This window comes from Lathamus discolor, chromosome Z, assembly GCF_037157495.1.
Source record: "Lathamus discolor isolate bLatDis1 chromosome Z, bLatDis1.hap1, whole genome shotgun sequence".
NCBI classification, from domain to species: Eukaryota; Metazoa; Chordata; class Aves; order Psittaciformes; family Psittacidae; genus Lathamus; species Lathamus discolor.
This window is the reverse complement of record NC_088909.1, coordinates 14,697,739-14,764,621: the sequence shown is the minus strand read 5'-3', so window position 1 is coordinate 14,764,621 and position 66,883 is coordinate 14,697,739. Positions and strand designations below refer to the sequence as shown.

The window sequence follows — 66,883 nt, the reverse complement described above, 5'->3', positions numbered from 1 at the left end:
ATGGGTGTAGCCCTAGAGAACACTCCAGAAGAGATACAGCATTGATGGGGCCACTTCCCAGTATCTAGAGCACTAGGAACATCCGCCTCCTACAGATCCCAGTAGTGGCACTGAAGTGCTTACCCTAAATGACCTATAATACAGTATTCATCAAGTAGCCCTAACAGGATTATCTCGTGTTGACCAAACAGGTACTGTCCATCCTGTGATGTTTCTGACACCAGATTGTTCCAAGATGTGTTAATAAAAGGTAGGCAAACCTGGCTTCAGTATTTTCATGGTAATTTGCATATCATAGGTTTAAAACCTCTAGCTGGAAACATTGGTGGTGTTTTTTTCATAGAAAGAGACCAAAAAATGGCATAGGGTGAGAAAGAATACAGAGCTAAAAACACTGTGTGGAGTTCAGACTGAGTAACAAAGGGAAGAAGAGTCAGTTTGTAGTGGAAACAAATCCTGCAGGGAAAAGCTGCAGGTATTCACTGGTGTGACACTGGTAATTCTATGCATCATCTGCAGGCTTCCACTTTCCTAGGGAAAAAAATGCCCCGATTTTGATGCAGACTGCACGTGTCACACTAACCAACTGAGGCTATTGGTCCTTCTCCAGCACTTTGTCTTTTCTCCTGGTATTTATAAAGCTTTTATAAAAGCTTTGGAGATAATCTTTAACATTCTACAAATAAATATGAAGTGGTCCCTGAGAAGTGAGCAAAAGCCACAGCATATAATCTAGAAATTATCAGAATTTTTTACTCTCCCAGGCAAATGGGCGACTGGGAAACACTGAATTTGTGACAGCTCTTACAACAGTCCGGGTCTACACTGTCACATTTCTGTTGGTGTGCATGTCCAAAGAACCAGCACACACCACAGAGCTACTGACAGGTTTGCTATCAAATAACATCTTTGCTTATAATTCTCTTCATAAATAGCATCCTTTGCCTCATATAACAATAGTTCACTTATCCTTCTACTCCTTTTAAAATACACTTAAAACACAGCTGTGTTTAAGGCAAGACCCACTGTACTGCCTTAAGACCTGAGACACCATCTTGCTCCTCTGCATCAGCAGCATGTTTTCAAGAAAGAGGAGCAGTGCCTTCTCAAAGTCAGGGCAGCACGGCTTTTATTTAAACAAGGTAATTCCTCAGGCCATTACCAGAGCAGTTACACATGCCCATTAACCAGTTACAAGTCCCAGAACCATACACAGACATGGTTTTTAACTAACGTAAGTTCTGGTCACCTTATCATTCCTGCTGCAGTCACTAACACCTTCACCCTGAAGGCCATGCTACCACACACACTACAATTTCCTTAATTAATCTGCCTTTGTTTCGCTGTGACCTTAAGTGATGCAAGTACAAGATTCAGCAATCCACAAGGTCTCTTTTCGGGCTCCAACAGCTCTATCTTCTTCAGCCTATGCACCATGTGAAGCTGAAACAGCATCAGCAGGATAGAAGATCCTCTGTCATCAGTAGCAACTATATCAGGGCAGTCTCCTGCATCACCACAGCCTCATTGGCAACACCTAAATTCTAAACAAGCTCTGTCGATATGGAAAGCACCTGAGCACTTTGAAAGACTAACCCTTACCAGCTGTGTCTCCTAGCCCAGCTGTACAGCCTTCTTGCACTCAAGGTGAGCTTGTTAGCATGCAGGGCTTGCTGAGTAAAACACATTAGCTGACCTATATAACAAATGCTCACCTTCATTCATCCTCTTAGACAAACAAAAACTGGATTTACAGAGCTTACAACATTCACCAGACCATGATTCTACATACCAGGTAAAATTATTTGTTGTCAATGGACAATTCCATGGAATTTCACAGTGGTTTGACCTATCTTTGTCTCAGGCTCAACTTCCTTAATTCTGTCATTCCTATGGTAACTAACTCCAACCCCAACTCACCTTCCTTACAGCCTGTGATGAAAATGTACTCTTTTGGTAAGGCAGAAATCTCCCTCAGTGTCCTGGTTTAATTAAATTAGTGAGCAAATGTGAAAGAGAGAGGATCACGCATCCACTGCTGCTGAGAAGAGCCTTTACACCTGGCAAATACAAACCTCCTGGGCTGCAGAACAAACAGTACCTGGTGTTTTACCTGCAGACGGGTTTTGACATCTAGCTCTGCACACTGCCTGTTGGACTGGAATTATAGAGAACTACGGAGAAGCCAGCAACACTTAATACTGAATTAAGATCTCTCCACTGTTTTCTGTTAGTGTATTAGTCAGATAAGGTACAGTACCTTACAACCATTAAGAGGAGAGGGAAAAAAAAAAAAGAGTATAGAGTTGTCTAACATAACTGACAGCTTTGAACCAGGATGCTGAGGGAAAAGGCACAACCTAAACTTTACTGCCTATCCTGCCCCACTACCCAGCCTATTTTTAGGCTGTTACCTTTTTTCATTCTATTAGGAACTATTCCCATAGGACGTAACTATTGCCAAACAACACTGATTTAAAACATTTTCAAAAGCTTTCAAGTGCTGACCAGTCTTCTAATAGTCACCATATTCTGTAGGCAACTGAAAAGCATGTTAAAGATGTGGTACAAGCCTGATAACAGAAATTTCATCCTTGTGTATTAGTTAAGAAATTCAGCCTTATTTCTTTCAGCTTTCAGAGTGAGCTCCTAGCCTCATGACAACCATGCATACTTTTGACTGAGACTCTAATCTTAACATATAAAAAAATAAAATAGAACATTAATTATAATATTCATGTAATAGTTTCTGGGAAGTACAATGTTACCACAAATGCCAGAGGACTTTGGCTTGACCTCACGAATTTTAAGTCAGTAACTAAAATTGAATATAAATGCTGAAGTCCTCATATGCTTGTTAAAGGCAAAAGTTAAGACTTGAAAGCCAAAACTTCAACCTTGACTGGTCCATGAGTCAGGGTTTCTCAGCTGAGCCACATGGCTCTGGAGCCCCACGCTTGCAACAAAACATTTAGGGATACACTTGTGGTGTATCTGAGTACAACTGCCAAGGCAGACCTCCGAATACCAGCTCCTTGGCCATCCTCTAGTGTACACACAGTATCAGCCTTAAAATGGACTCCGCTTACTAGGACTGTTATCCTGGGAGGGAAGGGAAAACAGGATTATGCACTTCTCATAAATGTTAAAATAATCCCATAAATTTGAATAAAATTATTTTGTGTGTGTGTGTGTGAAATTGTCTGCAACACTCTGCCATGCATATTCTTCCTCTAAAGGATTATTTCAAAATTATGGACTCAGAAATGTTCAGCTGGATAATTCTTGGGTGGCTGAGGTGCTCACTGAAGAATTTAAATGATGTAATAGCTATTGAACACCCCATTATATGGCTGCCTAATTAATGTGAATGATAGTTATGTCTCACTCACAGAGGATTATTTTACACGGAGGAAAATCTACTCAGTGCCACAGTAGCCATTTCGATAGTTTTTATAGGAGCGGTTGCATTATGGCTTCATTGAGTAGAAGGTAAGTAGCCGTCCTAAATAATGAAGATTGAAGGTTTAATAGTCCCAGTAAAGAATCCTGCAGGTTTTTTATTTCAAAAATTAGAGTTTGATTGCAAGCGTATGATAATGAGAGGGAAAAGAGCTTTGGCGCATGGAATCCTCCTGCAGCCCAGGCTCCTTGGGAACTTCCATTTCTTCTGTAATATATATTTCTTTCTGAAATATGGAAGAATAAGGATAGGAAAAAGAAAGAACAAATAAGCTTTTCTTTACTTTCCATGACAGCGTGTCCAAGCCCAAGCCTCTCCCTGTGGCAACATTTCAGTGGATAAGGATATACGACATTGTGCCTGTTATATTTAGAAGGCTGACACTACTGGAACAACCGCATACAGTTGATCACATACAAACAAATACCCTCAAATAATGTGAAGAGCCCAGCTTAGACCCACTGATGATATACAGACATAAGGCAGCCTTACAAACTTGTCATAGAGTTGTAGCTTATTGCAGCAAGTCTCTCTCTTTTGTGAGGAAATAGTCAAAGGACTCAGCACTTCTGTTACAAGACCCTGTTCGCAAGGTTATATATCAGAGATTATAACAGCTATAAAAATTCAAATGAGATTTAAAACTTTGCATGAACACTCTCACTTGGGATCTAGTATTTTTTAAGCTAATCTTTGTAGGAAAATCCAGAAGTTTACTTGTTCCACATGTTATTTTAGGTCTCTATTGCTACATAATTCTCAATCTAGATTCTTACGTGCTCCCCATCACAGTACCCAAGTAATCTCTTCCCACAGCTGCATTTTCAGAATGGCAGTTTAGAGCTAGGACAATTGACTTGACATTTGTTTCTCCAAACAGCAAACTTCCAAGACGGGTTTTAAAAGAACTTCTGTTCCAAAGCAGACATTTTTTTTTTTTTTAGCAATAAAGCACCACATGTGTTTTAGCAAGTAAAAAGTGGCAACAACATTAACCTGAATAATGGTAACAATGACTACAAAACAGGCTGGCTGGAAGCACATTTGATTTGCAAACACAATCTCCAGATGTCTGCAAAAGATCCGATTTATCAAGCACAATCCAGGCAGGATTTGTTGTGGGTTTGTACTTCCTTAAAGAGGTCTGTAGTGTTTATTTACTGTTAGAGTTGGTGAGAGGTGCTACCTTGTGACATCTTTCAGAAAGGCGAGTATATCCCTTTAGAATAATCCACAGGATACAGAGAAAGCCACAGACCCTAGAAATTAAAGCTTAAAATCACCAATTAAATGGAACAGGATGAAACTGAATGTTAAATACAGGGAGAGGGGAAAAAAAGATCATAGGAACATGGGACAGCCTCAAGAGGAAGAAACCTCAGGTAGCACCAAGGGGAAGCCCAATGCACTCCAGCTGCAGGGACAATTTGGAAAGGATAAATGCAAGCCATAGAGGATATAATCATATTAGATCAGCACAGCCTGTGGCCATTTAAAATGCTTTCCTCTGAGGGGGGTTTGAAAGTACCCCACTGAGGAATATAGGCTAGTTCAACCTCTAGTTTCCACAGCCTTGCTGCTATTAGGGATGATTTCTGTGTTATGACTCCCTGCCATACAGGAGCTGGGCTGATATGAACCCACTCTTTCCAAGCAGGTCTCCACACAACCCTCACCATGGATAACTGCTGCGTGCAAATAACTCACCACTCATGTTAGTGGAAGAGTGGCACAAGTACAGGCAGAAGCAGTGGGACCATTAAATTTATGTTCCCACACCCTCATTCTCACAGGTCTGCCATGCAGGAGTTTGGACTAAGAACTAATAATTCGTACAGACAGTCCCTTATAACCTAAGCTTAATATCTAGGGTGACAAAAAAAAACCAACAAAACAAACCCCAAACATACTTACATCTGTCCACTGAAGTAAGTTAAATAAGTTACATACATGATCCGTATTTTAAATTTTGCATTTACAGTGCAATACCTCCTTTTTGCAATGACTTGCAACCAACAGTTTCAGGACAGCACAACATCAAGATAACTACCTTTGTTTCTGGTTTATTGTGCTATTTGAGAGTTTTTTTCTTAAGCAACAAAGTTGGGGCAATTATTTAGGATTACGTAGAAAACCGAAGGCTTACCCAGAGAACAATAACATCTTCTAGTTTTGAACAATGACTTACTTCTGTTTAAAACAAAATGAGTTACTAATGTGAACAGATTGAGTAATCAAGCTCACTTAAGCACATGCAGTATGCACTGTAACAACATTCACTGTTTGGTGAAGTAATTAACCAGCTTTATTTTCTTTTAACTTCTGGCAGTCTACCTCATCGAACCATTCATTCTTGCTTCTACCCAGCTAGCATTCCCATGATGTATCATGAATTTTAGCTACTTTGCCAAATACATTGTTGGGGAGGGGAAAATAAAGAAAAACATCCTACAGCTATAAGCAGGAGGCAAAGCTTTGCTGGTACAGTTCATGCTCTGATCAAACACTGGTTTTGTAAAGGAAGACAAGGCACTTTTTGGGCTACACACTTAAGAAAATGTTTCAAATTACAGTTTTCTTCCCATGCAGCAGAACGGTTTGTAGCTTCAGGAAAACTACATTAATAACTTGTGGCTTGGATCTGTGGCAATTATTTTTATAATAATAATTTATTATTATTGTTGTTGCTACTGGTTTTGTAAGAATGCTATAGAAATCTCACCTCCTTCTATGCCCAGGTCAACGCGTTTTGCTCTAGTACCAGAAGATGGAGCCACATGCTCACAGTTTTAAAGTGATTTTTCTTTTTCCTGTTTCTTCCTTTTTTTTTTTTTTTTTTTTTTTTTGCCTGTTGTCAGTGAAAAACCACCCATAGAGTAAACGGTGCCTAGAAACTGCTCCTTTACCTTACATGAACTTGCCTTTTTACTGTGTCTATCTGTACTACTAATCTGGTGCATGTCTTACCCTACGTCAGCTGCCTGTCTCAGATGTTTCCATAACAACTGCGTTTTCCTCACTGCAAATATATTTTCTAAATTGCCTACCGTGTCAAAATGAAATAAAAAAAACCCAAAACAACAAACAAACAGAACCAAACTAAGCCAGACACTTCCATTACTAAAATATCACACTTCTCATTTTCATGACTTTTAAAGGAAGTCATCCATGTCCCAGAACCATCAACTTAAGACTCTCTACTCTCATCTTGTTAAAAGACCAGATAAATGCAGATATATGACATCTACTGTGTCCTGATGGCAAAAAATAAGTACTGAGATGAGAAAATAGGCTAGATTTGTACTCTGTAAACCCTTCAGTGTTGCTGCAGTCACTCAGCAAACTGCAGGTTTGATGTAACTAAGGCATGCCTTCGCCTACTCCAGCAGTCCATGGCTGCCCAGTGTGTCTGGGTGCCACAAGGTAGGACAAGATTGTTTCTTCTTGCTCTGTTCAAGGTTAATAAACCCCCTGTTCTGCTTCAAAACCCACTTGCAAAAAACCTCTAAACACAAGGAACCCCAGACAAAATCAAACCAAACACTACCAGAGCTGCTCCTCACAGGCCCTGCTCTGGGGAAGCGCCCATGCACTGCCCTGCAAATGCATCCAGGCTGTATCAGTGCCAGTGGCAGCTGCTTTACAGGCAGGGCAGGCAAGGAGCATTGCTGACCCTCCTGCAGCTCCATGCTGAGGGCCAGTCAAGTCTGACAGCGAGCCTGCTAAACCCTGCCCGCTAGCCAGCAGCGCGTGCTTGTCCCACCGCATACAGCCATCTGTGTGATGCATCAAGATGAAAAGAGCCTTTGTAAAATATCATACATCTAAGGGGAAGAGAAACTCTTCATTAAAGGTACTAAAGCCTATTAGGTCTTTCCTTTGTTGGCTACTTGCTCTGTCAGCCGTACAAGCAGCCAGTCCCAGAGTGTCAGATCAAAGCAAGATAATGGCATTCCTAATAAAAGCAGCAGAGATCTTTCAGGTAAAAATGTTTATTGTTTGAGAACTCTGTCAGGTCCTTTCATGTCCTTTCTGACCTGCCAATGTCCTGCCAATGTACAGAACTGGTTTAAATACACAGACTTAATTATTCTTTTCACAGTGCTTTCAGCCTGACCTCAGGCAGGTGACTAGATTTACTCTCATTTATTTCCTTAGTACAGTGTTGTAACGTCTTTGTACCAAACCACAACACTAAACGTCTCTCTAAAGGGACATTTAAAACAAAGCCAGCAAAACAGTCTAGCAAAGTGGTTCACCAAACAAACCATTTATTTTTTACAAAATCTAAATACAGGAGAAAGCATGCTGCTGCCTCTATGTCCCTGAATGCTGCAATGTGCTACCAACAGTAGATATTCATACATGGCCTCAGCTCCCACCAGTCCTTGGACAGCCACCATTTAACAGGGAAAACCAGAAGGCCGTGTGTAACAGAGTGGAGGCCACAGTGGGTGAGAGTGAAACAAGTGTCATCTTCTATGCAGAGCCTGTAGGCATCACTGGAAGGCTTCAGCACGTGAAACAACTAGAGCAATAGTTACTACTAATTCTCAGTTTTTATTTAAAAAACATTTACGTGCAAGCTTATCTCCACCAATTACTGAGAGGCACTCTGAGCGACAAATCCGAAGAAAATGTCATGCCAACTGTTTCCCTTCCCCTCCTCATTTGCTTCATTGCTGTGGCCAAAAGCCCAGTTACAGCTTTGGCTGCCAGCAATTTGAAGCATTGTCTTCCTGTATGATTTTTGGACAATCACTTAAAACCTTGGATTTTCTTTCTTTCTTTGTAATATATCAACAGTGCTCAGAGTCCTCAGGGGAGCAATACATCTGGGGCTATGAAAGCACTCTGTAAAGGTCTAAAAGAGCTGTGGGTTGGGATGCTGACGCATGCTTCAATATTAAAAAGGACTTTCATACTCTCCTCATTCACAGTCTGTGTCCTCTGCAGAGCAGCCACAGCTGTAGCAGTGGTCCCACTCAAACTGCAGGAGGTGAAGACCTCTGAGCCATGCAACCACTGCAGGCAGAAGTCAGCTGTACAACAACCATGCTTATTTTGAACCAGAGTACAAAATCCACAAAGGATACCTGTGCACCATTTGTAAGCTAGATGTCTCCCAAATATATCACCTGCACTGCTCATGCTCTCTCTGCTCAGAGGAATTAAATTCCCAGGCAGAAATACAGGATTCCTATTGTAGATCTGCACTGAAACAACAGCATGCTGAGGAAACCTCCAGGAGGAAGCAGAAAAGGCCACAGTATTGATTGACTATTACGTCTGCAAGATGGAAGAGAATTTGAACTCCTTTGTAAGGAGACCAAACATATCACTTAATAAAAACAAGGCATCCTACAATGAACCTCTCTTTCCCATATTTATTCGTCTCTAAACACAGCAGTGCACAGATTATAGGAAATGGTTTTACATTTAACTTCAACCCCAAGTGGTAAAGAAACGGATTGTATCTCACAATGTAAATTTGCATGTACCATCATTTAATGGATGTTTTATACATGCTATGTACTACTGTGTTTTTATGGAAAGGCAAAAAAATTACTTGGGAATTTGTTTTTAATTAAGCAATAAGGCTCAATGGGGTACTGCTATCATGCAATAAAACCACTCCTGGGGTGTTGTGAGGCATTTGGTCCAGATGAGTGCTCCAAATCACCCCCAGATTGTGATTAGATGATTACTCCCTGGAGTTAATATTAGATGGTTCTCTCTAGAGTTGTCTTATTGCTATTATAAAAAGTCTTCAACATGGGGAAACTAAGTAGCTTTTGTGCTTGAAGAAGATGAAGTTTGCAGTTTCGGCAGTTGAGTGGCTGTCTGAGCTGTGTGGGTCCCATAGATCACTTATTTAGCATGCGTGAAATATCATCTCAGTGCATTTCTTTGACCCAAACAGTTTTACAATTAAGCAGCTTTCTTTTTTCTAGGAGATGGAAGGATATAAAGAGCAAACAGCTCCAAAATAAAGCAATCCCAAGACAAGGCACTGAGGAATTTGGTACTGAGATATGTATTACTGGCTTTATCTTTTTGTAGGGAATAATGAATCCTAATCATTATTATGCTAATTGTATTAATGAAGGCTAATGCATGCAGTAATGGTAAGAGATTCTCCCAAGTTGGGTGTATGAGGAGGTACACAGCCTGAGGCATTCATGAGGGCTCCCAAGCTAATGAATTCAAACAGCCCAGATGATACAGAACCAAACTGCAGTGCTTTCCCCTGCCTCTCCCCAACTGCTCTTCAGGGTTGAGGTTGGAGAAGAAATACTTCATTCTGAGAAAAAACAAAAAAGGAAAAATACAAAACAACCAGAAGACAAACCCCAAGGCTTCCTGCCTATTTCAGTACACCTGCAAGAGAAACCTGAGGAAAACATTAATTCTTGCAGGTCCATTCCACTCCCCCCAAAAAAACAGGATGATAGGACATGCATGTGGATGATTTTTGCTCAGCTTAAGCTGAAGTACAGAGCAAAACCATAGAATCATAGAATAGTTTGGGCTGGAAAGGACCTTAAGATCATCAAGTTCCAACCCCCCTGCCATGGGCAGGGACACCTCACACTAAACCATCTCACCTAAGGCTTTGTCCAACCTGGTCGTGAACACCGCCAGGGATGGAGCACTCACAACGTCCTTCCTCAACTCCTTCAGATGTCCCTCAACAGTCCCACACACACCTCCTATTACATAAAACCTCTCCAGTTTCTCAAGCAGACAACAATTTTCACACTTCACAACTGAAGGTGTGATCCTTCACACATCCTATGTCACATCTCACACCCTGCACAACCCAGGCAGCAAGACACTCTTTAAAAGCCAATCAACCTTTTCCACCTGGTAAGAAATTCCCATGGCTCCTCCTTCAGCTCAGCACCCCTCCATTTAAAGATCCAGCATGGCAATGGATGAAGATCCCAGCCAAGCTGAGATCTGCTCTCTTGTTTTCAGGACATCAGCAGAACACCTTGAAAAAACCACACCACCTTTCTATTTCTCTTGTACTTGAAGAACACAAAAGGAAACAAGGATTTCCTTTTTTATTTTATTTTTTTTTCCTCCCTTCCCCTTTCCCAGAACTCTCTGCGCTATGCACTTGATGCATAAAATTTCCCCAGGCAATCACAGCAGATGCCTTCCTGCACAAAAGGCATTGATGTGGGGTGAGGCACGGGCCCCTTACAAAGAGATGATTTTTGCTTTCTGAGCAGCACATACACATACTCAGCTTGGGTTCCAAAAGAAAAGAGACCAAAGCATGTTCTTCACATAAATAGAAGCTATATCCATGGGCAAAGCAGGGCTTATGAATGAAACCCTTTCATGTGTCTTTGACTAATCAGTCAATCATAGGTGAACACATTTACATCTTTTCAAATTAACTAATGATTATCACACTCTTGTTCCTTGTGCTTTTTGCCCACTTTAATATTTGAAATGCCTAATCTACCTTAGTTTAGTGTTTGAAATAGCTAATTGCTCACCATGATTTATCTTGTGTAATAAAAGCACATTCTGAATATGAGATCACTGTTTAAACAGAATGGCAATAGTAGGAAAAGACTTCAGATGAAGAACATGCACAGAATGATGATACTCTGAAAGGAAGGCTAAGCCCACAAGATGCAGTACTCTCTTCACATCATGCTGCAAAATGCTTTCAGCAGCTTTTCTTAGGCACATCTCTCTTTTCCACATTAATTTCATGTGGTTTTCCTTTAATACTATACTCCTCTCCGCACATAATACCTGCACCTTCTCACAGTTCTGGCATTTCATCTTCTCACTCCACATCTTTTTCACTTTTCCCTTTCATATTTCAACTAGAACCTGCTCCCATTACTGGGAAACACTGCTGAGAAATAATGGATTGGCAGCATGCAAATCCTACTGTATGTTTATCAGTACCTACTCACCTCTCCTGCTCCTTTGAAGAGAACAAACTTCTGAACTTTCTCTGCAGTATGTCCCTGTACTGGGCAGTTCTTGGATGCTACCTGGAGACTAATGGAGATGGACTCACTTGATCAATCCACTCAGAAAAAACAAAGATGAAACTCAAACTGTTAAGGGTGAAAGAAAGCATGGGTTAGTGACACAAACTGAAAAAACTCAGACTAAGTAACTTGGCACATGGTGTGGTGATCCAGAAGGCAGGGAAAAGGCTGCCAGTGTAGGAAGCAGGGGATGTGGGGGATGTTCTGCACCACAAGGCAGTAGCATCTTCCCAGGCCCAGCACCAGAGGTCCGTCATGCCCTCCTGACATCCAGCACACTCCTGAACACTCTGTGCTTGACCCCACAGATTAATCAGTGTAGCTGGTTTGCTCATGGTTAAGTTCCATGTTTTCACACATACTCCTGCTCACAGTATACTGTCACACAGAACAGTATGCACTGATGACATCATATGTAAAGAACATTTCAGTGATGAAATACCCTGAGTATTTTATAGTTAAGAAGGGGAATATAAATGGAACTACATGCTGATCCAAAATATAAATTAGAATTCATACCAAGCTTTGGATCAGCTCTTCTAACCAGTTCTATGATTACAGTTACAGACCACTGTGAATAGAACAAGCTATGAAGACCATAATAGGCTTAGCAGGGAAACCCCTAACATTACTCTTTCACCACTGCTATTTTTTTGAAATTTGAAACTTAAGGAGGAACAAGCAACCTTACACCTTCACAGCACTGAGATCCACAGACAGCTGCTTAACACAAACACCAGCATACAGCCTATAGATAACATTGGTTTCAAACCCTTCTCATGGTGCAGATAACCACGTCTTTTTTACTGGGGACAGTATCTCCCCTTCTTTCTTTTTCATAGAAGCCAACCTACAGCAAATATTTATTATGTATGCATACACATGTCCTGGGTACAGCAGTAGCAGTCATTTTTCTCCTTCTTAGTAGCTGGTGCAGTGCTGTGTTTTGACTTTCAGCCTGGGAACAGCGCTGATAGCACCGATGGTTTTAGGTACTGCTCAGTAATGTTTAGTCTGACCAAGGACTTTCTGAGCCTCATTCTCTGCCAGGAAGAAGCCGGGAGGAAGCAGAGACAGGACACCTGACCCAAACTGACCAAAGAGGTATTCCATATCACAGCACGTCATGCCCAGGATGTAACTGAGGGTTACCCGGCAGGGCTAGTGCACAGCTGGGGGCTGGACATTACTGGTCAGCAGGTGGTGAGGTGTTGTATTCTCTCCCCTTGTTATTTCCTTTATCATTATTATTATTGATGGTAGCAGTAGTGATTTGTGTGATACCTTAGTTACTGGACTGCTCTGATCTCAACCCATGGGAGTTACATTGTTTCAATTCTTCTTCCCATGCCTTCGGGAGTAGGGAGAAGAAAGGGAGGGGGAGTAGACTGAGTGGTTCTGATTTACATCCTGGGCTTAAATGATGACACCACAGCATTTAATTTTAGCCTCTGTTGTTTACCTGCTTGGTTACTATTGGCGGTTCAAGACTTCAGTTCCAACTGTACCTAAGTCCATGCACAGCACTGCACATATGTGACCTGCAGATCAGGGCTGAAGGTCTGCGCAGGGAATGCAAGGCACAGCAGAGCAAAGGCTGTTATGAAGCAAACTTGCAGCTTTAGAGTCTGCAAGTATGAGTGGTTTTGTGCTCCTTGCACATGACAGCTTTTCTAACGAACACTGAGGATTCCAAGCTGGGACATGACCCTGTGGTGAGGCACATGGGGACATGAGTCAGGAGCTCTGGGGGATGTTCCTCAGCCTTCCAAGTGATTCACTCTGCACAAGAGCCCATAGCTGCTGAAAACAATAGCAAATAACCCACTATTCCAATTTCAGTGATCAAGCTGCATGTGACCATATGTAACTCCCCAGGTTTCAGTTTTACTCTCTGTGAGAAGGGCAGAAACCCTCCACTGTTATTAGAATTCCTGCTGCACTTCGGGATCCTCAGAATAAAGTGCTGCACACATGCAAAGCACAACAACGCTGTTGTATGTACAAAAGCACATCAATTGCATACTGCTTCCTTACACAAAAGGCAGAAAAGTGGGTCTCAAGTTTGCTTCCACAAATAGTTTCATCACTCTGACAACCACTTTGCAGCCAGACTCCCAGGAATAGCTCAAGAAATGGGTAACTGCCTGTACATGGGCTGAGAAAAACTCTGAAGACACAACCACCCTCTGGAAGGGGTTTGCCTGGCAGCCATTCTAAGGCATGGGAATCAGTGGTATTTTGGAAACTGACAGTCTGAAGTTGCAGTCTGTACTGAAAGAGCCAAGCAGGGCTCCGATTTCTGCACCATCAGATTTGGAAGCACCTCATTCACAAAGCACGCAAATGATGCTGGTAGGGCTTCAGAGACACAAATCAATGGTGGCAATTCTTGTATTTCTAAAATAGGCTGATGAGCTGAAACCCCCAGGAGCCAGATCTGACAGACACTCATCCCACCATGCACACTGTGCTCTCACAGCACACAGAACAGAGGTTACTCCTGCTTACAAGTAACCCACATAATGAACACATGTTGACTTATTAGCTCATTAAGTAATAAGAGTATTCCAAGCTCAGCTCAATAAAATCTCTAAAGCTAAAAGCTGTCTTGTCCACTGATGAAATGCCCCATGTAGTCAATTAGTTAAAATGGTTGTCTATCCTAAGATCACAGTAGGCACCTGACATCACAAACTGAATCTCAATATTGAGTTTTATTCAAAATAATTTTATCAAATGCCTGAGGTTTTTTTTTTGTTTGCCTTTTTTTTTTAACATGCACTGAGCTCAGAATTTAACAGATGTTTTTGTTATTATTATAAACTAGTCTTTTTCTGCAGGCTATTGTAATAATTTTGCCACTAGAAGATAATAAAAAGCTATTTTCTCCCCTGCAGAGCTCACCTTTGGCTGACTCAGCTGAGCAGCTGCAGTTTCTTTTACTTGCTTTGAAATTATTGCATCCCAGTTGGGCAAGATGTTTCTGCTAGTGAGAAACAAGTGGGTTTGGAGAAAATGCCAGAGGCAATAGATCAGATAAAGCCTCTTTACCTTGCCCTAGTTGGATTAAAAGCTGGTAATTCGGGCTGCAGCTTTTTCAAGTGATCCCACAAACATTTCACTTTTACAGCCAGGAGGAAAGAGCTGCTGACCCTGCCTATCGAATAGCTTTTAAGACTATTGGTTAAACTCTAAGATCGTATCTCAATAAGGCATTCAAACAAGGATGTAATGGTTTCCAAAACAAGCAAATAAAATATTGACAGAAAGTCAGGTCTCCAGTGCAACTGCTTAACACTGACTACATGCACAGCATGTACTTCCCTCACCTCATGCAACTGCTGCCTGAACACACCCCTGCTTTTGCCTGAAGAGGGAGAAAGTAGAAACAACCTTCAAATCCCAGGCTGTTTGGCTAGCCCAATGCTACGTTTGGCTAACATGTAGTAATTAGTGACCAGGTGAGCATACTGAGAAACAACAAGAATAAATCAACTACACCTCAGTGGTAAAGACTATGATTAGGATCACATGAGAGCAAATGCAGAATAATTTTAGCACATAGAGAGAAAAAACAATTTAAAAGTAATAATCTGTGGCTGGTTGTATATGAGTTATTCTGGCAGCTAAGACAAACTCTGTTATATTAGTTCAGTGTTTTGTATATTTACAGTTAGCTTTATGTATGTTGAGGATTCATTCCTAAGCTGGGCAGATATCCCCAGAGCCAGAAGACTGCTTGAGAGGAAGCCAGGACGGAGACGGCTGGTGTCCAGCCTCAGCACAAAACAGATCCCAGTTGTGAGAGCTGGTCTGCAAGGGCTGTGCCCCCACTTTCCACACTAAAGCACTAGCAATAACCTGGAACTCCCTGCTCCACCAGCAGCCTGCAGTTTACCAGCTCCGTGGTTTACTGAGCTATGCTGACGGCCCTCTCTGTAACCCTCACCATAAGCTGCCAGGGAGCTACACACTGCAATTAGCTCAGTCCATGTCCTCGTTTACCTGCTCATCCGACACGAACATGAAGTATTAAGAAACAAGGTCTTGTGGAAGCCCTCATAACTGCCCGAGCACTTCGGCACTGAAGCGCACCACGAGCTTCCCAGCCCACATTATTATTACCAAAGAAAATGAAAACCTTGGGAAAAACCCCACGCATTTTTAACACCTTGACAGGTCCATCAGTTCCCATTAAAAACAGAAAACCCATTACAGAGTGTGCAAACACTTGAATTATACATCAACACGGGCCCTGGGAGCTGCAGCGTACTTAACAGAGCCAGGGGGCAGCCGCGGCGAGCGCTGAGGGACTCACACGGCCTCCGCTCACCTGCCCGGCTTCTCTCCCGACACGGGCGCACCGGCGGGGCCGTGGGCGGCCCGTGGCACACGCAGCCACGGCAGGAGCTGCCCCTGGAGCTGCCCCGGGTGGGCACCAGCCCCGGTGTCGGGTGACGAGAGGCGGCCGGAAAGGGCTCACGGTAGCTGCGGACGCAGCAGTCACAGGCACGGAGCAACCGCTCCCGACGCGAGAAGCGGACGACACGCGCACCAACCCTACCCCCAGCCGCCCCTGTGGCACAGAGACCGCTCTTGAGCGCCCCCTAGCGGCGCCCCAGCCGCCCTCCACCGCCCAGTCCCGCTCCGCCATTGGCAGACGCCGCGCGAGGGGGCGCGGCTCCCCGCGGCACGCCGAGCCCTGCCGACGCCAATTGGCTGTGGGGCGCAGAGGTGGGTGGGGTCGTGTGGCTGGGCGGTGGGAGTGCGGTTCGGCCCTCGCGGAGCGGAGCCGCCTGGGGCGGTACGGCCGAGGAGCGGTTGCCGGAGGCCCCCAGAGCACTTCCAGGGAGGTAGGGGGACCACGGCGGGGTTGGGACTCGGCGCGGCGGCAGGGAGGGTAGCTGGTGCACAGGAGGAGAGTTGTGGAGGGACCCAGGCTTTACGGCCCCGGGCTGGGGCGCCGGGAGCTGCCGGCCGGAGGGCAGCGAGCTGGCTCCGCTGCTCCGCCCGCTGTGGGGGACAGCGGTGGGGGAGGCCGTGTTCGCCGCCGGAGGGCCCGGCCCTGCGGGGCCCGCGGCGTACCCGGCCCGCCTACGTGTCTTTGTCCCGAGTGCGGTGCTCTGCTCGCGGGGCAGCCGCTCTGCGGCACCCCGATGTCTGTGCGTGGCCTGAGCGCCAGGGAGAGCGCGGATTTACTGGGTTTTTAGAAGGACCTCTTTAAGTTACCGAGTTTGACCACGTAGCAAAGCCGCAGGGATGATCCCGCTGCGGAGCTGTGAGAGGAATCCCCACCTTTGGCCACACATCCCTTCTGAAAGGCTCGTGGGCTCTCAGGTGCTGGGAGAGGCAGAATTCATCTCTCCCCTCGGTGGCACTCACCAGCGAGCCTATGTATGTCATTTGTTAAGAGTCCGTGCCCAGCCTGAGGGTGTAACGGGTGGCCTCACTGCATGCTGCTACGTGAGTCCCATCAGCTCCAGAGCTCCAAAAGGATGTCTCTTCTTGTGGTCACTCACCACGCTGATGCTGAGGAGCGGCAGTGGGGAGGAGGAAGTGCAGGTGGAGCAGTGCGGTGCTGCATTGTCTGAGGACGGGCGAATGGACAGAGAGCAGGGCAGAAGGAAGGGGTGAGGCTTTTCCCTGAGTTTCAGGTTTTCCTTCCTTTTGTATGAGGCTGTTTGGACACCTCTGAGCCTGCACAAGAGCCACAACAGAGCTCAGGCTGCTGGTTTGGGTAGCATCAGTCTGAGCTCCTCAAATGCCACTGCTCAGCTGTCCCCTCGCTGTGGCCCTATGTGACATAAGTCCTGGGTGTGCTGAGCAACAGTGGCAGTAAGCCCAGTAGTTCTGTTTGTCCATATCCTACTGGGACTGGTGGTATTTCTTAATCAAAGGCCTAATGTGACAGTCAGTCACAAAACATACATGCACTGAACTGCATTCCTCATGGGCACAGCTGGAAGAGGGTTGCCAGAGCCTGCACCCAGCAGCCCTGCAATTACAGCATGCCAGGAAGGAGAGAGAGGCAAGCTGAAATCGCTTCTGTCAGCAAAAGGACAAGAACCATGTTTTTGTTGCTCTAAATGCCTGCTGTGGCTATAAGGTGGCTTCATCCTGCTTACTCTACTTGGTGAGGAAGAACTTATGCCGACCCTAACTCCAGGGGAGACTTCTCAGCTGGGCAAAGCAAAAAGAGGGAGTAAGGAAGAGCTGCAGAGAGCTGAGGTGCAGGGCATTTTCTGCTGGCAGACCTTGGCAGTCAGATCTCAGTGCATGCCATTACGCCTGGACTGTCCCTTGCATGTGTATGCATTAGGTATGCAGTTGATACCGAGACTGTCAGTTCTGTGTGACAGCAAGAACAGAAGAATCAGGTAGAACAGCTCGCTCACTACGTTGCTGTGCCCAAGCTTAGATACATACCGACTTGAAAAACATACCCCAGGCTCCCTGACCCAGGAGTTTCAGTTGAAATGCTTTGCCTGGCATGCATCAACATGGTTGCTTAGAATTGCAAGTGAACAAGACCTCATTGTTTTAAGACATGGCTTGCTTACTTCTGGAGTGGGCTGACAAATAGTATTCTTTTTCCTTTGAATATTAGTCGTATTCACCAAGTTATATATTCACTGCATAATACTTGATCACATGCAGAACCAACAGATCTTGACGAGAAAAACAAACCCCAAACTTTGCTATGCCAAAAACTCCTGTGAAAAGTAGCACATTTGTAAACTACATCTTCACACCCTCATGTTAGCTCTGTAAGCTTCTGCTGCATATGGCACACGTGCATATGTATCCCTTGGTAATAAGCACGGTGACCCTGCTGACCTGACAGGGCAAACTTGAAAAACAGGAAAAGAAGAAATATTAAAGTTTGTATGCTTATTTTTACATCTTACCACTGCTGTTCCACTGCTAGCACTGCTCTTTGAAAATAAGCTCATGTTTCCTGGCTCTTTGCAGGCACAATATTTATATCTGACAAAAACTTTTCATTACTACTGGCTTCAGGTACAGGAGGATCCCTAGAAACAGAGTCATGTCAAGCACTGTATGTGCTTGAGAGGTTGGACCATGCTTCTAAAATATATAAAGTAAAAGAAGCAGGCTGAGCTGGGGCTCCATAACACAGAAATATGAGGAAGTAAGACTGGTGGGAACAGGATTAACTGCTTTGGTTTATACCACTTGGTGTTGCTGCTGCCAAAAATTCTTGACAGTATTTTGTTGCATTCACAGTCTTTCCGCACCAAACTTCCCAAGCTGTAATTTCAGTTTTTCTTTTTTCTTTATTATTTTGTGCGCTCATCTTGGTCTTTCACGCAGAAGCTCTTCATCCATGGATTTGTTTATCAGAAACCTCCCAAAAACACATTCCAGGATAGATGTGACTCTGAGTATTCACAGTCAGAGAGTTTGGTGTTCAGTTGTAGAGCAGTTTGCCCTGCCTGTTTGTTCTTCAGCCTTATTTGTTTATTTAAGAGGGAGAGGGGAAAAAAAAAAAGCAAACAACATATCGTGCATTGTTGTAATTCAGAATAGATTTGAATGTGTGTCCTGCAGCAGAGCACTCCCTTCCATGCTCGGGTCCACTTGGGCTGAGACATCAAGGAGAACAGAGCCTTTCTCCTCTCCTGACAGCAGTGATAAATCCCTTTGCACAACTTCTGCATGTCCATACTGAGATCACAGGTTGGTTGAGGCATTTCTTCAGTTGCTGCTGCTGAGGGTGTCAGGCACCCAGATTCCCTCCGTCTGAGCATTGCAGTTCATTGTAAATTGCCCTTCACACTGAAGCATCCCCATATGAGTGGATATGCCTAACGCTGTCCAACTCCATCAAATCCATTCTGGTGCTTCAAGACCCTGAGAATGCACATCCTTCCAGAAGGAAGCTGCAGGCCTTGGGATCCTCTAAAGAAGCCAGCTTTTCAGGAGCACTGGCCACTAAATACTTCTCTAGTGTTTTCTGTTTCTGCAGGGTAGGTCACTTCATTTAGGTCTCCCCAGGCTAAACCTGCATCTTAACTTTGTGTCTTTGTACCCTGGCCTGCTCTAGAGAAGGAAATTCTGGGAACTCAGAGGAATTAACGGGTCTGTCTGCCAGCTAGCTAAGGTGAGCGGTAAATGGCATGTGGCAGCCTTGAGCAACAGCTCTGTGGTTTCCCTTCTAGCATACCAAAGGGGTGATTTGGGGTGAAGGGCAAGGCAAGAATGCAAATCATCATTGTTCCAAACATACAGGATCAGTCGTGTCGTCCTCCTCTCCTTCCCTTTCCCCTCCAACCTCCATGGCTCCAGGGACTCTGGACAAGGAGGACAGGGAAAATGGTGGGGAGCAGCTCTGCATCAGTGATTCAATGAACTGCTAACAGGAGCCAGGGCGACACACATCCCTGTGACCTCGGAGCTGCCTCGTGATGGCTGAGCTACCTCGCTGGAGGAGGAAATGACTCAGGTTCCCGTGGCCAGCCGGCCTCAGGGCAGCACCCTTCAGCACAGGAGGGACTAAGTGCAACAAAACCAGCAAGGAGCGTTTTCCTCACTGCAAACTACTGATAGCAAGCATGTGGTTTCATTACAGAGGTACGCTTACCTAGGCTTTTCTGTTAAAAAAGCCCCAGCAGACTATTGACACCTGAGACTGTGTGAGAAGGAGAGTGCAGAGGTGTGGGACAGATGAACATGCTTCAGCAGAGATCAGGCTATTTTAAGAATAACATGTCTTTCAAGTGGAAGCACCGGCAGCCCTGATGTAACTATGGTAAGGGAGGAAGGGCTTGGCTTGTGTGGGTTTATTCCCAGAGTGGGTGCTTCTTCCTTTTATTTTTATTTTTTTCCCTTTTTGTCATGCAGGGAGGACCAGAGGGAACAAGTGATCCTGAACTGGTTTGTTCCTGCCTCAGCTGTGGCCCCAAACAGCATTGTGGGGTGTGTGTGCTTTAACTAATCCTTGAGAAAGTGGGTGTGCAGTCAGAAATGGGAGGCTTGTTCCTAAGAACATGGATCTCCTCCCGAGCCTGCATCCAGCAGAGCATCAGTTAGCTCCCAGCACCAACAGGGATAAAAGCGGGGGGTCCTGGTACCCTTCAGCTTACAAAGTACACTAAGTACTTATGCCTGCATAAGAGCAGGTTCAGACCAAACAACTTTCTTTATGGGCACACAGTTATGCTAGTAAAAAGCATGGCTGTGATGAAAGAGCTTGCTCTGCCTTTCAGGGCCTTCCACTACTGCAAACTGAACTATCTCAGTAGAGATCAGGCTGTTTCAGAGTGGTGTCATAAAGTTTGAAAATTTAACTTGTAAAGGTAACAAACTAGTGAGGGGTGATAAGGAGATTATCCTAACCTCAGGTGGCTTTAGAAGTGTCTCATCTGTGCATGCATTCACCTTAGCCTCACCGTGGTGCAAATATTTGCAGGTTCACCACTTCCCTCTTTACTTTTCTCTCCTCAGAGCAAGCTGGAGATGGTGGACCATCTTGCAAACACCGAGATCAACAGCCAGCGCATTGCTGCTGTGGAAAACTGCTTTGGGGCTTCTGGACAGCCTTTAGCTGTGCCAGGAAGGGTCCTTCTAGGAGAAGGGATTTTAACCAAAGAATGCCGCAAGAAACCAAAGCCTCGGATATTCTTCCTCTTCAATGACATCCTTGTCTATGGCAGCATAGTCATCAACAAAAGGAAGTATAATTCCCAGCACATCATTCCCCTTGAAGATGTCACTTTGGAGACGCTGCCAGACACTCTACAGATGAAGAACCGCTGGATGATTAAAACCTCCAAGAAGTCCTTTGTGGTTTCCGCAGCCTCCCTGACGGAGAGGAAGGAGTGGATCAGCCATCTGGAGGAGTGCATCAGGCACCTGCTGACAAAGACGGGCCGGCAGCCCTCCACGGAGCACGCAGCTCCCTGGATTCCGGACAAGGCGACGGATATCTGCATGCGCTGCACGCAGACCAAATTCTCCACGCTCACACGAAGGCACCACTGCCGCAAGTGTGGCTTTGTCGTCTGTGCAGACTGCTCCAGGCAGAGGTTCCTGATGCCCCGGCTGTCCCCCAAACCCCTGAGGGTTTGCAACCTGTGCTACAGGCAGCTGCTGGCAGAAAAGAAGAAGGAGGCAGAGGCAGACTGCAGGCAGCAGGAGCCAATCTGCTCTGCCATCCCAGGCTATGAACCCTCCAGTGGTGATGACAGCGACAAGTCTGATGATGACAAAGCTGACCAGTGGCCAGCAGACACTGAGTTCTATACCTCGGAAGTATCCTGGTCATCTTTCCATAGCTGACCAAATAGGGAGTCAGTGGCATTTAGGCATTGTGAAGCCAACTTTTGGCCTCCAGTGCACATCCTTCTTGATGTTTTCCCTGGAAGCTGTGCCTAGGATGGTGTATCTTAGCCCCTGCGTGTGGTGTGTGTGTGGGAAGCAGAGATGGGAATTACCCCTCTGAGAATGTGTCTCATACGACACGAGTGAAGAGAGCAACAGCTCAGTGAAGAGCACAGACTGGGCAGAGACCTGCAGATCAGGCTTGGCCAAGTGAGCTCAACCTTTGGTGCCTTAGTCTTCCTGTCTGTAAATACAGAACAATACTGACTTCTTTTCTTCAATGCTTTGAGATTGGCTCTTGGGAGAGAAAGGAGCAAGACATAGAGTTAGACACTTGCCTGCTAGCAGCGTGTTGCTCTGTCATGGCAAGGGGTGTTCCAACTGCTGTTCCCCATGAGCATTGCATGTACATCAGAGATGCTCAGTGCAAGCCTGCCAGCCTGTGGGGATAGCTGCTCATCACAGTAAGGTCGCACAGGCTTCCACTTCTACAAGCGGGTCTCTCGACTTGGAAACACTAGGGAATAGTGCTCCAAATGCAGGGAGCTCATGCAAGGCTCAGTGTGAGCAGCCTTAGTAAAGCACTGGAAGTCTCACATGGAAGGAGGCCATTTTGATGGTACCAGGCTAGGAGGGAGAAAGGAAAGGGGAAGGGGATGGGTAAAATTATGCAGAGGAGCAAGATGAAGAGGGGAGAGACTTACTGCAGTTGACTCAGCTAAGTGCAGAGCCTTAGATCTCAAAAATGGGCAGTTAATCTACGATTGCCAGCAACCTAATGAACTCAAGCCCATCAGGTAAAAGGGTAGCCCAGGGAAGACTTGTTAAGTCTTGAAAAATCCTGGGAAATGCCCCAAATTAAGATCCTGTGAAGTACTGCACTTCCACTTCCCTCCTGAGCAGGAGCCCAAGGCATTGCATGAGACTCACCTGTGGGCTCACCTGATGTCTATCAGTCTCACATATCCAAAGTTAAGATCCTTTATGTAGTTCCAGGGTTGGAGCCCAAGACCTTACCGTTCACTTGAATTCAACTTTAAAGTTCAAATTAAGTTAGAAATAAACCATGTTTATTCAAGTATTTTATCATACTATAGCGTGGGAGTAAAACAAATCAGACAACAGCAATTGTTTTGCAGCAGATTTTCTACAAACTCATTATTACTTTGATTATATTTTTGTATTGTGTATTTTATGCTCTGGAAAAGGAACATGGCTGGGAGTACGCTGCCAGTGTTATAAATGGTTTCCTTACCATGACGTGTTTCAAACAGTGTGTTGCCTGCCAGATGGCCAGACTTAGGGTTTTTTAAATTTTGATTCAAAGTAATCACTTTTACTGTCTTTCTTAAACTGCCACTGTTCCAATGAACTTGTATTGGTCAACTGTGTGCGAATAAAGATACTGCCAACAGGAAGAAACCAGAAGAATATGACAATAAATGTGTTGTTATTTAATAAGAGCCTTAAAGAGGAGCTGGGATTCAGGCCTGGCTGGCCACCCCTTAGCTGTGGGGTGAATCCAATTTACTGCTCCTGAGGTAAGCATGAGTGAAAAAAAGAAAGCCAAATCTGATGCTTCCTTTCTATTTATACCATGTTATCATCTAACCTACTTTTCCGAAGTCTTTTGCAATCTCCTACAGTAGTCTGTATTAACTGAAACAGTATTTTTCCAATGGGGCCGCAGCTCAGAGTGGGTCAACAAACCTTATGACCTAAGCAGATGTTTTTAGGTTTTAAAGCAGTAAGTACAGCAAGTTCTGTTTTTACCATCCCTCTCCAAGCTTAGTGCATAGCTCTGTGCAGCAGTGATTGTTTTTATAATGCCTCCCACCCACCAGAAGGGTGTACATGCTATGCAAACAGAACATGACCTTAAAATAAACAGCCATTAGAATGGTTCACAAGTCAAAAATAGCCCAGCTGCTGAATCCACATCCACAGCCAGTATTCCAGTTCCCTGCTCCTGAGGTAAAACTCCCAATTTCTTCCTAGTTACTGGCTCCAGAAATATATTTCTGTTTTGAGCTACTTAGTTTTCTTACAGATCAGCTTTTCTTTATCTTATGTGTCCAAAGATCTTACTATTATCAGCCCTAAAAGAGCTATAAACTGGTTTTATCTACTAATGAAGGCCAGGCATGCCTCTAGCAAATGCTTTCTTGTTGAGCAAGAGCTTTTCTTTATCACAGCAGGGAAGAAAACCCAAAAAAACCAAACCAACCAACCAAACTCCACCAAAACCAATCAGTTCTGGGTTTTTACTCTGCATGCTGTATGTGGTTGATGGCCTTACAAGAAACACACACACACCTTCCAGCAAATGGTGCGTCCTGATTCCGTGCAGGCAGTGATGAGGTATTGCACTGCAGCTGAGCAAGGAGACCCGGGGAGGCTACCATGGATCAGAGAAGACATCTTACTTGGAAACCTCAAGTAACATAGTGCCTTTTAAACTGTTAATGTGTATGGTAAAAGGAGCCTGCCCAGGAAAGCATGGGGAAATTTAAACAAAACCTCCCCTGCCAGCTTTCCTGTAGTTTATTAGCCAAGCTGGAGAGCTCAGCCCTGGGATCAGAGCCTGGGGCTCCTGGCTTCTGGCCTGCTGAACACATGGGTTTTGCATCACGGGCTCTGCTGTTAAAGCCCAGCCTGGAGTTTCCCAGCTTGATTCTGTCTCCAGTGCATTAATGGGGCGTTTCCTGATGGTTTTGTTTTTTTCTTTTTTTGAGCTAAATAAATGCCTTACCAGGGATTTGTTACAGTTTGCAAACCCATGTGGCTAGGAAGAGCGATAGCTTGAATGCTCACTTCCGAAAAACATCTGCAGGCTGGGGGTTTTGTAGGGTCACATCCTCCTCCTGAAAGGCTCCCAAACACTGTGTGTGGGGATCAGCTGCCAGAAGGGGCTCCTTGCTCAGCCCCTTCTCGGAGGTGTCACAGACCAAAGGGCACTGCACTGTGCAGCATCCCACCATGCATACCAGCCTCAGCACTGCCCAACCCTGGCAGTGAAAAATGCTCCTTCTGCTCCCTTGAGCCAAAATGGGAGCCCAGGCACTCCTAGAAAAATAGTTCCTTTTGAGCTGGGCACAGAGGAGCCACGGGATGGTACCTGTAGCTGTCAGGAACAAGAAGGGCACTAGTGCACTGAACACAGAAAGCAAAACTTGAATGTTAGCATCAGACCTGCTGCAGCTGCTGGGGCCTCTCCAGCAAAGAGAGATGGAAACAGAGCTGGGGGCCATGCAGCGAGGCAGTCCTCTTCTGCTTGCCAAAGTCAGTAGGAAGGTGAGGCAGACGGTGGCACTGCTGTAGCAGCCAGTCACAAGAGCCAAAGGAAAGGCAATGGGAGATCTGTTCTGTCAATCAACCATACAGAAACGATCAAAGAGGTTCAATGGGATATGTGTGCTCCACCATCCCAAGGCACAGCCAAGGCACACCACCTCTTTCAGAGCACGGCTCTTACTCAGCACTTAAGCTTTTGGAGGCAGCTGCGTGAACTGAGCCAGCTTCTCAGTCAGTCTTGCTCCCAGTTACTCAAACACTCAGATTCTATCCAAGCAGAAGTTCTGGCTCTGCCAAAGCCCATGGCCTCTCCCGACTCACTACTGCTGTGAGGCAGTTTCCCATTTTCCTCAGCCTGGAATTTTTGGTTAGCAGGAGGAACTGAGGAGCACAGATGGTCCCATCTACTGCTGAGCTTTAAAGCACTGTGTCTCCAACGAAAAATACAGGCTTCTGTTTCTGACTGCTCCAGGCCATGGATCTTCAAGAAAGGTGTTTGCAGGAATAAGATGTTACACAACTGTCACTGTCAAGGTGGGCACAATTTGGGAAAACAGGTCTGAGGAGCCCTTGCCCAAGACTCAAGTGCTGGAGATGCTCTGCAGACCTGCTGGGGAGGAGTGAGGTGCTCCAGGGAAGCATAGGGGCAACACACAGCCAGGCCTGCTTTATGCTGTATATCTCAGGTAGGAGAATCCCCCCGCTACCATGCACTCAGATGGGAAGGAGCCTCTCCTGCCCATGCAGTTCATAAAACCTCCAAACAGACACAGCAGCCAGTGCTGCGGTCCCAAGACAGCAGCTGGAGCAGGCAAGGAAGTGGTGTCAAGTGCTGGCAAACACTGGCATTTGACTTAATTTCCAGTATGGCCTGGAACTGCAAATAAACCATAAGCATGTTTTCAGTAAACCTCTTATGGAGTGGTTCATGGTCATAGCAAGTTACACAGCTGCCCAGCTAGCTGTCATAAGAAGGGCAGAGAAAAAAGACAGAGGGAAGCCAAATAAGAAGGTTTGCTTTAGCAGAGCACTCCTGTGCAGCACCCTCTTTTACGTGGTCAAACCACCCTAGGGCAGAGCTGCCAGCAGCAATCCTGCTGCCAGGATAGTGCTGCCCCATGCAATAAGAGAATCCTGCGCTCTGTCTAGCCTCTCCTTTTTTGTCTTAAACACGATCTGTTTTGGTGAGAAACTTAGCTAAAAAAATCCCAACCAGATTTGAGAAGAAAAATCATTAACATAAGAAGCTGTGGCTGCCCCATCCCTGGCAGTGCCCAAGGCCACATTGGAGGAGGCTTTGAGCAACCTGGTCTAGGGAAAGGTGTCCTTGCCTGTGGCAGAGGGTTGGAACTGGATGAGCTTTGAGGTCCCTTCCAACACAAACCAGTCTGTTATTCTGTGATTCTGTGAACTCAGGGCCAGACAGGTCTCTTTTCCTCTAACAGAGGAGTAATTAAAAAGTCACTCATTTTTATGAGGAGCTACACACAAGGTAAAACCAAACCCTTTGTGGTTTCATATACAAAGGATCTTCAAGAGACACCAAGTCCTCTCTGTGGATTTGCTCCCTCTCCTTTTGAAGCCCACAGGGGGAACCATGTCCTCTAAGGCACATCACATGCCCACATAGTCATCAACCTGTGATGACCACCTTACAGCGTACAGCCCTGCTGTGACAAGACAGCCTGGGTGAGTATGTGTGCTGCGGTCCCCCTTGGCAGCCCTCCTGAGCTGCATGTACCCCATTGTGTGAACACCAGCTCTCCACTGTGCCAGAGCTGCAGACCCAGCCCTGTACCTGGGAACGCATGCAGGAGAGCAGCACTTGTGGGAACAGCCCTGCCAGTTGTCCTCAAAGAGCTTCAATGGCTCTGATACTGTGCTGTGAGACAGCTAACCAACCCACAAACCAGAGCCACCAGCACCCAGGTCACAGACAACCAGCCTCCATCAGAGCCTCTGACTTGATGAGTGTTTGCAGCAAGTTTCAGGCAAACCAACCTCTAGCTCTTCCCAAAAAATGGTCTGGAGAACACTTGTGACCAGCCTGCAAGGTCTGAGGTGAGGCATCTCCCCTGCATGAACCCAGGCAGCCCTGCAAAGTTTCACTGTGTGTGGGTTTTGTAGTCCTAAGTTCTTTCATACACTGCTTTAAGACTGTGTGCCCTTCGCAGCCCAGCCCTGCTCCTCAGCACACCCCGAGCAAGAACCCGGGCCCAGCCTCTGTGGCTGGGGACAGAGGAGCATGGGAACTGCCCCAGCATCTTCTTATCAGGGAGCCTGGCACCCCTCACAGGGGCAACTCCTCCGTGAGGAGAGGCTGTTTCTCACTGCCTTGGCAGGACCCAGCTGCTCTCCTGACGCACTCCTCACACGGCTGACTTTACTGAATCACCCCATCGAGCAGAGGGAGGAGGGATGCTGTGCATTAACCCTGCAAGAGCCTCTGCAGCAGAGCCTTCTGCTGCGGTTCATGCAAGGGAGATGTCTTACCCCCCAAACCTCAACAGAGACAGGCTAGTGTCAGTCACAATGTGGCTGGGAGGGGACTTGTCTCACAGGGTTTCAGGCTGCAGCCACATCTATTTATTCTACTCGTGCCACTTGCAAGGCAGATCCAACACCTGCAGCCAGCAGGCTGAGCAAAGCCCTGTGTCTGTGCTTTGTCCCAACAGGCCCTTGGGACACCACACTCTTCAGCCATCTGCTTGCAAGGAAATTGCCTTCACAATGAAATGTTCTACAGAATTAGTGATGAACAGCTATGGTGTTCATCTGGGGAGCAGGACAAGAGGCGACTGTCACCCTTAGCTGTTTCAAGACTTCAGCAGTACCACTGCTGTCATTGTAATACAGCAGCTAGAGCGATGTTACTTTCATAGAAACAGGGTCTGCAATGCAGCTGGTGTAGCCCTTGAGCAAGGGCAGCCCCTCTTAGCACGCCCCACAGCCCAAAGCACTGTGAACACCTTGGCGGTCACCAAGCAAGGACCACTCACACCAGCTGATGCTCTCTCTCCTCATGGACATGCCATAGTGAAAGCGCAGCACATGGCTGTGTCACAGAAAGGACTCTAAAGGATGCATTTGTTGGTTTAGACCTTACAAATTAGAGACAGGTTGATGAAAATAAGGTTACTCCTTCACATAGGTTCCCTGTTTCAGCACCCTCACCACTCAGGAAAGCCATTTGGGCAGTCTATGATGCACGCAGTGGAGCCCCCAGCATTGCAGCTCCTCCTCCCTTTGGGAGATGGAGAAAGGCTCTATGTTGGAAGCAGGCTGAGGAGCTGATCCTCACCCTAGCACCAGCAATGCAGCTCCCCAGACACAAACTGTCATAGGCAGTTCCAGAACCAGACGTGTGGGGAACACAGGGGGCTGACCACCTCCACTACAGCTCTGCCTCCCACTCAGCCCCAGCTGAACTTTCTCTTCCGTGCCCACCCTCCTCCACCGGAGTGGGTCTCTCACGTCCTGCAAGCTGTTTTCCTGGAGCCAGCCACACGAGTAGGGTGCAATGCTGAGACACCCCTCCAGGCTGAGCCAACCTTGCACCACAGGCATCTCTGCAGCTGCAGGCTTGTTGGCTGCAGGGTCGGGAAGAACAGCAGCAGAGGGGAAGAGAAGAAGCTCTCTTCTTTTATTATGGGTGTAGGTTTTTTTTAATTAGTTTTGTGAGAACACTTAAAACATTCAAAAAGAAAACAGAAGGAACTTTTCAATCACACCCACGTCATCTTTCTGTGTAAAACAACTTTCCATTCTGCAGAACAAAGCAATAGCATGACTACATCTTAATACAACTTCCACTGTATGTGGGTGTGAATAAAGGAGACTTCCTTCTTTAAAAATACTGCCTGGCGATTTGGATTCTGGTAGCATGGAGGCATTTTCTGATTGGCACAAGTAATAAAGACATTTGGTTTAATTCTGAAGTTGATATTGCAGTTCTGAGAACACGAAATAACTGATTGCAGCTGATGGACTGTGAGAGGTTTAGGTTTCTTACCTTTGCTTAATCAATTGCTTGTACATTGGAAAGCACCCAGAAAGGAAGGGTCCACTCCTGAGCAGAATGAAAGGCACAAAGGCAAACGCAGCTCTTCCTGTGTCACAGGATAACCCTTCTGCGCAACACAAAGCATGCTGTGCTGTTCTCAGAATGTGATTGCCTTGGCAGCACATACATCCTATTTTACTTGTGGTAGCACCTATGTTAGCACAACACTGCAGAAACTGTGTGCTGCATGTGTTTGGGGTAACATGAAAGCAGTCTTACAAACCAGAGCCAGAGGTCACCTACCCCAAAATCACAAGGGATGGTATGCAAGAGGCACCCACAGGGCACCCACTTCCACTGCTTTAGTCTGTGTCAGCCCATGGTGAGAAACTTCTCAAAGCCAGGCTTGATTCTGGACCAGTGTGTTTGATCGTGTTTGCTGCCATCAATTAAGTAATCACTTTCTGAGCACAATTTTGGTTTGGTACTGAGAGCATCCTGTGTCAACAAGCTCCTCAATTCCCTGTTACACCTTGTGAACAAGCACTTTCCTGAACCTCTGCCTGTTTCATTGGTGCACCCTGCCTTCGGTACCATGGTACTGCTCCTCTATTCATCTCTATGCCGTTCACAGCCACCAGCAGAGCTCTTCCCATTAGTGCTTTTTCCAGGTTGAAGTTTTAAACCAGCCCATCTCTCTTTACACAGATGCTTTCCCATATGTTGTTATCCTTCTCTGCATTCTTTGTAGCTCTATAACCTTTTTGGTTCCAAAAGGACTAACCAGAGGGGATGGAGCAGGCTGTACAGGCTATTCAATATGTGGCTATTCAATTCAGCAACCTAACAATATTTACTGCTGCCTTCTTGGTTTTCTTCCCCACCCAGCCTAACCTCATTGCCTTCTGAGCTGCTGCTGAGCACTGAACTTGTATTGCCAGAAATCTGTCCAGTGACCTCTAGCTCTTCCCAGATAGGAAATAGGTCACACAGAGACCAGCACTGTGACCATCTGATCAGGTTTATCTTTCTTCTGGTGGCATTTACCTACCTGACACCTACCCTTCTGCTGACCACTGGCTCACATTGATGCTGGGAGCTGATGGCAGGCACTGCAGTGCTGTAGGCCAGGGCTTCCACTGCCTGGAAAGGCTTTGAAACCTTGCAGTTAAAGTAGAGCACCCACTCTGTTCTTTGACATATCAGCATTGCACAGTATGACCCTGGTCTCCTTTGCCACCAGTGCATACCAGTACGATACCGTAATCACAACACAGCACCAGCAGCACTGAAACTGGGGCTCTTCATTTAAGCACAGCAGTGCCTGGGTTTAACTCAGCTGTACTGGGACTGCATCCTCCAGGTAGGGTTAAGGGATAGTGAAGGCCACATGCACAATGGAAACTGGAAACTGCAAAGCACAAGAGCCACTTTGCTGAACACTCATATTTGAGGTTCCCAAAGATGTGCCAAGGCTAACCAAAAGACATGGGGCAGCTTTGAAGGTTTCTCAGTTGTTGGGGTGTGAGCAGCCAGCAGCTGGTTAATTGATTTCCTGATTGCTGTCTGAAGACATCACCCAATTTTGGCTTATTGCGTAATGAGACAGTACAGTTAAATTATGCACAGTAGAAACACCTTTGTCGCAAGGCTGTGTGAAGCCTTAATTAGTTAGTATCAGCAGAGCACTTGGAAGACATAAAGCACTACAAGAGTACTCCTTATTATCCTTGTTGCTCCTTATCAGACAAGGTGAAGGCTGATCTTCACCTTCTACTCACAGGGTGGTGCTGCCGCTGTTGTCAGTGACTCCAGTCCGACAGGGCTGGGCTGGGGATATGAAAGCCCAAAAGTAGGATTAGGCTCAGCACAGGCTCCTGCAGAGTTAAACTTCAGAGACAGCAGAAAGCCTCAACTATGCAGGCGGCTTCCAGGCAAAGGGAGGCTGTTCACTGTGGTTGTGGAACAAATATTTTATACACAAATTCCTGGAGAGAATGGCTGGGAAAAAAGCAAGCAGGCCCCTTTTTATGGAAACCAACCAAATCAGAACCAATAGTGTGCTGGTGAGGCAGGCTTTTTAGCCTTACTGACTTTGTTCCTGCATAAGCAACTAATAAACTACAGTTTTTCAAAAGTCTGCTGTGTGAACTTCAGCTCACAGACAGGCATAGAGCAGGCTGCTGATTCCTTCTGATACTCCAGCAAGTCTTGCGCTATATCACAGTATTTGCTGAACTGCTTCCGTGTCCCCTGCTTTCTTGAGGCACTTGCTCTTGCACTCCTCCCTCAAGCCCAAATATTACATTCAGCTACTATGTCTGTCTTATCCTTCACTGCACTAAAAGGGAGAAAGTCTTTAATTTAGGATTTTGAAAATCTGGTTATGTAGGGCTTAAAATTAACCTGGAAGGGCAAGGAGGAAAAGCCAGATGGCCCCTTCATTTTGGGCTGAAAACCCTAAGAGAACTTTGAGTAAATGCAGATGGCAGTCAGAAGTCAGAGCTGCCTTGGCCTCCTTTCTGCTTGCAGAAGACTTCCATTAGTACCAAGCAGAACTGCCAGCTGGGGAGAGGAAAGAAATCCACAGGAACTATCAACCCGCACAGTTTGCTAGGTGAACCCAAAAACTCACATTCATACAAATATCAGAAGAAGGAGCTTACCTACAGCTCTGGACCCAGGACAGGCTTCAACCACTGGCTCACCCACTTCAGCAGGAGACATGGATCCCCCCCAGCTGGGAGGGAATGCTGTTGCCTAGAAAGGAATAGCCAAGGTTAAACACACACTGGCCCCAGCTCCAGGATCTCTTTCACCGGGAACCCTCCTCACTCCATAAGTGTTCAGGGGCTGATTCTACCTCAGCTGTGAAATTCTCCAGTTATTTTGTTGTAACATCTCAACGCAAGTTGTCACTCAGAATGCTGCAGTGGGGCAAAGGGAAAACAAGACCTTCAAAGCTTTTGTTTTGTCAGATCAGTCTTGACCCCAAATTACAAAGACTATTCATCACATCTTATTGACTGATACAGCAATAACAAACCCTTCCTGCTGTCTTCAGATTACATGTACTAGGGAATACCTGAGAGTACTCTACTCCAAAGCAACATGTCAGAGCACGGGAAAGATCTAATTTCACCCTAAATCACTCCTTCCCACTCAGCCTGAGGCTGAGCAGGAAATAAGGAATGCTAACTATTTGCATCCCTGTCAGACACTCCTATGCGAGGTCTAATTAGTTAAGATCAAACACCAGTGTTGATCTTTCATTCCCCTGCAGCAAAGCAAACAGCTACATTCACAACTTAGCAGTTTCTTCAACCCAGTGCTGCTAACCTCTACTAACATTTATGACATTCGTCCTCCTTCAACGCTCATGTCCTGACTGCAAGGTCAGAGAGTGGTTAGCTGCTGTGTAACAGTGATAGCACGCTTCTGTAATACACCATTTTCTACTGACACATTACAAGGTGTTTAATGAAAAGTGCATCCAGGATGGATATGGGATGTTACTGAAGTCACCCAGCAAACAAGCAGAAGGTGATACCTCTTCTGAGGCCCACCATGCTGACAGCTGAAGGGTTGTCTTTGCTGAAAGATTAGCAGGGACACCAGATGAAACCAGACTGGTTTAGGAATTGCAAAGGTACAGATGTCTTTACCAAATGTTGAAAGCTGTAATGTTCATGTTTCTCTAAATCCTTCTAAATCCTGCTGAACACTCAGCCAAAGAAATGAATGCCTTCATTTTTGCAGACTTCAGAATGATTTTATATATTTATCTCTTTGGCTCTTCTGAAATTCATAAATCACACTTAATGAGACATATTAGCACACACTTACTGCAATTACGTGATGAATGTTTGATTTCTGGCTTACAGCCTGACAAATACATAGATTTCTGTGATCTCTAGAAAGGTAAAGATGAAACCTCATGTTTTAATTAGGGGCTAATAGCTTTAGTTCACTGCAATGCAAAGGCCTTTGGGTTTTTAAAAGCTTTCCAACCCAGCTGAAAGTCTGCTATTCAATTAGTCTGGAGTTATACATCAGCTGGTCAAGCAATGACAGCCTTTCTATGAAGCTATTGCTTTCTCTATAAGAGCTTTTACTCTGGGGAAAAATGTATTGCTTTTACATCCTCTGGCTGCACTGGTGCTGCTGAACTGCTGGCAAACTCAGCAGGTCCTACCATTGCAGCCAGGCAGGGTTAAACCCTTGAGTCTACCCTTGACTCAAAACCACTTGAGTCTACCACTAGTGAGCACTACTGGAGCTGCTGCAAGGAAAACATGGGAAGAAATTAATTTCCACATGAATCTGCATAGTTTGTAACAGAAATATTAAGATTGGGAAAAATGATGTATGACTGGAATTATGTGTATATGAAAGCACCAGAACAAGTAAAAGAGGCCTACATAGCAAGGGATGTTGTTTCATCAATGGATGAAGGTGCTGCTGTGATCAAGCCCCAGAGGCCCCACACTGCTGAGACCACAGTGGACAGAAGACCCTGCATGAATGGCAGGACAGTGGCGTGGGTTGCAGCAATCATATATGTCAATCCTCCTTCTGATAGCCATGGCAGGGGGGTTGGAACTAGGTGATCGTAACGTCCTTTCCAACCCAAACCATCCTATGATTCTATATCCTAAAGAATATAAAAGATTTGTCCAAAAAGTCAGTTCATCATTGACAACCAAGAATTGTTGGCTGGCCAATTCAACTGTGGTCCAGTCTTTGCAAACTGGCTGCTGATCAGCTCACAAAACCACTTGTCCTTCAGTAATCATCACCCTTCCCATTCTCTCCCCTATCCTGATGCAGGGGCAGCAAGTGAGCGACTGCTGGGGCTGGGCTGACAACTGGGGTTAAACTAGGGCAGCAGGAATGTGTACAAACTCCAGTCTAGTCTGTATCTGGGCTGTTATTTATAACCTAATAAAAATTCATTGAAGACAGATATTGAATGAAGTAAGAGCAAAGAAGTTCACCCTGCTTTTCATGGAAAAGGATAACTTATCTATGTAGCAAGGCGGCCTTTATAGGCTGAACTTGAGAAATAACCTACTTGCCACTAGATGGCACATCTCAATTGCTGATCTATGTTTGAATTCAGGGTTGCTTTTTCTAATTGAGAAAGATACTCCCTCTCTTTGCTAACATCACACTGTAAAATCATGCTTACTTTCTATTTTGAAATCAGACAGCTTAAAAAAAAAACCACAGAGGAAAAAAAAAAAACGAATTTTAAACTAAAAATAAACCATCTGCCAGTGCAAACATAGCTTGATCCTGCCACATGTACAACCAAACTAGGTTAATAACCAGCATCACAGATGGTGTCTCTATATAAATATGTGTATCTCCCCATAGTGGCTCTTTCAGCAGCATCCTGAAGCTGCTGGCACCACAGTACCTCCGTTCCTCGGTGATGACTGTGACTTGCACACTCAGCTGGAGAGGTCTCAGAAGATGCCACCGCTGCCCTGTGGCCTTTTCCAGCACCAAGCAGGAATGCAGCAGTGGACAGCTGCGTCTCTACCAAAGAACAGCAATAGGGGACTCTACTTTGAAAGGGATGGAAGCACTCGTCTGTCGGCCTGACCCCGTCTCGAGGAAGGTGTGCTGCCTATCGGGAGCATGGATCAGGGATGTTACAGAGAGGCTGCCTGCTCTAGTAAGTTCCACGGACTATTACCCACTCCTGGTGATCCACATGGGCGCTAGGGATATAGATAGTAGTAGAATGGGGACCATAAAGAAGGACTACAGAGCCCTGGGAGAGGTGGTTAGGGGCTCCGATGCTCAGATAGTCTTTTCGTCAATTCTCCAGGACACGGGAGGACCAAGAAAAAGCTAGGAGGATTGGCCAGGTTAATAAACGGTTAAAAGGGTGGTGTCATAGTCACGTGTTTCGGTGTCTTGAACATAGGACTGAAGTTAGTAGGCCAGGTCTACTGGGGGCTGGTGGAGCTGCTCTGGTGAAGAAGGGGAAGAACAGTTTTGGTAGGAGGCTTGCCAGACTGGTCAAGGAGGCTTTAAACTAGATGCGTTGGGGGAGGGGGGCATCATTCCATCCCAACACACCCAGTCAGTTGCTAACACCTATAATAAATGCTCGGAACAAAGTACATATATTCCGGCTGCTCCAGCCAACGAGTCGGCTTCAATTGGAGCTCGGCTCAGATGCCTCTGTACAAATGCCCGTAGCATGGGGAACAAACAAGAGGAATTAGAGATGTGTGCACATCTACGGGGGCATGATATAATAGGCATCACAGAAACATGGTGGGATGGCTCCTATGACTGGAGTGTTGGAATGGAAGGTTACAGGCTCTTTAGAAAGGACAGGCCTGGCAGGCGGGGAGGGGGAGTTGCCCTTTATGTTAGGGATAGGCTGGAGAGTATGGAACTGTGTCTGGGGGCAGGTGAGCAGTTTACAGAGAGTTTGTGGGTCAGGGTTAAAGGGAAAACAGCCGTGGGAGACATTACTGTGGGGATCTGTTACAGACCGCCTGATCAAGGAGAACCTGTGGATGAAGCACTCTACAGACAGATAGGAAAAGCCTCACGCTCGCAGGCCCTTGTTCTCATGGGGGACTTCAGCCACCCTGACATCTGTTGGAACGATGGCACTGCACGGCACAAGCAATCCAGGAGGTTCCTCGATTGTGTGGAAGTCAACTTCTTTCTGCAAGTAATAGACGAGCCGACAAGGAGAGGTGCCATGCTTGACCTTGCGCTCACCAACAGGGAAGGGCTGGTTGGAAATGTGGTACTCCAGGACAGCCTTGGATGCAGCAATCACAAGATGGTCGAATTGGAGATCCCCAGGAGAGTGAGAAGAGCGTGCAGCAAGCTCACTGCACTGGACTTCAAAAGAGCAGACTTTGGCCTCTTCAGGAGCCTGCTTAGTAAGGTTCCATGGGATATAGCCCTGGAGGGCAGGGGGGCCCAAGACTGTTGGTTGATATTCAAGGATCACCTGCTACAAGCCCAGGAGTGCTGCATCCCAACTAGAAGGAAGTGCGGCAGGAGGGCCAGGAGACCTCCTTGGATGGATAAGGAGCTGCTGAGGAAAATTCAAATGAAAAAAGAGGCTTATAAAAAGTGGAAGCAAGGGCAGGCGGCCTCGGTAGAGTACAGGGATGTTGTCCGGGAAGCTAAGGACCAGGTTAGGAAGGCTAAGGCCCAGTTAGAATTAAACCTAGCCAGGGACGTTAAGGGTAACAGGAAGGGATTCTACAGGTACGTAGCAAACAAAAAACAGACTAGGGACAACATAGGCCCCCTGAGGAAGCTTTCGGGAGAACTGGCTACACAGGATTTGGAGAAGGCTGAGGTTCTGAATGACTTCTTTGCCTCGGTCTTCACTGGCAAAGGCTCTGACTGCACCACCCAGGTCTTAGCAGGTAGACACAGGGACTGAGAATGAAGACCTTGGGCCCACTGTAGGAGAGGATCTGGTTTGAGACCATATTAAGAACCTGAACATGCACAAGTCCGTGGGACCTGATGGAATCCATCCGCGGGTCCTGAAGGAGCTGGCAAATGAAGTTGCTAAGCCACTGGCCATCGTATTTGAAAAATCATGGCAGTCAGGTGAAGTTCCCGACGACTGGAAAAGGGAAATATAACCCCCATTTTCAAGAAGAGGATAATGGAAGACCTGGGGGATTACAGACCAGTCAGTCTCACCTCTGTGCCTGGCAAAATCTTGGAGCAGATTCTCCTGGAAGGCATGCTAAGGCACATGAAAAACAACAAGGTGCTTGGTGACAGCCAGCATGGCTTCACTAAGGGGAAATCCTGCCTGACCAATTTGGTGGCCTTCTATGATGGGGCTAGGGAACTGATGGACAGGGGTGGAGCAGTTGATGTCATCTACCTGGACTTGTGCAAAGCGTTTGACACTGTCCCACACCACATCCTTCTCTCTAATCTGGAGAGATATCAATTTGATGGATGGACCACTCGATGGATAAAGAACTGGCTGGATGGCCGTGCACAAAGAGTTGGGGTCAATGGCTCAATGTCCGGCTGGAGACCGGTAACGAGTGGTGTCCCTCAGGGATCGGTGTTGGGACCGGTCTTGTTCAACATCTTTGTCACTGACATGGACAGTGGGATTGAGTGCGCCCTCAGCAACTTTGACAATGACACCAAGCTGTGTGGTCCGGTTGATATGCTGGAGGGAAGGGATGCCATCCAGAGGGACCTTGACACGCTTGTGAGGTGGGCTGATGCCAACCTTATGAAGTTCAACCACTACAAGTGTAAGGTCCTACACCTGGGTCGGAGCGATCCCAGGCACAGCTACAGACTGGGCAAAGAAGAGATTCAGAGCGGCCCTGCAGAGAAGGACTTGGGGGTGCTGGTCCATGAGAAAATGAACATGAGCCGGCTTCAGTGTGCGCTCGCAGCCCAGAAAGCCAACCGTATCCTGGGCTGCATCAAAAGGAGAGTGACCAGCAGGTCGAAGGAGGTGATCCTGCCCCTCTAGTCTGCTCTTGTGAGACCTCACCTGGAGTACTGTGTGCAGTTCTGGTGTCCTCAACATAAAAAGGACATGGAACTGCTGGAACAAGTCCAGAGGAGGGCCACAAGGATGATCAGGGGACTGGAGCACCTCCCGTATGAAGACAGGCTGAGAAAGTTGGGGCTGTTCAGCCTGGAGAAGAGAAGGCTGTGTGGAGACCTCATAGCAGCCTTCCAGTACCTGAAGGGGGCCTATAGGGATGCTGGGGAGGGACTCTTCGTCAGGGACTGTAGTGACAGGACAAGGGGTAACGGGTTAAAACTTAAAGAGGGGAAGTTTAGATTGGATATAAGGAGGAAGTTCTTTACTGTTAGGGTGGAATCGGTTGCCCAGGGAGGGTGTAGTGCTGAATCCCTGTCAGTGTTCAAGGCCAGGCTGGATGAAGCCTTGTGTGGGATGGTTTAGTGTGAGGCATCCCTGCCCATGGCAGGGGGTTGGAACTCGATGATTTTAAGGTCCTTTCCAACCCTAACTATTCTATGATTCTATGATTCAGACCAAACCACAGACCTATTGCTACCACTTCAAAAATACGTACCTGTCACCTTCCAGGAAGTTTCACTAACATCAAACCTCTTAAATAATGATACAGAGCACAAACAATTCGATTCATTTCTTCCTGGTTCTACTCAGTCATCTGAAAATCTGAAAAGTTAAAATACTAATTACCAAGAGCATGCTATCCTGTGGCATGGAGTATAAGGCTCCTTGGAAGCTCGGCAACAGTGGGGTTTAATATAAGCCAGACTGGTCCTTGCAGAACTCCAGACTACTTAGACCTTGTTTCTGTGAGTATCTTTATGACAGTTATGCCCTTTATACAATAGTGAAGGCTAAACATCATAGTTCTAACTGACTCATCATTGCAAGCATTTGAAAGAATACCTGAAGAAACAGAGTAACATACCAGAACGCAGGACCAACTCACATAACCTAAGCTCCATTCATGTCCATTACACTGATATAAATGATAAAAATCAACTTACTACGTACATTTGGGCTCTAATTTATGAATACCTCTAAAATGGGAGTCATGATACTGATGTTTGAAACCACTCTAAAACTTGTAACAATCTGTTTAAATACTGTGTACTATTATAAATTAACTGAAACCAACATCTTTTCTATGGCCTGCTTTACAATCAGACGTCAACTTTTCATGTGTGGGTTTGAAGAGCAAATGAAGAGTTATGATGGCAGGCAACATGCTACTCTATCACTCAAACCATCTGCAGCTATTATTTTGGAAGGAGATAATTTAATTTGTGAAATAACCAGAAGATTGTAAATGAAAGTAACTGCATTCATAAAAATAGTAGTTAAAACTATACAAAGTGTGTGAAGTTTTAAAGAGCCAGTTGCAGTGTGTGTAATCTGTCAGTAAAATTGAAAACCCACAGATTTCAGGCCGGTCATTATGAAACTATGACAGGGTAAGGAGTGCCCACTTAACATTCACTTCCATCAGCTTTTCACATCACTAAAAACATGTTTTCAAGTGACAAGAACAATAATCATTGCCCTGCACTCCAAGCAGAAAAGTACACTGAATTTCTTCATGCCAAATGGTATCTGCAGGAGTCAATTAATCAAATGCATGCATTAGCCATTTGCAAGTTCAAAGCTTCACCATTTAAAACTCAGCTTCTAGAAACTCCGCTGCACACAGACCCATCTTTATTTTAGGGGAAAATGAAATTATCAGAGCAGTTTAACTTGGCTTTACAGACAAGAAGAAGGTACACCTGCACAGTTTTCTACTTACAAACTTGTCTTAAAAGTGCCTTGAAATGAACAATGAACAACAGGCTAGGACATTCAGGAACACTGCATTTGGAACTCACAGGGTTAACTGCAGCCAGCACCTCACCCCACCACAACTGCTGCCAACTGATGCTTGTCCAGTACCAGGCTGGCTTCATTCTCAGATTTCAATACTCAGTTCAGAAAGAGTTCCTTTAAAGGAAAACACAGGCCACTACAATGTTTCTTAAGAATAATGAAAACAGAGGACCAGCTGTTCAGAGGCAGTCAAGAAACCAGTGCTGAAATGACAACCCTAATCCTGGTATAGTATAAAAACTGCAGATTCAACTCCCTTCTTTTAAACTCAAGAGTATTCTTGCCATGCCTTCCCATTCTAGGACACCAGGAATTACTAATTGTGAACAGTCTGTTTACCTGGTGCCTTAAATCTTGTTTAGGCATCAGATTCACTTCTTACAGAAAGGAATAAATAAATCAAGAATTACAGCTTAAAAGCAACAAAGAGTACAGTGAGTACTTTGGAGATCTTTGAGTTCACAGTAATGTACTTCTTGTAACTCTCTTTTGCAGGATAAATCAGGTAAAAAAAAAAAAACCAAGGTAAAATTCTTCAAAGTGCCCTAGCTACTTTGGCAACACCTATATGGCATTCACAGAAGAGAGTTGAAGCACTTAAACATGATCATATCCCCTAAATGAAACACAGTCACTTGGAAATTTTAACTAGTAATACATTAACGTAAGAGAAGCCTAATTCCCTGCAGTGTTTCTGAATTCAGTCAAGTGCAGAGTAATTCAACATTACATAGCAAGTCAGAGGCAGGATAATGCATTTATCTCATCCTCACACACACCCCCCTTCCCAGCAACCCACAAACAAACAAAACAAAACCCCAGACATCAACCCCAAAACAATACTTAGATTGGCCTATGTTCGTAATTAGTACAGATAACCAGTAATTGTTATGTTGAAGTATGCAACTGTCAAAGTAAAATTCATTACACTGTAAAAAGCCTACTCTGGAAAGGTTTATTCCCCATACTGTATCCCTGCTCTTAGCTCTTTGGAGAGGTAATTTATCAGCACTGCTATCAACTTCTGCTGGAGACTAGCATTTCCCATTACAAGAGCAGTCAGCTGAGCAACGTCAGTCCAGTCTAAGTGCCTGAGAATAACAACGGCTTCATTGTAGAGTGTCTGCTGCTCAGCAGGAGGCAGTTCCTGTAAAATCTGAGGGACTGGCCTGAACCGTCCACTCGTCATCCAGGCACCAAGCAAGCCACCAAATGCTCCTCCTAGGACAGAGGGAGAGAGGCGTTACTCCTTGCCAGTTGATGTTAAAGCCTGAACTTCTATCCACAGCCTTCACCAACAATGTTCCCACCTGTATTAGAATCAATGCAGAGTTGTGGATGTCTACTGAAACTGCGTTCATACCCAATGTTCAAAGCACCAAGAAGGATTTTTAAAGCTTTTTACATCCACAGCAATCACAAAGCAACTGTTTGCACAATCAAAGCTAATAGCTTCAAGCTAAAGAAATCAGAAACAAAACACCACTCCTTAGGGCTCTAGTCTCTTTATGGTAAGCCCTACCACTAAACAAAACCATGCCCAACGAAAACATCGGACGTTTACTTTATCAGTGCCATTAGCCCATAGTCTCTTGCCAGATTCCCGGACTGATCCAAGCTTTCAAGCTTCTCTACAGCCACACATTGCAGCCTCCTGCTCCCACAAAGTCCACCCCTCAGAGACCAAACCATCAGCTTTGTGCGCTTATCATCTGCCAAACTAAGAGCCCACCCCAGCTGGACAAGAAATGCTCTGCTAAGTAGACGGGTTCAAAGAGTTTCAAAGGTGCCACTGTCTCAACCTTAGACCTCTAGACAGCTTCTGTTTTGCTGCACAAGTGTCCAAGTCAGCAAGGTCACTACCACACTAGAAAGAAACAAACATGCCTTTCTCATGCACACCTTGTTTCTAAAAAGCTGACAAACAAATTGGCATCTTGCTAAAGGCCATCTACATGAAATCTAAACACTGCATGTCCCTTTCCTTCAATCCATACCTACACACAAGCTTCCTCATTTCTTCACTCAAGGAGTTAACCACTTAAAGCAAAAAACACTTACCTACAGCGATTCCAGGTGGACCTCCCATCAGACCCCCAATAAAAGCTGTTGCACCTGCCAGCAGTGCTCCTCGACCAGAGTGCTTGACAGCAGCTCTCATCCCCTTCTCCTGGGAGAGGTGGCAGAACAGCTGCATCACATCATCAACATTGATGGGCATCTTGGCAAGGTAAGAGCCTGGAAAAGATACTTTAAATTACCTCCAGATTGCTGCAGCAAGGACTAAACCTTGCTACTAAATGAATGCTAAGAAAAAGCAAGAGTTCAGAGTCTGTGAGGCTGAAAGTACAGAGGCACAGTAAAAAAAAAAAAAACCAAAGATGAATTTATTTTCTCTTTCGTTTCTGGGGAAAACCAAGCCTACTTGCAAATAGCTAATGACTGACAGAAATGGAAATAAAACCATGTGGAAAACAGGAAAGTCTGTTTTTATGAGAAATTTAGAAGACCAAACAAGGGGCAGCACCAGCAATGAGAGACAGGATTCAGTTCCTCCCATCAGTGAGACAGAAAATTATTGGTGTTTGTCCTGCACCTCCTTAGCATGGCCTCAGACTAACCCAGCCACTTGAGTGCTGACAAGCATTTGCTGCTTCTCTTTGGGTCAAATCCAGCCAACACCTTGTGCAAAGCTCCTCAGTATGAAGCCTCTCCAACATGGACAGGACAACAGAAGGTGGAAAGCTGACCACACAACACACCACCACACAACACACCACCACACAACACACCACCACACAACACACCACCACACAACACACCACCACACAACACACCACCACACAACACACCACCACACAACACACCACCACACAACACACCACCACACAACACACCACCACACAACACACCACCACACAACACACCACCACACAACACACCACCACACAACACACCACCACACAACACACCACCACACAACACACCACCACACAACACACCACCACACAACACACCACCACACAACACACCACCACACAACACACCACCACACAACACACCACCACACAACACACCACCACACAACACACCACCACACAACACACCACCACACAACACACCACCACACAACACACCACCACACAACACACCACCACACAACACACCACCACACAACACACCACCACACAACACACCACCACACAACACACCACCACACAACACACCACCACACAACACACCACCACACAACACACCACCACACAACACACCACCACACAACACACCACCACACAACACACCACCACACAACACACCACCACACAACACACCACCACACAACACACCACCACACAACACACCACCACACAACACACCACCACACAACACACCACCACACAACACACCACCACACAACACACCACCACACAACACACCACCACACAACACACCACCACACAACACACCACCACACAACACACCACCACACAACACACCACCACACAACACACCACCACACAACACACCACCACACAACACACCACCACACAACACACCACCACACAACACACCACCACACAACACACCACCACACAACACACCACCACACAACACACCACCACACAACACACCACCACACAACACACCACCACACAACACACCACCACACAACACACCACCACACAACACACCACCACACAACACACCACCACACAACACACCACCACACAACACACCACCACACAACACACCACCACACAACACACCACCACACAACAGCTCTTGATGACAGTAACATCATGTGCTTTCCCCAGTAAAGCTGACTTCCACAGTTTCCTAAACCCACCTAATTGTAATACATGTGAAAGGACATTTTGTGAGCAGGGACACCTGAAGATCCCTGCAGTGTGCAGGAGCTGGCTGTCCAAAGCAACCCGTGTTGCTCCACCCACCACACTGACAACATTATCGAGTTTCCTTTTGGTGACATGGCATCCTCAGCAGTGCAAAGGGCATCAGCTGCCCTGGGGCTTCTCTGAGTAAATGAAAGAATCTTTCCTGACCAGATTCAAAGTGCTATTGGCTTAACAGTGAAAGAAGCCCAGACTGTAAAGAAAACAGGAATCACACTGCTATCTGCTGGCGTACGAAGTGCAGTGAAAGCACATGTTTGTAGTAATGTGTTAGCCTCAAGGCAAAGCAGAAACACACTGGAACTCAACCAACTCTGAGTATTTTTCCCCATAGTAAATGATTTTACTGCTTTACTCCCTTCACCACGTCCCCAAAGGTAATTTCCACTTGCAAACTGAAACATATTTGGGGGTCTTTCTGGCTTGATTGAAGAAGTTTCTCAACAGAGATGTTCCCGCTTAATTCCCAATGTGAGCATCACACTCAGAATTCTCAAAGACATTACAAGGAGGACTCACTTTCTTCCACTTCTGCAATTATTTGTCACCTCTCAGCATATTCACTATATTTTAAGCCCTGCAGTGATTTTTAGCAAATACAATAGCTGATGCACAGCATGTACAAGTTGATTTCTTTTTCAAACCATACATACAGAGCTCTACTGAGAGCTACAAAAACAAACTATGTATTACAACACATACACATAAAATAATTCCAGAGATTCCTGCATTCAGCCCAAAGCCCCAGATGAGTGGATCAGCATTTAAAAGGATCTGTAAGTTTTATGTGTCAGAGGCAGAACCAGACGAAAGCCAAAAGTATTTATAAACTGATTGTGTAACTGACACGTAAACAGAACCACAATTTGATTGTAGCAACTAATTATTTCCTACGGAATCCACCCAGATGTTAAGAAACACGAGGAATTTAAAATACTGGATCTGCAGTAATGGAGGGACTGAAACATCAATGCCATCCATAAAATTAGGCAGGGCTTTCAGAAATGTTGTATCATAGAATCATAGAATAGTTAGGGTTGGAAAGGACCTTAAGATCATCTAGTTCCAACCCCCTGCCATGGGCAGGAGCACCTCACACTAAAACAGCCCACACAAGGCTCTGTGCAACCTGGCCTTGAACACTGCCAGGGATGGAGCATTCACAACTTCCTTGGGCAACCCATTCCAGTGCCTCACCACCCTAACAGGAAAGAATTTCCTCCTTATATCCAAACTTCCACTGTTTAAGTTTGAACCCATTACCCCTTGTCCTATCACTACAGTCCCCAGTGAAGAGTACCTCACCAGCATCCTTACAGGCCCCCTTCAGGTACTGGAAGGCTGCTATGAGGTCTCCACACAGCCTTCTCTTCTCCAGGCTGAACAGCCCCAGCTTCCTCAGCCTGTCTTCATAAGGGAGGTGCTCCAGTCCCCTGACCATCCTCGTGGCCCTCCTCTGGACTTGTTCCAGCAGTTCCATGTCCTTTTTATGTTGAGGACACCAGAACTGCACACAATACTCCAGGTGAGGTCTCACAAGAGCAGACTAGAGGGGCAGGATCACCTCCTTCGACCTGCTGGTCACGCTCCTTTTGATGCAGCCCAGGATACGGTTGGCTTTCTGGGCTGCAAGCGCACACTGCAGCCAGCTCATGTTCATTTTCTCATCGACCAGCACCCCCAAGTCCTTCTCTGCAGGGCCGCTCTGAATCTCTTCTATGCCCTATCTGTAGCTGTGCCTGGGATTGCTCCGACCCAGGTGTAGGACCTTGCACTTGTCGTGGTTGAACTTCATAAGGTTGGCATTTGCCCACCTCACAAGCGTACTAAGGTCCCTCTGGATGGCATCCCTTCCCTCCAGCATATCAACCGGACCACACAGCTTGGTGTCATCGGCAAACTTGCTGAGGGAGCACTCAATCCCACTGCCCATGTCACCAACAAAGATGTTGAACAAGACCGGTCCCAACAACACCCCCTGAGGGACACCACTCGTTACTGGTCTCCAGCCGGACATCGAGCCGTTGACCACAACTCTTTGTGTGCGCCCATCCAGCCAGTTCTTTATCCACCGAGTGGTCCATCCATCAAATTGATATCTCTCCAGATTAGAGAGAAGGATGTCGTGTGGGACAGTGTCAAACGCTTTGCACAAGTCCAGGTAGATGACATCAACTGCTTTACCCTTATCCATCAATTCTGTAGCCCCATCGTAGAAGGCCACCAAATTGGTCAGGCAGGATTTCCCCTTAGTGAAGCCATGCTGGCTGTCACCAACCACCTTGTTGTTTTTCATGTGCCTTAGCATGCCTTCCAGGAGAATCTGCTCCAAGATTTTGCCAGGCACAGAGGTGAGACTGACTGGTCTGTAGTTCCCTGGGTCTTCCATTTTCCCCTTCTTGAAAATGGGGTTATATTTTCTTTTTCCAGTCATCCGGAACTTCACCTGACTGCCACGATTTTTCAAATACGATGGCCAGTGGCTTAGCAACTTCATTCGCCAGCTCCTTCAGGACCTGCGGATGGATTTCATCAGGTCCCACGGACTTGTGCATGTTCAGGTTCTTAAGATGGTCACAAACCAGATCCTCTCCTACAGTGGGCCCAAGGTCTTCATTCTCGCAGTCCCTGTGTCTGCCTTCCATGACTTGGTTGGTGTGGTCAGAGCATTTGCCAGTGAAGACTGAGGCAAAGAAGTCATTCAGAACCTCAGCCTTCTCCAAATCCTGTGTAGCCAGTTCTCCCGAAAGCTTCCTCAGGGGGCCTATGTTGTCCCTAGTCTGTTTTTTATTCGCTATGTACCTATAGAATCCCTTCCTGTTATCCTTAACATCCCTAGCCAAATTTAATTCTAACTGCGCCTTAGCTTTCTTATCCTGGTCCCTAGCTTCCCAGACAACATCTCTGTAGTCTTCCCAGGCCACCTGTCCTTGCTTCCAGCTTTTATAAGCCTCTTTTTCCCTTCAGTGTTTCCTCAGCAGCTCCTTATCTATCCATGGAGGTCTCCTAGCCCTCCTGCTGCACTTCCTTCTAGTTGGGATGCAACATTCCTGAGCTTGTAGCAGGTGATCCTTGAGTATCAACCAACAGTCTTGGGCCCCCCTGCCCTCCAGGGCTATATCCCATGGAACCTTACTAAGCAGGTTCCTGAAGAGGCCAAAGTCTGCTCTGTTGAAGTCCAGTGCAGTGAGCTTGCTGCACGCTCTTCTGACCGTCCGAGGATCTCGAATTCGACCATCTCATGATCAGTGCAACCGAGGCTGCCCTGGAGCATCACATTTCCAACCAGCCCTTCCCTGTTGGTGAGCATGAGGTCAAGCATGGCACCTCTCCTTGTCGGCTCCTCTAATACTTGCAGAAGGAAGTTGTCTTCCACACAATCGAGGAACCTCCTGGATTGCTTGTGCCGGGCTGTACTGTCCCTCCAACAAGTATCAGTGTGGTTGAAGTCCCCCATGAGGACAAGGGCCTGCGAGCATGAGGCTGTTCCTATCTGTCTATAGGGCACTTCATCCACAAGAGTCCTCTTGATCAGGCGGTCTGTAACAGATCCCCACAGTAATGTCTCCCATAGCTGTTCTCCCTTTAACCATGACCCACAAATTCTCTGTTGACTGCTCACCTGTCCCCAGACAGAGTTCCATACTCTCCTATCCCTAACATAAAGGGCAACTCCCCCTCCCCACCTGCCAGGCCTGTCTTTTCTAAAGAGCCTGTAACCTTCCATTCCAACACTTCAGTCACAGGAGCCATCCCACCATGCTTCTGTGATGCCTATTATATCATACCCACATAGATGTGCACACATCTGTAATCAGTCTTATTTGTTCCCCATGCTACAGGCTTTTGTATAGAGGCATCTGAGCCGAGCTCCAAATGAAGCCGGCTGGTTGGCTGGAGTGGCTGGAGTATATCTACATTGCTCCATGCATTTATTATAGGTGTTAGCAACTGACTGGGTGTGCTGGGATGGAATGATGCCCCCTTCCCACAACATATCTAGTTTAAAGCTTCCTTGACCAATCTGGCAAGCCTCCTACCTAAACTGTTCTTCCCCTTCACTGTCAGACCAGCTCCACCAGCCCCCAACAGACCTGGCCTCCTAAATTGAGTCCCATGTTCTAGTTGCCCAAACCCCTGACTATGGCACCACCGTTCTAACCATTTACTAACCTGGCCAGTCCTCCCAGCCTTTTTAAGGTCCTCCCCTTTACACTGGAGAACTGATGAAAAGACAATCTGAGCTCCAGAGCCCCTAACCACCTCTCCCAGGGCTCTGTAGTCCTCCTTCATGTTCTCCAGGCCACTGCTATCTATATCCCTAGCACCCACATGGATCACTAGAAGTGGGTAACAGTCAGTGGGACTTACTATAGCAGGCAGCCTCTCTGCAACGTCCCTGATCCACGCCCCAGGCAGGCAGCACACCTCCCTTGAGACTGGGTCAGGCCGACAGACGGGTGCCTCTGTGCCTTTCACAGCAGAGTCCCCTACCGCTACGACCCGCCGCTTTTTCCTGGCAGCACCAGAAGCTATGTTTACCAGCGCACCAGCCGGCCGTTCTGTTCGTGGTGCAAGTGTTTCCTCATCAGCCCCCTGCAGGACAGCAAAGCAGCTCTGGGTGGGGAGAACAAATTTCAGAGGAAGCCCCTTGCTTTGAATTATCCTCTGCCTTCTTTTTTTTGTGGTTTTCTTTGTTATTATTTCCCAGCTTCCTGGGTTAAAGGCCTCCTTCTTTCCTCCATGAGCTACAGTGGACTTGAGGCCCCTGCACACCTTGGGCCTGGAGCACGCAGTCCGGCTTCCTCTCAGCTTCCCCGCCATCTTGCAGCCCATTGACAGCGTCCCGCGGCTCAGCCCCTGCTGCAGGAGGGCCTCCACCAGGGAGCACCGAGTGCGGCCCTGCCCACCGTGCACCCTCCCTCACAAGCCCAGTGCAGGCACTCCCTGCCCTCCGGGCTCTGCAGCCTCCCCTCTCACCGGCTCTGTCAGGGTGCCTACGCCGGGCACCGCCGGGGCAGGCAGAGCAGAGCCCCCGGGCCGGGCCCTGCTCACACGGCGAGTACTCACCACCAGCACGACCTCCAACCAAACTCGCCCGACCCGCCCTGACCACCGCGCTCCTGGGGCCGGCTTTTACCCACCCAGGGCTGGTGCCGCCCCTCCTGGCTCCGCCCCCTGTGAGTCCCCGCTCGCGTCCGCGGAGCTGCCGGCCCCTGGGCAGCTCCCGTCGAGGCCTTGAGGCTCCCTCGGTGGCTGTCGCCGCTCTGCGTTGAGGGTCCCGGACGCTGAGCTTCCCCCTGCTCCGGTGTTGAAGTCGTCCTCTCTCGAGCTGCTCACCTCAGCAATAAGATCATTATGGCCGGAAAGGACCTCAAGATCATCCAGTTCCAACCCCCCTGCCATGGGCACAGACACCTCACACTAAACCATGCCACCCAAGGCTCCGTCCAACCTGGCCTTGAACACTGACAGTGATGGACATTCACAACTTCTGTGGGCAACCCATTCCAGTGCCTCATCAACCTCACAGTAAAGAACTTCCTCCTTATATCCAATCTAATCTTCCCCTGTTTAAGTTTTAACCCGTTACCCCTTGTCCTGTCACTATAGTCCCTGACGAAGAGTCCCTCCCCAGCATCCCTATAGGCCCCCTTCAGGTACTGGAAGGCTGCTATGAGGTCTCCACGCAGCCTTCTCTTCTCAGGCTGAACAGCCCCAACTTCCTCAGCCTGTCTTCATACGGGAGCTGCTCCAGTCCCCTGATCATCCTCATGGCCTCCTCGGGACTTGTTCCAACAGCAATTGCTACAGAATCCACCCAGATGTTAAGAAATACTAAGAATGTAAAATACTGTATCTGCAGAAATGAAGGGATGCAAACGTCAATGACATCCATGAAATTGGACCTGGCTTTCAGAAATGCTGTGTCCCCACATGTCTTACAGACTTCACATGGCATGAGAATATCTAGCACTTCAAGAATAAAAAAATAAATACCAAGAGTTTTGTAAAATGAAGTTGCTGGGAAACAAAGCTTTGTTGTCCAACAGACCTTCCTTTTTGTTCTACTGCAATTCAGTGGTTGTGTTCCTCTCCTCTTTGTGGTGTTCCCAACTGCTTAGATGAGATGTTAAAACTCTGTACTTCTCTGACTAAATTAGATAATGCGGGTGCTGGGGAGCGAAGTGAGCAAGGATCCTGTTCTGCCTACCCAGAGAGAATGGTAACATCATGTGTTCGTAGTTCGTCTTTGAACCTACAACCAATGGGTTTCACTAAGAAGTACATTCCTCTCAGAACTAACCTCTTAAGAAGAAAAACATCACAGAGAGAATTAAAACAACAAAATGATCACATCATACCCACCTAACTGAAAACCTTATTAATGCCAACAACCTAAGGGGGTCCTAGACTAATCCATGGTGTGACCCTCAATTCAGCTCCTTCCTGTTTAACATTCCCATCTCATTACCCTACTTCACCCTTCAAAGAAGGCTGACTTTCAACAGGCAAAAGCCCTTTCATTCCCCTGGGCTCACTGTCCTACCAATAGAACAAGGAACACTCCCAAATGTCCACATAGAAGATACTCTAAGCAGCACACAGCCTGGCCTACCGCTGAGCTGTCCTCGCTGCTCCTCACAACCTCCTCCTGAATTAACAGAGCAGATCCTTCAATAAACATCTCCACACTGTGCATGTGCATAGAACAAAAAGCACCTATAGGACTAATTCCAAACCCACCAAGAAATGAAGACAGAGATCTAAGCTGTCATACCAAGAGCCAGCTTTACCTTGGCAGACACCACACTGTGGTAAGCAAGATTTACTACATCTACGGATACTCATTGTAATAATATAACTACGTTACATACTGGCTATACATTCAGCCCTATGTTCGAGTTCCAGTTGTTAGGAGACAGTAAGAAACTCATGTATTTGACAGACAATCCAAAATGCAATACTTAGAAGAGCATTCTAGCATTGTTTCATAAGAATTGAAACCTTAAGAGCATTACTTGTGTATTTCTCTAAGCATGTCAATTTATCAAAGCATTTAATTGGTTCATTTAAAAAAACAGACAACAAATTTACTCACAAACAAACTACTTTTAGGAACCTAAGAGCTGATGTTACAAGGCTCTTGGATGCCTAAAACTCAGGCAAAAATTGAGTGGGAATTTTCTCCTTCCATTGAGACTGAAGGAAATTTGGCACCTAACCTGTCCCACCTTGAGCGTAACCTTCTTACCTGGACTGCTGGATTATTAAGTATCTGTGAAGGACTGGCCGCAACTCCTTCAGCCCTTAAAGTTGTTTAACCTACTCAATGTCTTTAGAACTTATAGATAATTGGTATTTTTTTTTTTCATTTCCTAGCCAGTTTTTCCAATTTTAAAGGCAGCAATTGACAAAATTACAGGTCATTTCCATCAGCTAGCGGATACCAAAGCCAAAACAAGCAGACTTCAAGAAAGTCACCTGGAAACACAAATAGCCAAGATTGTTTCCTATTGACACTTGGTATAGCAGACGTCAGTGGCATCTTTGAAATCAGAACTAAGCCCGAAAATTAAAGATGCTTTCCCTCACTTGCTGCAAAAAACATAAGCTTCCCCTCATCAAAATTAATCAACATGTTCTGAACGTCTTAAAATTTATTAAAAAATTAAGACTAAAATAGGCTAAGCATAAAACGTAATTAAGAAACTGTCAAAGAGCCGGCATATTAACTGTCAACATTTCAGATTTTTTATTTGCCAACAACACAGATTTCATGTTCAGTACTGCTGAAAGGATGGCACGGCCACAATGAAACTCAGGGAAAAGAGAAACTGGGGAAGCACAGAATGGTTTGGGTTGCAAGGGACCTTCCGCTAGACCAGGCTGTTCTAAGCCCCATCCAGCCTGGCCTTGAACACTGCCAGAGATGGGGCAGCCACAGCTTCTCTGGACACCCTGTGCCAGCCCCTCACCGCCCTCACAGGGAAGAACTTCTTCCTGATGACTAATCTAAATCTCTCTTCTGCCAGTTTAAAGCCATTCCCCCTTGTACTGTCACCAGAGGCGCTGGTCAGAAAACCGTCTCCGGGTTTCTTCTCAGCCCCTGTAGGCACAGGCATGTGCTCTAAGGTCTCCCCAGAGGCTTCTATTCTCCAGGATGAACAAGCCTGGCTCTCTCAGCCTGTCTCCATAGCAGAGGTGCTCCAGCCCTTGGAGCATCTTTGAGGCCTCCTCTGGGCTCGCTTAAGCAGAAAGGCCAAATATAGACGAACATCTAACTGCTCATGTAGCCCTAATAACCTGTGTTTATTTTTAATCATAGTATTGAAGTAATAATTCAGTTTGGGACAGAGTGATAAAAATTCCCTCCTTTGATGTTGGCAGATTCATTGCTTTTAATTTTGCTCCTTGGAAAGCTGCTTGCAGCTGGAATGTGGGGGGCTACTTCTAAAATGTACATGGCATTGTGGTTCTCTGCTCAGTTTAGGAATTGCATTTGCTTTTTACATCCAAAACACGGAACTCAAGAGCACCAGCAGACCTGGAGCATTCGGAGCTGTTACATGCAGAGCTGTTTTATGTCATCATGGAAAGCAGTCCAGAAGTCCCCAGTGTAGCCACAGAAATTGTGTTATTCCTCCTCCTTCTCTTCATTCCGCATTTACATTTTCTCAACAAGGGCCTGAGGGGAGACGGTTTACCTTAAGTCAGAAGTGAAATCGTAACAAAAGCTTAGCTGACAAAGCCAAACCCCACCGTAATAACCCGTTCGTGGCAACCGGCAGCATTTCTAGCACCAGGCAGTGACTTTCCAAGGACTGTACTGGTGTGCACCGGGATCAGTGTGGCATTTCAAGACGCGTACGTGACACGGGTGCTTAACGCTGCTCCGGTGCAGAGCACGTCCGGTTACATGTGCTGCTGCACCAGACCGGCACGCTGCACTGTACCCATGATGGCTGCAGCGCACCTGGATGAAAAGAGGCACAGGCTGTGCTCAGACGACGCTCCCGGCTTAGGGCCCGGGATGCCCTCAGGGCTCCCAGCGCAGGCGGTCCCTCTCCTGCTCCTCCCGCAGCAGCTCGGCCGCGACCGGCAGCCGCTCTCGCAGCACCGCGTACCTGCAACCACCGCGACATTTCGCAACGCCCCGCCAGCGGCCGCGGCCGCGCTCGGGAGCGGCCGGGGCACCCCGCGGGCGCGCCGCAGTCTCCCGAAACGAGGTCCTGGGCAGCGGCTGCACCGCGCCTGGCCTCCGGCCCGCGCCCGCCTCGGCACCGGGGCCCCGGTCGGGTTGGCTGCCGGTGCCGCCGCGGGGGCAGGCGGGAGGGGCGACAGCGGAGCCGCGTTCAGTGCCGAGCGCGCTGCGCCGACCGGCTGCGGCGGAGGGAGCCGGGCCCGCTGCTCGCGGCCTGCCACCGCCCCGCTGCGCCAGCCCCCGGCGCGGAGGTGACGACTCGCTGCCGCGGGCCCGGCTCCCTCGCGGAGCACCCGCCAGCGCCGGAGAGGTCCCGGGCCGGGCCCGGCCGGACTTCGCTGCTCTCCCCGTACCGGCGGCACCGCAGGCGTTTCCGGCCGGGCGCGGCAGCCGGCTGAGGTAGGCGGTGGGGAGGCGGGAGGGAGCGGGCGGGAGAGCCGCGGCCGACGCTGGCTCAGCCCGAGGGCACCGGGAGCCGCGGCGCTGGGCCCCCTCCCCTCATCCCGGCCCGCTGTCGCCGGCTTTGCGTTTGCAGCGGTCGGGAACGTTCCAGAAGAGGCCGCTGCGGCAGGCGGGCGCGGTGGGGAGCGGGGCCGATGGGCCGCGGCCCACAGCCCGGCGGGTGCCGGGGCTGCCCGGGAAGGGCGGCGGGAGTCGCGGGCCCCTGGGGCGGGCTCGTCCCCTGCCGCTCCAGGCTTTGGGACCGCCCCGGGCTTAGAGCGACCTTGGGGTACGGCGAGAAAGGCACCAGAAACCTGAGCGGGGGAACTCGCCTTTGTCTTCTCATCGGAGCCTGCCCCGCAGCTGGCAGTGTGCAAGGCCGGGCTGGATGGGGCTTCGACCAGCCTGCTCTAGTGCAATGTGTCACTGCCGGTGGCAGGGACTGGAACTGTGCGAGCTTTAAGGTCCTTTGCAACCGAAACGAATCTGCGATTCCGTATTTTGTATGGTGGAAATCCCTTTAAATAAAAACACAAGTCACTGTGATGCTTTTTAAGAATACTTTAATGAAAACAGAGGACCAGCTGTTCAGAGGCAGTCAAGAAACCAGTGCTGAAATGACAACCCTAATCCTGGTATAGTATAAAAACTGCAGATTCAACTCCCTTCTTTTAAACTCAAGAGTATTCTTGCCATGCCTTCCCATTCTAGGACACCAGGAAGTACTAATTGTGAACAGTCTGTTTACCTGTTGCCTTAAATCTTGTTTAGGCATCAGATTCACTTCTTACAGAAAGGAATAAATAACTCAAGAATTACAGCTTAAAAGCAACAAAGAGTACAGTGAGTACTTTGGAGATCTTTGAGTTCACAGTAATGTACTTCTTGTAACTCTCTTTTGCAGGATAAATCAGGTAAAAAAAAAAAAAACCAAGGTAAAATTCTTCAAAGTGCCCTAGCTACTTTGGCAACACCTATATGGCATTCACAGAAGAGAGTTGAAGCACTTAAACATGATCATATCCCCTAAATGAAACACAGTCACTTGGAAATTTTAACTAGTAATACATTAACGTAAGAGAAGCCTAATTCCCTGCAGTGTTTCTGAATTCAGTCAAGTGCAGAGTAATTCAACATTACATAGCAAGTCAGAGGCAGGATAATGCATTTATCTCATCCTCACACACACCCCCCTTCCCAGCAACCCACAAACAAACAAAACAAAACCCCAGACATCAACCCCAAAACAATACTTAGATTGGCCTATGTTCGTAATTAGTACAGATAACCAGTAATTGTTATGTTGAAGTATGCAACTGTCAAAGTAAAATTCATTACACTGTAAAAAGCCTACTCTGGAAAGGTTTATTCTCCATACTGTATCTCTGCTCTTAGCTCTTTGGAGAGGTAATTTATCAGCACTGCTGTCAGCTTCTGCTGGAGACTAGCATTTCCCATTACAAGAGCAGTCAGCTGAGCAACGTCAGTCCAGTCTAAGTGCCTGAGAATAACAACGGCTTCATCGTAGAGTTTCTGCTGCTCAGCAGGAGGCAGTTCCAGTAAAATCTGAGGGACTGGCCTGAACCGTCCACTCGTCATCCAGGCACCAAGCAAGCCACCAAATGCTCCTCCTAGGACAGAGGGAGAGAGGCGTTACTCCTTGCCAGTTGATGTTAAAGCCTGAACTTCTATCCACAGCCTTCACCAACAATGTTCCCACCTGTATTAGAATCAATGCAGAGTTGTGGATGTCTACTGAAACTGCGTTCATACCCAATGTTCAAAGCACCAAGAAGGATTTTTAAAGCTTTTTACATCCACAGCAATCACAAAGCAACTGTTTGCACAATCAAAGCTAATAGCTTCAAGCTAAAGAAATCAGAAACAAAACACCACTCCTTAGGGCTCTAGTCTCTTTATGGTAAGCCCTACCACTAAACAAAACCATGCCCAACGAAAACATCGGACGTTTACTTTATCAGTGCCATTAGCCCATAGTCTCTTGCCAGATTCCCGGACTGATCCAAGCTTTCAAGCTTCTCTACAGCCACACATTGCAGCCTCCTGCTCCCACAAAGTCCACCCCTCAGAGACCAAACCATCAGCTTTGTGCGCTTAGACACATTCACGCTTTCATCTGCCAAACTAAGAGCCCACCCCAGCTGGACAAGAAATGCTCTGCTAAGTAGACGGGTTCAAAGAGTTTCAAAGGTGCCAATGTCTCAACCTTAGACCTCTAGACAGCTTCTGTTTTGCTGCACAAGTGTCCAAGTCAGCAAGGTCACTACCACACTAGAAAGAAACAAACATGCCTTTCTCATGCACACCTTGTTTCTAAAAAGCTGACAAACAAATTGGCATCTTGCTAAAGGCCATCTACATGAAATCTAAACACTGCATGTCCCTTTCCTTCAATCCATACCTACACACAAGCTTCCTCATTTCTTCACTCAAGGAGTTAACCACTTAAAGCAAAAAACACTTACCTACAGCGATTCCAGGTGGACCTCCCATCAGACCCCCAATAAAAGCTGTTGCACCTGCCAGCAGTGCTCCTCGACCAGAGTGCTTGACAGCAGCTCTCATCCCCTTCTCCTGGGAGAGGTGGCAGAACAGCTGCATCACATCATCAACATTGATGGGCATCTTGGCAAGGTAAGAGCCTGGAAAAGATACTTTAAATTACCTCCAGATTGCTGCAGCAAGGACTAAACCTTGCTACTAAATGAATGCTAAGAAAAAGCAAGAGTTCAGAGTCTGTGAGGCTGAAAGTACAGAGGCACAGTAAAAAAAAAAAAAACCAAAGATGAATTTATTTTCTCTTTCGTTTCTGGGGAAAACCAAGCCTACTTGCAAATAGCTAATGACTGACAGAAATGGAAATAAAACCATGTGGAAAACAGGAAAGTCTGTTTTTATGAGAAATTTAGAAGACCAAACAAGGGGCAGCACCAGCAATGAGAGACAGGATTCAGTTCCTCCCATCAGTGAGACAGAAAATTATTGGTGTTTGTCCTGCACCTCCTTAGCATGGCCTCAGACTAACCCAGCCACTTGAGTGCTGACAAGCATTTGCTGCTTCTCTTTGGGTCAAATCCAGCCAACACCTTGTGCAAAGCTCCTCAGTATGAAGCCTCTCCAACACAGACGGGACAACAGAAGGTGGAAAGCTGACAATACAACACAACAGCTCTTAATGACAGTAACTCATGTGCTTTTCCAAGTCAAGCTGACTGACTTCCATAGCTTCCTAAACCAATCTAATTGTAATACATGTGAAATGATGCTTTGTGAGCAGAAACACCTGAAGGTGAAGCATCAGTTCCCTGCAGTGCGCAGAAGCTGGCTGTCCACAGAAGGCAACCCATGTTGCTCTATCCACTACACTGACAACACTGGCAAACAAAGGGGATCCCAGACTAATCCATCGTGTGTACCCCAGTTCAGCTCCTTCCTGTTTAACATTCCCATCTCATTATCCTACTTCAGCCTTCACAGGAGGATGACTTTCAACAGGCAAAAGCCTTTTTATCCCCCTGGGCTCACTGTCCTACCAATAGAACAAGGAACACTCCCAAATGTCCACATAGGAGATACTCTAAGCAGCACACAACCTGGCCTACCGCTGAGCTGTCCTCGCTGCTCCTCACAACCTCCTCCTGAGTTAACAGAGCAGACCCTTCAATAAACATCTCCACACTGTGCATGTATGTAGAACAAAAAGCACCTACAGGATGAATTCCAAACCCACCAAGAAATGAAGACAGAGATCTAAGCTGTCATACCAAGAGCCAGCTTTACCTTGGCAGACACCACACTGTGGTAAGCAAGAATGTGGGTGAGAAGCTCCACACACAACTACTAGAAAGCACACATGCCACCTGTGTAGATCTTCAAAATGAAACTCAAAGACAACAGCAAACACTTACAGAGGAACTGATGCCCAGGATAAAACCCGTGACACTGTCTTCTGTCTCAGCTGTACAGCAATAGCTCTACCTGTACTGCAACTTTTTAGAACATCAGCACTACAGCAAAACCAAACAAAAAGTCCTTGGCAGCTGAAACATAGTAAATCTTCACAAACAACAGCATGCACAAAGATCTGATGATTAAACAATAGTTCAGTAACTATTTGAATAACAGCTGGAATCAAGATATTCCCACTCATAAAGGAAGGCTGCATCACTGGTCTTGATACTGTTAGCTTGAGTAGCATTTGTGCTCTTAAATCATCACTTTCTCAAAATCCTGCCTTTAGAGTCCAGCCCAGGATTTTAAGATCTGCAGCACAGGTGGTCTGATTTGAATCATGACTGGTATCCACAGCCAGTAAAATCTGGTTTAAATAAACCAGTTGTAGCCATGCTCTGCATCTGCAATCTTCAGTAATTTTGCTAGGGCAGAGTTCATTCCCTATTGACACTTGGTACAGCAGACATCAGTGGCATCTTTGAAATCAGAACTAAGCCTGAAAATTAAAGATGCTTTCCCTCACTCGCTGCAAAAACATTAACTTCCGCTCATCAAAATTAATCAACATGTTCAGAATGTCTTAAAATGTATTAAAAACTTAAGACTAAAATAGGCTCAGCATAAAAATTAATTATAAACTGTCGAAGAGTTTAATATGGCGGCATTTAAGATTCTTTTTTTATTTATTTGCCTACAACACGGATTCCATGTTTACTACTGCTGAAAGCATGGCATGGCCACAGTGTAACTCAGGGAAAAGAGAAACCATAGAAGCACAGAAGGGTCTGGGTTGAGAGAGACACATTGCACTAGAGCAGGCTGGTCGAAGCCCCATCCAGCCCGGCCTTGCACACTGCCAGCTGCGGGGCAGGCTCCGATGAGAAGACAAAGGCGAGTTCCCCCGCTCAGGTTTCTGGTGCCTTTCTCGCCGTACCCCAAGGTCGCTCTAAGCCCGGGGCGGTCCCAAAGCCTGGAGCGGCAGGGGACGAGCCCGCCCCAGGGGCCCGCGACTCCCGCCGCCCTTCCCGGGCAGCCCCGGCACCCGCCGGGCTGTGGGCCGCGGCCCATCGGCCCCGCTCCCCACCGCGCCCGCCTGCCGCAGCGGCCTCTTCTGGAACGTTCCCGACCGCTGCAAACGCAAAGCCGGCGACAGCGGGCCGGGATGAGGGGAGGGGGCCCAGCGCCGCGGCTCCCGGTGCCCTCGGGCTGAGCCAGCGTCGGCCGCGGCTCTCCCGCCCGCTCCCTCCCGCCTCCCCACCGCCTACCTCAGCCGGCTGCCGCGCCCGGCCGGAAACGCCTGCGGTGCCGCCGGTACGGGGAGAGCAGCGAAGTCCGGCCGGGCCCGGCCCGGGACCTCTCCGGCGCTGGCGGGTGCTCCGCGAGGGAGCCGGGCCCGCGGCAGCGAGTCGTCACCTCCGCGCCGGGGGCTGGCGCAGCGGGGCGGTGGCAGGCCGCGAGCAGCGGGCCCGGCTCCCTCCGCCGCAGCCGGTCGGCGCAGCGCGCTCGGCACTGAACGCGGCTCCGCTGTCGCCCCTCCCGCCTGCCCCCGCGGCGGCACCGGCAGCCAACCCGACCGGGGCCCCGGTGCCGAGGCGGGCGCGGGCCGGAGGCCAGGCGCGGTGCAGCCGCTGCCCAGGACCTCGTTTCGGGAGACTGCGGCGCGCCCGCGGGGTGCCCCGGCCGCTCCCGAGCGCGGCCGCGGCCGCTGGCGGGGCGTTGCGAAATGTCGCGGTGGTTGCAGGTACGCGGTGCTGCGAGAGCGGCTGCCGGTCGCGGCCGAGCTGCTGCGGGAGGAGCAGGAGAGGGACCGCCTGCGCTGGGAGCCCTGAGGGCATCCCGGGCCCTAAGCCGGGAGCGTCGTCTGAGCACAGCCTGTGCCTCTTTTCATCCAGGTGCGCTGCAGCCATCATGGGTACAGTGCAGCGTGCCGGTCTGGTGCAGCAGCACATGTAACCGGACGTGCTCTGCACCGGAGCAGCGTTAAGCACCCGTGTCACGTACGCGTCTTGAAATGCCACACTGATCCCGGTGCACACCAGTACAGTCCTTGGAAAGTCACTGCCTGATGCTAGAAATGCTGCCGGTTGCCACGAACGGGTTATTACGGTGGGGTTTGGCTTTGTCAGCTAAGCTTTTGTTACGATTTCACTTCTGACTTAAGGTAAACCGTCTCCCCTCAGGCCCTTGTTGAGAAAATGTAAATGCGGAATGAAGAGAAGGAGGAGGAATAACACAATTTCTGTGGCTACACTGGGGACTTCTGGACTGCTTTCCATGATGACATAAAACAGCTCTGCATGTAACAGCTCCGAATGCTCCAGGTCTGCTGGTGCTCTTGAGTTCCGTGTTTTGGATGTAAAAAGCAAATGCAATTCCTAAACTGAGCAGAGAACCACAATGCCATGTACATTTTAGAAGTAGCCCCCCACATTCCAGCTGCAAGCAGCTTTCCAAGGAGCAAAATTAAAAGCAATGAATCTGCCAACATCAAAGGAGGGAATTTTTATCACTCTGTCCCAAACTGAATTATTACTTCAATACTATGATTAAAAATAAACACAGGTTATTAGGGCTACATGAGCAGTTAGATGTTCGGTCTATATTTGGCCTTTCTGCTTAAGCGAGCCCAGAGGAGGCCTCAAAGATGCTCCAAGGGCTGGAGCACCTCTGCTATGGAGACAGGCTGAGAGAGCCGGGCTTGTTCATCCTGGAGAATAGAAGCCTCTGGGGAGACCTTAGAGCACATGCCTGTGCCTACAGGGGCTGAGAAGAAACCCGGAGACGGTTTTCTGACCGGCGCCTCTGGTGACAGTACAAGGGGGAATGGCTTTAAACTGGCAGAAGAGAGATTTAGATTAGACATCAGGAAGAAGTTCTTCCCTGTGAGGGCGGTGAGGGGCTGGCACAGGGTGTCCCGAGAAGCTGTGGCTGCCCCATCTCTGGCAGTGTTCAAGGCCAAGCTGGATGGGGCTTGGAACAGCCTGGTCTATTGGAAGGTGCCCCTGCCCATGGCAGGAGATTGGACCTGGATGATCTTTAAGGTCCTTTCCAACCCATACTATTCTTGGGTTCAATTTTTTTTTCTATGGTGGAAGTTAGTAATATGCAAATGAACATTGTAGAGTTTATTCCTTAAGGATTTACACGCTGCTGTAAATCACGCTACTCCCTTAGAGATATTCTGATTCTGCTGAAGTCTTTGCACCAAATCTTGTTATTGCAATCAGCTGGATGAATATTTGATTCTGTATGCAGTTACCAGCCAGCAATTCTTCTAAATATAATAATAAAAGTATAATAAAAAAAAAACCTGTTTCACATCCCAAATCCTCAAGTCATCTGTCAGAAGCAAGCTTTGGAAATCAACAACAGCATCAGTGCACTGGCATCCTGGTTTGGCAAGCCACCTAGCAGATTTCTGTCAAGTCCTTCCCTTACCTGCAGCAGGACCCAAAATAACGACATCCGAGTTCAGCATTTCCTCAGCACACTGGGCTTGCCGCACATTTCCACAGCTTTTGACATACTAAGAGAGAGGCCAAGAACTATTTCTGCCGGGGATGGGCTGTTGCTACCAACACAATGATTCATTCTGGCTTCCAGCTTGCTTCTTACAGAGTCTTGAGAAAATGCCCATCAGAAGCAGCCTTGGTCTGGCGAACTGTCCAGAAATACCTGATGCAATTCTCTGAAATTCCTGTTACCTTCACAGGAAACCATGAAAGATTTCTTTTTATCATGAGACACTAAAAAGTCATTTCTCTAAATTTGCTTCTGTGCCAGAGATTCCCAGAGAAAACACGAGGATTAGGCAACTGTATGTGACAGGCTTAGCTTCATCCTTTCACCTAGTTGCACTTCTCTCTTACGTGCCCCCCCCCCCCCCCCTTTAATTTTCTTAGTCTCATAATGGCAGGGGAAAACTTTCAAAAGAAAGAAATGTTGTGTGTTCCCCAGAACAGTGGGAGTGTTCCACAGAGAGAAAAGGGATGGAAGATGTAACAAAGCAGGCTTCTCATCATATCCAAGTTTAGGAGGGTAAGAGATTTCTATCTCTTTCCTTAGAAGTCTTGGAGACCCTACACTGCCGTGAAGAAAACCAGCTTTGCTTATCCCTGTCGAATGTCTAGGGCTTTAGACTACCTCCATCTCACCCCTAATGCTACACTACCCTGGTGTGCTCTCCCAGGGTTACAGCAGTCATTGCTTCTATTCTGGAAGTCTACCACTTCTGCTTCATATTATATTTCTAATTTGAACTTTCCCTTCTTGACAACACTACAGTTTTATGTCCTCTGAGTTAGGTGCCCTTTTTTTACTCTGGATTGCCAAGAAAACTGTGAACTTCCCAAGATCAAACAAGGCACAACATGTATCAGAAGAGAAAATTAATAGAAATTATTTCAGCATTTATATTAAACTGAGCCACTTAGGGGAATTTTGCAGCTGCAGAATTTAAAAGGAATGAAGAAAGGCAACATTTCTAAACCCAGGGATATAACTCCAATTTTCACCTATTAACTTGTCACCTCTGTGCAGGTGTAAATAATATAGTAAAAATGACCAAATCACTACAGGAAGGCACAATGGCAGGTTACAGAGATCCACCGCAACCAAAGCGTATGCTTGATGGCAAATCTTTTCCCCATTTCCTACATTAGGTATTCACCAGGGTCTGACTTCTAATTGAATGCAAATAAAGAATATAACAGCGTTCTGCATATGAAGTGAAAATATAGAACATCTGTCTCTCACAGCCTTTCAGTGTGCCTTATGTGACATTAAGCAGAGAAGAGGTTTACCTCATCAGCTTGTAGGAAATGGTGAATTTGGAGAACGGTGTGACTAAACTAAATCACTCCACTGTTGTTGTAGAAGGTGCTTCTTTGATCCACTCGCACACTCCTAGGTGATAAAATGCCGAGTTGGGTAAAATCAGTTTCAATGCCAAAAAGATGGACTACTGGTGCAGAAGGTCACAAAACACTATGAATTGCCTTATATCATCTCAGTCTTGAAAGATGATACAGAATATAGGCTGGCACTTTGGAATAAAGCAGGCATTGCTAGCTAGCATTATTCAAGCAAGCTGTTAAAGTTATAACCTTAACTGCAAACTGTGTACATGTCTTCTGATCTTTTAGACTTTCATTACAGTAGTTCTTTATGCCGGGGTTTTTTTTCATTTTCTCAGCGGCCTAATTCAGTAATTGTGCTTAATGTTACAGAGTAGCTATTTTGTGACCTTTTCGGAAAAAAGCCACAGCAAATCTGAAAAGTCAGTCTCCTGAAACCTAGCATACGTGTTTTGTTTGTATGTCATAGTATGTATGGACACCGAAGTGGAAATAAAATCCCGGTTAAAAAATAGCTACACATCATACGTGTAAGGTTTACAGAGAGCAGCTAAAAAACAGAGACATCTCCTGCAGTCACTTCCCCCACTCAGCACGCTTCTGCAGAACGCATCCAGGAAAAGTCAAGGGCCGTGGGCTGACTTAACTTCTGACCTTACATCAACTTCACAGGTGCTGAATGAGAGCCTAGCTTCTTACAAAGCTGTTAGACTAAGTTTCCTGTTCTTCTGGGAACACAATTCTGTCTATCCCTCTTGGAGTGGCGTTCTGATACTGTGGCAGGCAAGAGGAGAGCTCCCAGTCAGCCAGGTAGTAAGGTGGAAGGGAAGAGACCACCTCATACAGTTTGCATGGACTGATTTTCTTCTCTCATGTGATAGGTTGGAGTCAAGAAGATGGAGAGGTGAATTTGAATCACTCTACAATGACGGATCAGACTCAAAGCTTCCAGAAGTCACTGCAAATACTCAAATGTGTTACAGTAGCATTTTCAGACTTACACAGTTTAGCATGTTATATTTTAATACTGCCTCCTGGGCCACCTCTCTGATTCGCATGCATTCACAAGGGTGTCACCATTTGGGAATAAACATGGCCTATGTGGCTACAATAGGGTACTCGAAGGAGCTGTTGCCAAGCTAAATGTAGAGCAGGGCAGTGTTTAAACCATATTTATGTTTGTCCTTTAATGTGATCTAGACTTTGGAAACAAAAAGCCTGGAAACTGCAAACCACAAAAAAGCCCTTTGCTGGCTTTCTACAGACCTCCGTTTGGGAACCATTGCCTTAAAAATGTCATAAATGACTGTCTCAGGAGTAATACATAATAATACAGTAATACAGGCATAATTTATAAAGAACAGCTAATGCGAGAGGTGTTTACCTACAACAGCAGGCATCTAGACAATCACAAGAGGCAAGTGCCACTGATTCAGCAGTTATCTGAATGCTACAAAGGGAAAGAGCTGGGCAGCCCCTTCCCTACGATAAGTTCCAGAGGCTGTTTCATTCTGCCCTAAGTAGACAGGCATAAATTCTCAAAAGCCTGTTGAAGACTCACAGCAGGTTGTGCCAATCTATACCACAGAAGAATAAAAGGCTAAGATTTTGCTAGAATTAAACAACTGTCCTTAATTTCTGTCAAACAGTAAATGTGTCCCTTTGCTAGTATTTGAAATGCGTAAAATGTTGTTAGGGTACACATCCACAGCCAGCATTACTACTCTTTTTTTTCAGCCTACATTCCCATTCTGCCTCATAGAAAAATCCAGGAGGGACGAAAGATAACACTGTGTCCAAACCTTGAGAACAGACCCCCATTACAAACTCTACTGAAGAGATTTTCTTCAGAAAGATCACAGGTCTCACGCTTTAGTCATGGCCTATTCCTTTGCCATCAGGTTCAGAGAAAGTGATCTGTGAGAGCAAAGTGATTTATTTCAAGTAAGCTGCTCACGACAACTACAGAAACCTCCAGGATTACAGTGCACAAACAATGGGAGAAAAGCTGCTTCGAATAGTACATCCGGACAATGGAGCTGCCATTATGGTAGCAATACAAAATATGGACAGGGATTGAAATGAAATGGGTGATATCCGTATGCTTTGTAGGGCTCACGTGTTCTGAATTTGGCAGCATAAGTGTTCATATTGCTTGTTGCTCCACCCCCTGAACAATGAGGCTAAACCCCATATGTGCAGGAGTTGGTAAAGCACAAGCAGTTTTGCTAATCACACTGCATGCAAAAGCAAAAGGACAAAGGAAACTAGTAATGCTTAGACTAGCATTGAGGAAATAATTAAGCATGAATTAAATATTGTATATAGATTTGAAATTAATGTTCTTGGAGACAATTGTTCTGTTTCAGTTGTGCTGCTTCCCCCCTAAGTTTCACAAAGTAATTTGCATGTCATTTAAATAAATACCATAAATTATTACAGATTTTTTTTTTTTACATAAACCAAAATGCTCATTTCCGTTACTGTTTGGTTTGCCTGGTGAGTGAAACGCAGAGGTCTGAGAGGAAACTTCTCTCCCCAAAATATTACAATATTACAGACTGAACCAGAAAGCAGGTCCCCAAAAGGAAACCAAATGAATGAAACAAGGAATCCAGAAAAAGAGAGTGCAAGATAGCCTAAGAAGATATGAAGTTGCACGCCCCTCTGTGGGATCATTCAGGGCCTGTTGGCCGCTGCAAACTAAACACAGGTGCTGTCACCTGAAAAGCGTAGTGCCCTAACCATCTGCAGAAGGAGGAAATTAGTATCTAGCATAAATTTTGATGTTCTGGCTGTAAGACACTATCATTTCGGCTTCTGACCTACGAAGACTGGTTGCAGGTTTCCTCCACAATGCTCATATTTACATCTGGTTGCTCTTTCCAGTCAAAAAGGGAACCCAACAAATATCCCCCTCTCTCCTCACACAACTGTGGGCTGCTTTTCCCCGTGGTCTGTTATTAAATGTGTCCAACATTACAGATTGCAAACCAGATGAACTCGTTAAACAGATGTCCTGTAGTTGAAATTTCTAAGGCTGTTTTTTGTTTTATAAACTGAGGTATTCAACCTGCTCCCCATCTCAGACATGAAGACATTTACTTTCCGGAACTTTGCTTAGTGGAGTCCTAAGTTTTTCTTTATCCCAAAGGAAGTAAAATTTTCTGGGTCTAACTTCATGATTTCCAGGTATCACTAGGGTGTGCTGTAGATCATGAAATTGCAGTAAAGCACAGTTAGCAGGGAAAAATCTAGCTGCTATACTAAGTATTTTAAATTAATTACAAACCTAGTAGCAACCCAACACTGGCTCAGATTCCTTTTAGAACAACATAGACACTCAAGAGTAATGGAACACCTTAACAATTTAAAACATTTTTGTTACACAGGCTTGGTAAACAGAGTGTGGTACACAACAGAAAACTGGTGTCAAGCAGATAATCACATGCCTAGATGGCATATAGATAACTAAAATTCAGGCATATAGACTGGTGGGAATTGATAAAAGTGGGACTAGAACCAATCCTGAACAAGCCAGGAAACAAGCGATAAGGAATTCTTTGTGGAAAACCTTCTTTTGAAAAAAAAAATAGTTACACGACTGTAAGTCCCTGCTGCTTACAAGGTTGAGGCCTGGGCATGCAGTCAGGGAATGAATAATAATTTTTTATACCATTTAATCCATATAAACAGTGGTGCTGAAATTCCAACTGAGGGTAACAGGAGAACCAAACCAAATTCATCACAGGAGACTGCACCTGCCAAGTATCAGCTCTTAGCACTTAGTGACAAGGAAAGTGGCAGCTCCCAGCTCTGGGCTTCCAGCCCCTGCAGGAGGTGGGAACCTGTGCAACACACTACATACACCCAACTGCTGCTCAGCACTTGGGAGGAAGCATCTTCCCACTCTTGCACCTATAACCTTCAGCCTGGGTTAAAACCCAGTACCCTGTCCTCCGGTGCCCATCAACTCCCAGTATAGTCATGGAGTGATGGTAGGATAGTGAACCCAATACACTAAGGATGCTGAATCAAAAGAGATTTAAACACAAGCTTAACTTTAAGCATATATTTACACTAATAACCACAGACTCAAATGCAAATTTAAAAAGAAGCACCTATTTAAATACAAACAAAAGCTTAAATGGTTTACTGCCTGAGGCCCCAGCTGTCAAGGCATATCCTGTATGCCACAGTGGTAACAGCAAACAGAATTATCAAGTGATGCTTCAGCAGGCTGTATGAACAGTTTGGTAATCTTACACCATGAACCACATATTCATTATAACAACAATTTGTATTACTATTTGTAGCATCTAGGGAACCCCAATCAGGGCTCTATTGTGTTTCAGACTGTACAACCACAGAAAAATAGGATGGCTTTTATAATGAGTACATCACAAGCCCCACTACCATAATTAACATTGATTAGAATCAATGCAAACAGCATGGGAAGACAAAGATTGAGCCAGTTTGGGAGCTGAGGTACTCTCTCACCCTTTAAGGTGGATGCTCTGGCTCCCAACTGCAGAACAGAGGGGAGGTTGTTGTGGTGGGGAAGGCTGCAGTCTTCAGTGCTATCAGTTAGCAGCTCCCATGAACATCCCATCCTGTTCTGGGACACGGGATTCCAAGAGGCATCTTTGTCGCGTACTAATCTAGCCCCTATCACAACCAACTACATCACACAACCCTGCCCTTAAAATTTTGAAGAACCATTAGAAATCAGTTAAGAGTGGTTTAGTTCCTACTCAGGGCATAAGTCTATGTAAATGTTACCTAGGTTGGCTAAACAGTGGGACTATACTGTATATCCTTCTGCTTCAAACTAAATTCAAACTAAATACAAAAGAAAAACTGCTATTTACTGTCACAAGTCAGTATTAGCCTGAAATGGAATGGCTAGAATTGACCTAAACCAAGAATCAGAATCAGACTTTCAGAGTATTTAAATCCACTGAAGTCAAA

At 46.6% G+C, this 66,883-nt stretch overlaps 4 protein-coding genes across 15 annotated transcripts; 1 reads left to right on the top strand and 3 right to left on the bottom strand.

The window, feature by feature from the left end:
- Window positions 1-16,254: 16,254 nt before the first annotated feature.
- Window positions 16,255-23,268, top strand: PLEKHF1 (pleckstrin homology and FYVE domain containing 1). 11 transcript variants are annotated; one of them, XM_065662987.1, is made up of 5 exons: window positions 16,255-16,346; window positions 19,562-19,618; window positions 19,747-20,266; window positions 20,359-20,433; window positions 20,962-23,268. In XM_065662987.1, the coding sequence occupies exons 3-5, from the start codon at window positions 20,264-20,266 to the stop codon at window positions 21,793-21,795; spliced, it is 912 nt and encodes a 303-aa protein (XP_065519059.1). In that variant the 5' UTR covers window positions 16,255-16,346; window positions 19,562-19,618; window positions 19,747-20,263; the 3' UTR covers window positions 21,796-23,268. The 11 variants fall into 11 exon arrangements, with proteins under 11 accessions (XP_065519059.1, XP_065519063.1, XP_065519061.1 ...); XM_065662986.1 differs by having other exon boundaries at window positions 16,257-16,346; window positions 16,905-19,618; XM_065662991.1 differs by lacking the exon at window positions 19,562-19,618 and having other exon boundaries at window positions 20,087-20,266.
- A 16,056-nt stretch (window positions 23,269-39,324) lies between these two features.
- LOC136005580 (protein C19orf12-like) lies at window positions 39,325-48,571 on the bottom strand. The gene is made up of 3 exons (XM_065663174.1): window positions 48,506-48,571; window positions 41,583-41,759; window positions 39,325-40,742 (listed from the first exon to the last, which is right to left on the bottom strand). Exons 2-3 carry the CDS (start codon window positions 41,740-41,742, stop codon window positions 40,477-40,479), a joined length of 426 nt encoding a protein of 141 aa, XP_065519246.1. The 5' UTR covers window positions 41,743-41,759; window positions 48,506-48,571; the 3' UTR covers window positions 39,325-40,476.
- A 2,596-nt stretch (window positions 48,572-51,167) lies between these two features.
- LOC136005436 (basic proline-rich protein-like) lies at window positions 51,168-53,856 on the bottom strand. The gene is made up of 3 exons (XM_065662908.1): window positions 53,830-53,856; window positions 52,564-53,491; window positions 51,168-52,124 (listed from the first exon to the last, which is right to left on the bottom strand). Exons 1-3 carry the CDS (start codon window positions 53,854-53,856, stop codon window positions 52,114-52,116), a joined length of 966 nt encoding a protein of 321 aa, XP_065518980.1. The 3' UTR covers window positions 51,168-52,113.
- LOC136004735 (protein C19orf12-like) lies at window positions 53,628-58,979 on the bottom strand. 2 transcript variants are annotated; one of them, XM_065661537.1, is made up of 3 exons: window positions 58,322-58,979; window positions 55,568-55,744; window positions 53,628-54,712 (listed from the first exon to the last, which is right to left on the bottom strand). In XM_065661537.1, exons 2-3 carry the CDS (start codon window positions 55,725-55,727, stop codon window positions 54,447-54,449), a joined length of 426 nt encoding a protein of 141 aa, XP_065517609.1. In that variant the 5' UTR covers window positions 55,728-55,744; window positions 58,322-58,979; the 3' UTR covers window positions 53,628-54,446. The 2 variants fall into 2 exon arrangements, with proteins under 2 accessions (XP_065517609.1, XP_065517610.1); XM_065661538.1 differs by lacking the exon at window positions 58,322-58,979 and having other exon boundaries at window positions 55,568-57,183.
- Between the last annotated feature and the right edge of the window lie 7,904 nt (window positions 58,980-66,883).

Bases quoted from the DNA above. Each gene is read 5' to 3' on its own strand.
- PLEKHF1 (XM_065662985.1), top strand. From the start codon at position 20,353: ATGCAGGGAGGACCAGAGGGAACAAGTGATCCTGAACTGGTTTGTTCC. The intron at 20,434-20,961 runs GTGTGTGTGCTT...TTCTCTCCTCAG, and splicing joins GCCCCAAACAGCATTGTGGG to AGCAAGCTGGAGATGGTGGA.
- LOC136005580 (XM_065663174.1), bottom strand. From the start codon at position 41,742: ATGCCCATCAATGTTGATGATGTGATGCAGCTGTTCTGCCACCTCTCC. The intron at 40,743-41,582 runs GTAAGTGTTTTT...CCTCTGTCCTAG, and splicing joins TCCACCTGGAATCGCTGTAG to GAGGAGCATTTGGTGGCTTG.
- LOC136005436 (XM_065662908.1), bottom strand. From the start codon at position 53,856: ATGCCTAAACAAGATTTAAGGCAACAG. The intron at 53,492-53,829 runs GTAAACAGACTG...ACATTGCACTAG, and splicing joins AACAAGATTTAAGGCAACAG to AGCAGGCTGGTCGAAGCCCC.
- LOC136004735 (XM_065661537.1), bottom strand. From the start codon at position 55,727: ATGCCCATCAATGTTGATGATGTGATGCAGCTGTTCTGCCACCTCTCC. The intron at 54,713-55,567 runs GTAAGTGTTTTT...CCTCTGTCCTAG, and splicing joins TCCACCTGGAATCGCTGTAG to GAGGAGCATTTGGTGGCTTG.